The sequence below is a fragment of the Azolla caroliniana genome, unplaced genomic scaffold, assembly GCF_043228905.1.
Source record: "Azolla caroliniana isolate FFs.n. ecotype wild unplaced genomic scaffold, voAzoCaro1.0.p SCAF_22, whole genome shotgun sequence".
NCBI classification, from domain to species: Eukaryota; Viridiplantae; Streptophyta; class Polypodiopsida; order Salviniales; family Salviniaceae; genus Azolla; species Azolla caroliniana.
The window spans coordinates 1270663-1342751 of record NW_028230457.1 but is presented as its reverse complement, the minus strand read 5'-3'; the positions used below and the strand labels follow the sequence as shown (position 1 = coordinate 1342751).

The 72089-nt window shown below is 44.7% G+C and overlaps 1 protein-coding gene and 3 long non-coding RNA genes across 4 annotated transcripts; 2 read left to right on the top strand and 2 right to left on the bottom strand.

The window, feature by feature from the left end:
* The first annotated feature begins 29628 nt into the window (after positions 1 to 29628).
* LOC147849725 (stem-specific protein TSJT1-like) lies at positions 29629 to 31989 on the top strand. Its single transcript, XM_087336898.1, has 4 exons — positions 29629 to 29838; positions 30568 to 30808; positions 31259 to 31379; positions 31778 to 31989. Exons 1-4 carry the CDS (start codon positions 29642 to 29644, stop codon positions 31972 to 31974), a joined length of 756 nt encoding a protein of 251 aa, XP_087193024.1. The 5' UTR covers positions 29629 to 29641; the 3' UTR covers positions 31975 to 31989.
* A 1408-nt stretch (positions 31990 to 33397) lies between these two features.
* On the top strand, positions 33398 to 34727 carry LOC147849724 (uncharacterized). The gene is made up of 2 exons (XR_015531730.1): positions 33398 to 34278; positions 34465 to 34727. It is a non-coding gene; the product is annotated as an uncharacterized LOC147849724 (long non-coding RNA).
* Positions 34728 to 35261: 534 nt separating this feature from the next.
* On the bottom strand, positions 35262 to 38707 carry LOC147849723 (uncharacterized). The gene is made up of 2 exons (XR_015531726.1): positions 38545 to 38707; positions 35262 to 35808 (listed from the first exon to the last, which is right to left on the bottom strand). It is a non-coding gene; the product is annotated as an uncharacterized LOC147849723 (long non-coding RNA).
* Positions 38708 to 51509: 12802 nt separating this feature from the next.
* LOC147849722 (uncharacterized) lies at positions 51510 to 52166 on the bottom strand. Its single transcript, XR_015531735.1, has 4 exons — positions 52093 to 52166; positions 51934 to 52000; positions 51754 to 51830; positions 51510 to 51627 (listed from the first exon to the last, which is right to left on the bottom strand). It is a non-coding gene; the product is annotated as an uncharacterized LOC147849722 (long non-coding RNA).
* Positions 52167 to 72089: the final 19923 nt, after the last annotated feature.

Sequence of the window (72089 nt, the reverse complement as noted above, 5' to 3'; positions counted from 1 at the left end):
GCTGGAATGAGATCGAACTCTCTTCTATAGTGCCGAAGTCTTCATCTTCTTCCTGGACCTCCTCGGGCTCAATAGCCTCATCTTCCGGAATCGGGTCTTCGTCGGGAGTTCGAGTCGGTAGGGTGTACCATGATGCCGACTCATCAAACTCGACATCTCAACTTACTCGTACCTATTTAGTCTGGGGGTTATAGCACTTATACCCCTTTTGCTCATGCGAGTAACCGACTAGGATGCACTTCTCTGACTTCAGATCTAGCTTCTTCCGCTTCTCACCCGGTACATGCACATATGTTATGCTACCAAATATCCGAAGATGCCTCAAATTTGGTTTATACCTGAAATACAACTCATGTGTTGACAACTTGTCTCCGATCCGGTTTTGGATGTAGACACCCATCTGGACCGGCTTAGCCCAATAGAAGTGGGGCATGCTCTTCTCCTGCAGCATAGCCCTTCCCGCGTCGACAATCGACCGGTTCTTCCTTTCGGCCACACCATTTTGCTCTGGTGTGTATCTGAAGTTGAATTCTCTCCAAATTTTGTTCTGCTGCAGATAACAATTGAATTGGCCACCATCCGACCATAGGCACTTTATCTTCCTATCCATTTCCCTTTCGACTAAGCTTCGAAGGTTCCGGAAACAGTCGAAGACTTTGCTTTCCTTCTCGATGGGGTAGATCCATGTGTGCCGACTGTAGTCGTCGATGAAGGAGACGGAATACCGATTCCCGCCAAGACTAACGTTTTGTGTTGGTCCCCATACATCCAAATGGATTAAGTCGAGCTTGTTACGGCTCCGGTTTCATTCGGTGGGGAATGGAAGCCGGTGTTGCTTCCCGAGTTGGCAGGCTTCACATATTTGGGCCTTCCGGCCACTAAACTTCAGCAATCTAAACACAACTTGTTTCGATTACAGATCTTGAAACTTCTGGTAGTTGACGTGGCCGATCCGCTTATGCCAGAGATCGATGTTCGGTTCAAACTTCTGTCCCTTGGCAAACATGGTGGTGCCGATTTCATTTGTGTTGAGGATGAACATCCTCCCTGCCCTGCGACCTTGCACAATTATTAGGCCTTCTCCCTCAATGAAGCACCCGACGTGTGTAAACCGCACGTGCATTCCCTGGTCGATGATTTGTCCGACCGATACCAAGTTCTTTGTGATAGTCGAAACGTGTAATACGTTCATCAGCTTTCCCTTTTGTCTAACATGGCTTAAAGGAACTTCTCCGACATGCACAATCGGGTGAGGAGTGTCGTCTCCGGTTTCAACAATCCCCGGTTGTTCCGGTTTCTCCAAGAAAGACAACCACTCTTCATGGCTCATCATGTGGTTGGACACTCCTGAATCCCCGTACCATACTTCCTTTGATTTGGAAGTAGTCTTCTTCATCGAGTTAGCCTTGTGCTTCATCACAAAGACTGGCCTTTTTCCGGTCTTCCCAGTTCCGGATCCTTCCGATCCTTTTGCGTAGTGTCAGCTTTGTCGGTTTCCCTGTCCGGTCTTTCCGGATCCGGATTTATCCGAATCAGGTCGCTTCTTCCAGCACTCGCTCTCCCTGTGGCCTTTCTTGCCACGCTTTTTCCGTGTCAGCCTTTCCTTGCTGATTTCCGGCATCGTTATGACTCCCCCTGCTTGTGGAGGGTCCGGAACTATTGTTGGCATTGTCTCTGTGCCTTCGGGTCTGTTCTTGCCGGTCGCCTCCATTGTGTGCCGACCCACCTCGTCCTCCACACCCACGGGACCGATCCGCCTCCGTGTACAGTATCTGGTTGTCCAATTAAGTGGTCCTCGACCCACTGGCGTGGTTTTCTTTGACCATCAACATTGATTGCAAGTCAAAGAAGGACGGTGACTTCTCCCTGGTGTAAATTGCCATCCGGATTGGATCGTACCATTGTGCTAGACCACCGAGGCAGATTTGAACCATCTCGTCTTCGTCCACCATCACGTTGATGGACCTGAGCACGTCGCAAATCTCCTTCATCTTAGTGGTGTAGTCCATAACCGACATATCTCTTTGTTGGATGTTGTTTAGCTCTTGCCAGAGCTGCAACTTACGGGTTGTGGTACTCGCGGCGAAAATCTTCCGAAGATTTTCCTAGGCCTCCTGTGGCGTTTTTACATCCTTGATGTAGCCAAGCATCTGATCGTGCACACCGGATGCGAGACAGTACAATACTCGGCTCGCTCCTTGCTCCCATGCTGGGAAGTCTTTGTGTGTCGGCTCCGGTGCTACCTCGTTGGTTCCTTCCACATAGCTCCAATATCTATTCCCCAACAGGTACTGGTGCATTTTATATGACCAGGATGCATAGTTGCTGTGGTCGAGCTTTTCCGTCGGAAGTGAACTTTCCATTCCTCTGTCCATCTTAGGTTCTCTTCTGTTCTTCATGGGGTGTTAGGGTTTGTCTTCACTAGTTGGTCATCGGCTACAAAGGTTCTCAACCCTTGCGCTTTGATACCATGTAAAAGTTAGCATGCGGAAACTTATGCCAACTGGCTCTACCGGATAGTAACAGTAAAGAGAAGAAGGTTTAATGGAAGCTTAACACAGAGAATAAGCATACACAGGAGGGACAAAGAGAGACAGAGACAGAGAGAGCAGAACGTAAAACTCTATTCAAAATAATAATCTCAATATTCTGTACATAGAATGTGCTCAAATAGCACTTTTCTACATGTCCATAAAGGACTGGCAGGTACTTCAATGGATCCGTAGGCCTCTAACGGATCCGTAGGCCTCTAATGGCGTACCAGTTTCAATCCGATCCGGCTCTTGGTTCCGGATATCATCCGGTTCTCCGATCCGGATACCGATCCGGCTCTGGCTTATTCAGCCGATCCGGATCTGGTTGAGCTTGCTCACTCAACAGTTCGTGTGGTAGAAAAGTATATTTGATTTTTGTGATCAGTAATCACTTGGATACGGTGTTGCGCCCCGGCTAAATAGGATCTCCATTCTTCAAATGCAACAATAATAGCGACAAGCTCCTTGTCATATATGGGGTACTTGATTTCTAGGGCCATGAATTTGTGGGAGTAGTAAGCCCTGGGTGAAGCACACCAACCTCATCTGGATGGGAGAGGATCGCCATAATGGAGAAATCGGAAGCATCCGTTTCGACTTGGAAAGGCTTAGTGGGGTTAGGACATAAAAGGATTGGTACCATAGTAAAGTCTTGTTTCAGCAAGTCGAACACCTTTTGTGCAGTTGTTGTCCATTCGAAAGTAGAATCCTTTCAGGTAAGAGCAATGAGAGGTTGTGCAATCACTTAGAATCCTTTGATGAAGCGATGATAAAATTTGGCAAAACCGAGGAATAATTGCATATCTCATACCCGAGTTGGGACAACCCACTCTTGGATAGTCTTGACTTTCCATGTGTCCATTGTGATTCCCTGTGTGGAGATGACATGCCCAAGAAACTCTACAGAAGTACAATCAAATTCACATTTTTCACTTTTCGCATAGAGTCCATGCTCGCAAAGTTTGGCGAGGACTAACCTGATGTTGGGGACAAAGGCCGTGTCGATGCGGAAGATCAAATAGCATTCGATTGGAGTTGAGTACCTGCGTATGACAGTTTGCAAGATCGTGCACAGAGACAGAGAGAGAGAGAGAGAGAGAGACACACACACACAAAAGACTCTTTATTCAATAGAAAAGAATAATACAACCAACCTTACAAAAAGGTTACAAGGTCACTTTATATAGTGACCGACTTAGGGCAACTACCATTTATGCTAATTACACAAATGGCCCAAACTTGATCTATACAAAGAGATAGTGTGAATACGTCCATTATACACTTGTATTCGACACTCCCCCGTAATGGGCGTATACATGGGTTATCTAAGATTACAGGTATAAACCTAGGTTCTCGGACATATCAGTTTTGTTCGAGTCGGCAGGGTCCGAAGGCAGAAGACCGGACTGGTCGGGTCGGAAGAGTTGAAGCCGATCATTAAGGAACTGATGTCGGTTGTCGGAAACCATCCTGCGCTGTGTCCGGCTCTAACCGGACTGATTTGTCGTTACGCCCATCTGATGCCGAAGGGACCGAAAGCGGTCTGCCGAAAGACACTTGGTCATTCCATCTGCGACATTGTCGGTTGTCGATATTTTCTCTAGACCGATTTTCCCTGAAATGACGCAGTCCCGAACGAAGTGATATCGAACGTCGATATGTTTGGAGGCGTTGTGGTGAACCGGATTTTTCGACAAGGCAACAGCACCTTGACTGTCGCTGTAGACAACTGGGGCCGAGTCATGGTCGACTTGTCGAAACGTGTGCGCCAGCCGGCCGAGCCACAAAGCTTCTTTTGCAGCGTCGGACGCAGCTACATATTCTGCTTCGGTCGTTGAGGTCGCTGTGCACTCCTGAAGTTTCGACTTCCACGAAATTGCTCCATTGCCGAATTTGAAGCAGTATCCAGTTGTTGATTTCCGACTGTCTATACAGCCGGCGAAGTCCGAGTCGGTGTAACCGACTACGCCTGAGGTTGAGTTCGGGCCGAAAAGAATGTCGTGGTCTTTTGTGCCAGCCAGATATTTGAACACATGCTTGACTGCGTTCCAATGCGATCGGCCAGGATTGTGCATAAATCTGCTAACGACTCCTACGGCATGAGAGATATCAGGCCGTGTCGCGACCATCAGGTACATAAGGGAGCCGACTGCCGGTGCATACGGTACCGACTTCATATCTTCCCCCTCCGGACCGGATGTCGGGCAGTCTCGCTGAGAGAGCCGAAGATTCATGGGGAGCGGGGTTGAAGCAGATTTGGCTGATTGCATGTTGAAGCGTTCCAAGACACGTCCGATATAGTCGGTCTGAGACAAAAAGAGATGTCGTTTATCGCGATGCCGACTAATCTTCATTCCAAGTATGTGTCGTGCCGGACCGAGGTCCTTCATGTTGGGATTACGGTCCCTTTCGGATGGGATGGTCGGATGTCGGAGATGAATGACGACAAGCCCGGTTTCGGTTTCGGAACCGGATGATGAAGATCCCGGTTACGGAGCCGGATGACGAATGTACCCGGAGAGAGATCCGGATGCGGGGATATATTCGTGAATATGTTTGCCAAGAGCCCTTGAGGCTATAGTTGTAAATAGCTCGAAAGTCATATGTGTATAAATATGACTTAGGGCAAACAGTTTTAATGTTGCTACTCATTTTTCTGTTTTTCCACTCAAGAGGAGTGAAGAGAGAGCAGCCGTGTGAGAGATAGAGCGTGAGAGAGGAAGAGGTCGACGCCTCTGTGTAATTCCGCCGCCTGTGGCGAGGACAGCGAGCTCAAGGTCGTCGCCTTGCAGCTCGCCATTGTATATTTCTCTGTGCATAGTTTTGGTTCGGAGTCTTGTACTCCCGTTGTTTTTCCCGTACAGGGTTTTCCACGTTAAATCGTGTGTCCACTCTATTTTTCGCATTTCCCATTTTCTGCAACAACGATTCGTGTGTTTCTTTGGTTGTGGCCGAGAGGTGAAGTTTGGAAAGTGACGATTATTTCCATCAATTTGGTATCAGAGCGAGTTGCTGCAGAAAATGGAAGGCGGCGGCAGCGGGCAGCCGGGGATGATGATGGTGCTGAATGCGCAGAATTACGCCGACTGGAAGATCAAGATGGAGGATCTTCTGATTGTTCGGGACCTGTACGAACCAATTGACAGGTCGGAAATACCGAAGGGGGTACTTGAGTCGGAATGGAGGCTTCTGAACCGGAAAGCCGTTGCAACCATTCGGCAATACGTAGACGTGAGCGTTCTACAACATGTGGCGAACGACACCAACGCATATGAGATGTGGCGGAAGCTGTCGGGCCTCTATGAGAGGAAGAATGCGTTGAACCGGACCTCCCTGATGAGGAAGATAGTGAACCTCAAGTACCGGGACGGCGAGAGTATGGTGGAACACATAAGCACGTTCATGGGATTCGTGAACCAGCTTGCGGCGATCAAGTTCCCGCTGGAGGATGCAATGCAAGCCATCATTCTGATGTGTACATTGCCGGAAAGCTGGGAGAACTTGGTGGTGACTCTCAGCACCTCCTGCACCGAAGATAACTTGTCCCTACAAACAGTAAAGACAAGTATTTTGAACGAAGAAGCGCGTCGGAGAGATAAAGAACCAGCCTCCGACTCGAAGGCGCTGCTTACCGAATCGGATCGGGGAAGACAATGGAACCGGAGTCCGCAAAGACGGGAGAAGTCGGGGACCCGGTCGCAGTCAAGAGGAAGGCCCACATGCTTCCACTGTGGGAAGCCGGGGCACTTCCGAAAGAATTGTCGGCATTACCGAAAAGACAACGAAGCCGACGACACCGATTCAAAGAAGTCTTCGGAACGGAACGGTGCTTACCAGGGAGCCACGGACCGGAATGGTTCGGATCGGCGAGGGCAGGACCGGAAAGGAACGACGGCACTCGCGGCAAGTGAAGAGGAGATCATGCTCATCACCGAAGAAGGTGAACTAAACATTGCCGGCGATGAGACTACCTGGGTGGTCGATTCCGGAGCGTCGTTCCACCTGACCCCGGAAAGAAGATACTTCTCATCCTACACAGCCGGTGAGCATGGCTGTGTTCGGATGGGAAATGAAGGTACGTGCCGTATTGCCGGCATAGGAGACGTGTGGTTGACAACCCCGACCGGATGCAAAATGCTGCTGAAGGATGTCCGACACGTTCCGGAGGTTCGATTGAACCTGATTTCGGCCGGGAGGCTAGACGATGAAGGCTACACAGGTAGCATCCGGAACGGCGTAATGAAGTTCAGCAAGGGAAGCCTGATAGTGGCTCGGGCCCGGAAAGTCAACACATTGTACCTTATGAATGCCTGGTTGTGTCCGGAAGAGTTGAACGTGGCAGCCGACACTGCCGGTGAGCTGTGGCACAAGAGACTGTGCCACATGAGTGAGAAGGGGATGAAGAGGCTTGCAGAAGACAACCTTATTCCAATGAAGCATGTGCACCTGGAGAAGTGCACCGATTGCCTGGCCGGTAAGCAGAACCGAACCTCCTTCCACTCAAGGCCACCGACGAGACGTAGTGTACCATTGGAGTTGGTACACACTGATGTGTGTCAGGTAGAAACGAAGTCACATGGCGGAGCCCAGTACTTCGTGACATTCATTGATGATCACAGCCGGAAGCTGTGGACGGCACCGTTGAAGACAAAGGACCAAGTGTTGTCCGTCTTCAAAGAACTCCACGCGAGAGTGGAAAGAGAATCCGGCAAGAAGCTGAAAGCGATACGAGCGGATAACGGAGGGGAATACCGGGGGCAGTTCGCGGAGTACTGTCGCTCGAAAGGAATCCGGCTCGAGTTTACTGTGCCGAAGACGCCGGAACTGAACGGGCTGGCCGAGAGGATGAACCGGACCATAATGGAGAGGGTCCGGAGTATGCTGGCGCATGCGAAATTACCCAAGGGATTTTGGGCTGAGGCAATGTCGACGGCGACATATGTGATAAATAGATCACCCTCAGTACCCCTGGATGGAGACACACCACAGAGAGTGTGGACCGGTAAGGAAGTGTCCTACCGGCATCTGAAGGTGTTCGGGTGTCTCGCATACGTGCATGTGGCAAAGGACCGGAGAGGAAAGCTAGATCCAAAGACCCGGCCATGCATATTCCTCGGTTACGGCGACGACGAGTTCGGCTACCGAGTATGGGACCCGGTCGACAAGAAGATATTCAGAAGTCGAGACATCATCTTCATGGAGGACAAGACACTCGCCGACTGGGAGTCGGAGAAGAAGATGAAGAGCTCCAAGTCGACCGGTGAGAATCAACTCTACGAGGAGCAGTCCCGACCGGCAAGGGACCGGTTAGCACTCGAGGATCCGGCCGAAGACAATGAAGAAACAGAACCGGCCGAGGAAGATGAAACTGATACCGGAACCGGCCCCGATCCCGAAATGGATTCGGATGAAGAGGAAACGGAGGAGCCGGTTACCGAAGCTCCGGAACGGAGATATCCTCTAAGAGAGAGAAGGGCTCCCCGGAGATTTCCGGAACCAGAGCACGTGCTGCTAACCGACGAGGGGGAGCCGGAGAGCTTTGAAGAAGCAAAGCATGACACCCATAGCCGCAGGTGGTTAAGTGCCATGCAGGAGGAGATGGATTCCCTGCATGAGAACCACACATATGAACTTGTGGAGTTGCCGAAAGGAAAACGGGCACTTCGTAACAAGTGGGTGTTCAAGCTGAAACCGGGAGATGCTGGAAACCCCCCGAGATACAAAGCCAGGATCGTGGTGAAGGGGTTCCAGCAGAAGAAGGGCGTCGACTTCGACGAGATATTTGCCCCAGTAGTGAAGATGACCTCTATCCGGACGGTGCTGAGCATAGCGGCAAGCATGGACCTCGAGGTAGAACAGATGGACGTGAAGACGGCATTCCTTCACGGTGACCTCGAAGAAGAGATATACATGCAGCAACCGGAAGGATTCGAGAAGAAAGAGAAGGAGCACTTGGTATGCCGGTTGAAGAAGAGCCTTTATGGTTTGAAGCAGGCTCCCCGGCAGTGGTACCGAAAGTTTGACTCCTTCATGACCGATGAAGGGTACTACAAAACGCAGTCCGACCACTACGTGTTTGTGAAGAAGTTCGACGGAGGAGACCTTCTAATACTCCTCCTATACGTGGACGACATGTTGATCGTCGGACGGAACCAGGTCAAGATACGGATGCTGAAGAAGGCTCTTCACCGAACCTTCTCAATGAAGGACCTGGGTCCGGCGAGGCAAATACTAGGGATGCACATCATCCGGGACCGGAAGAAGAAGCAGTTGTGGCTGTCACAGGAGAAGTACGTGACAAAGGTGCTTAAACGGTTCAACATGTCGGAAGCAAGACCGGTCGGGTCAACCCTCCCGGCAAACTGCAAGCTATCCAGCAAGCAAAGCCCCAAGACAAAGGCTGAGAAGGAGGACATGATGAAAGTGCCATATGCCTCTGCCGTCGGAAGCTTGATGTACGCAATGGTGTGTACCCGACCGGACATTGGATATGCAGTCGGAGTGGTGAGCCGGTACATGAGCAATCCCGGCAAAGAGCATTGGAACGCGGCCAAGTGGATACTCCGATACCTGAAGGGCACGCCAAACGTGTGCCTCCGATTTGGCTCCGGTAAGCCCGAACTAAACGGTTTTACCGATTCGGATATGTCGGCTGATGCAGATACCAGTCGGTCCACATCCGGGTATGTGATGACCTATGCAGGGGGAGCCATTTCGTGGCAGTCGAGGCTGCAGAAGACGGTTGCGTTGTCAACCACGGAGGCGGAGTACATGGCAGCTGTTGAAGCCGGCAAGGAAATAATATGGATGAAGGACTTCATTAGAGAGCTCGGGATCCGGCAGGAGGAGTACCGACTCTACTGCGATAGTCAGAGTGCCATCCACCTTGCAAAGAACGCGGCCTACCATTCCCGGACGAAACACATCCAGCGTAGATACCACTGGATCCGGGAAAGGATAGAAGACAAGGAGTTCGTGCTGACGAAGATCCACACGGACGAGAACGGGTCGGATATGCTGACCAAGGTGCTCACACCCGACAAGCTGGAAGCATGCCGGAAGAGGATCGGATTGGAGAGACATCCCATGCCGAAGTGAAGGGGGAGTTTGTTGGGATTACGGTCCCTTTCGGATGGGATGGTCGGATGTCGGAGATGAATGACGACAAGCCCGGTTTCGGTTTCGGAACCGGATGATGAAGATCCCGGTTACGGAGCCGGATGACGAATGTACCCGGAGAGAGATCCGGATGCGGGGATATATTCGTGAATATGTTTGCCAAGAGCCCTTGAGGCTATAGTTGTAAATAGCCCGAAAGTCATATGTGTATAAATATGACTTAGGGCAAACAGTTTTAATGTTGCTACTCATTTTTCTGTTTTTCCACTCAAGAGGAGTGAAGAGAGAGCAGCCGTGTGAGAGATAGAGCGTGAGAGAGGAAGAGGTCGACGCCTCTGTGTAATTCCGCCGCCTGTGGCGAGGACAGCGAGCTCAAGGTCGTCGCCTTGCAGCTCGCCATTGTATATTTCTCTGTGCATAGTTTTGGTTCGGAGTCTTGTACTCCCGTGGTTTTTCCCGTACAGGGTTTTCCACGTTAAATCGTGTGTCCACTCTATTTTTCGCATTTCCCATTTTCTGCAACAACGATTCGTGTGTTTCTTTGGTTGTGGCCGAGAGGTGAAGTTTGGAAAGTGACGATTATTTCCATCACTTCATGGCAAACTTCAACCGCAATTGCCGAATGAGATCGGCAAGTTCGCCCGCGTGGCGTCCAGAAATTAGCATGTCGTCCACGTAAATGATGAGGAAGATGGGTGATCCATCTTGAGCTGTGTTGGTAAAAAGACAATGGTCCTCATCGCTTTTTGAGAAGCCGATCGATTGGATGAAGTCATCGAACTTCTTGTACCATTGTCGCGGTGCCTGTTTGAGGCCGTATAGACTCTTCCTGAGTCGGCAGACTAGATGTTCTTGGCCAGTTGCCACGAAGCCTTTTGGCTGCTCCATATAAATTTCCTCTTCAAGATCACCATGGAGGAAGGCTGTTTTGACATCTAGCTGAATCAGCTCCAAGTTGTCGGCTGCCACTACACCGAGTAGAAAACGAAGGGTTGTCATTTTCACCACTGGTGAAAAAATCTCGTCGAAGTCGATGCCATATTCTTGTCGGAAGCCCTTCGCAACTAATCTGGCCTTGTACTTTGGGGTGGTCGAATCATGTTATTCTCTAGCCGGACACCTATTCGGGATCCGTCCGGATCTGGAACGGCATACCGTTTCCAGTGCGTCCGTCCACACTATGCTCATTTACAACCATATCTAATTAATTCCTTCACTCCGTATTTTGGACTCCTTGCCGGCCGGTAACACATGGCACGCCCGTGGGACAGTACCTTGTACGTCGAACCCTTCTCGGCCCCTTCATTGTTCACCCAAATTGTCCAAATTACTTTGTTCAAGAATTTCCGCTTGTTCTTCCGGTTGTGGTTGTTGCGGCTGTGCTTGCTGCTGCTGCTGTGGTTGCGGTTGGGACTGAGGTTGCTCCGGCTGCTCTGCTTGTTGCTGCTGCTCCGTTTGTTTCGCTGACTCCGGCTGCTCCGTTTGTCTCTCTGGCTCCGGCATCTCCGTTTGACTGCTTCCGGTCCGGTCTCCTTCCAGTAACGGTTCCTCATCACTGAGGTTGACCGTAACTGGTTCTCGTTCTTTCTCTCCCCGGATCCGGGACCTCTCGTAGCTTTCAAACTGGATCTGCGCCTCCAGCCTGTCGTCGTCCAGCTGAGCTACAAGTTGCCGGACTTGCTCTAGTTGGTCCTCTGCCAAGGCTTGAAAGTCTTCGGCAAGCTCATCTCTTATGCCGGTGAAGTCTTCGGAAGTCAGCATATAGCAATCATCTCCCTCCTTCCGCCGGTTCTCTACGTCGGCCCGGAGCAATTGGAGTTCCGCCGCGTTCGTGGCCCACCTGGTCCACCATTTGACGGAACCGTTGTCAATCAAGCTCTTGGTCTGGTTCAACCAGGCCCGCATTATATCTTGGATGCGACTTGCTCCCATTTGAGCTCTGCTTTCCACCACTTGTCGCTCCTCCTTCAACTGCTTGATGAGGTTTGCCGTATCCTCCGCCTGCTCTCTGTAGCGCGTCAGCTGCCCTTGATATGTCGTTTGCTTCCGGACCGATACGTACCGATCCCGGTGTAGTGCCGGTGAGCTACATAAACGGGTTCTTTGGCATCGGTCCTTTATAGGGTTTTAGACGAAATCCGTTTACCCACTTGCCTAGTACTTCACCGGCAAGTGTCCCTATCCCATCGTGGTCGCCAAAACAGTGTTATTCTCTAGCCGGACAAGGCCTAACACAAGGTGTCACGGAGACACTTCACCAAAGGGTGATTACGGCATAGGATTAAGATTCAACGATTACACCGACTTACATAGGTTACACGATTAGAATGCTTCGGTTAATTACACGCGTAAGATATCACAGTAATTACAGAACGGAAATCAAGACAGAAGTATAAACAACATAAGCTCTATTAATTATCCGTTGTCATTACAATGGGGTCCGGGCCTTTAAATAGGTTTCCGGCCCGTAGTACAAAACGGTGCCTCTCGCACCTATTCGGGATCCGTCCGGATCTGGAACGGCATACCGTTTCCAGTCCGTCCGTCCACACTATGCTCATTTACAACCATATCTAATTAATTCCTTCACTCCGTATTTTGGACTCCTTGCCGGCCGGTAACAAATCAGACGTCTCTTTTAGTCGATAAACCCACTTGCAAGGAAGAGCACGTCGATTCTTAGGTAATTCGACCAGATCCCAAGTCTTGTTTGCCCGAATGGAGTGCATTTCCAACTCCATCGCCAGATGCCAGGTGGCTGAATCGACAGATGTCGATGCTTCTTCGTAAGACGTCGGTTCGCCGGCGTCGGTGAAGAAAATTCCAGGAGAATACCTCTCCGGAGGTTGCGACAGTCTCTCGGATCGTCGAGGTATGATTGGACTAGTCGTATCGGGTATCGAGGTCGGATGGTCCGAAAGCGAATTATTCTGCTGTGCCGAGTCGGAGTTGTCCGAGTCGGTAGTGTAAGGTTCAGCTACCCGTGAAGCTGACCGTGTGTTGAGAGCGGGGCCTTCTTGAAGGGTCGGCACATCAGAAAATGTTACCCTTCGGACTTCGATCGGTGTTTCGACTGATGGAATCATAGCCGACTCGTTGAACACAACGTCCGAGCTTCGAACGATTTGTCTGCGTTCGGGGTCCCAGAGTCGGTATCCCATTTCGCCGTTTGATCCATATCCAAGGAAAATGCATTTCCTGGACCGAGGTGCAAGTTTTCGGCAATCATCTTTCGGAATAAGGGCGTACGCCTCGCATCCGAAGATCCTCAGCTTGTCGTAATTCGGCTTACTGCCGATCCATAGTTCCTGAGGAATTTGAAGTCCTAGAGGTCTGCTTGGCGACATATTGATTATGTGTACTGCCGTGAGTAGAGCCTCTGCCCAGAAGCCATCCGACAGTCCGGAGTGTTGGAGCATGGAAACTATCCGTTCTTGGATTGTCCGATTCATGCGTTCTGCAATCCCGTTTTGCTCCGGACTGTGTGGTGCCATAAATTCACGTCGGATGCCGCGTTGTCGGTAGAATTTGACGAATTCTTCTGATTTGAACTCTCCCCCATTGTCAGTCCGAAAGCATTTCAGTTTTCGGTCAGTTTGATTTTCTACCATAGCGAGCCAATCGGAGAAGATCGAGAAGACACGATCTTTGGTGCGAATTGGATAAGCCCACACCTTTCGAGTCGAATCGTCAATAAAGCTGACGAAGTAAGAGGCACCGCCGAGAGACTGATGCGGCATTGGGCCGCAGACGTCCGAGTGGACTAAATCGAGAGGTCTCATTTCTCTTGGTGCTGATGTCGGGTGTGATGCGGCTGCTTGTTTGCCATACTGGCAATGTTCGCAGAATTGATGGTCCGAGAAGGAGAGTTTAGGGATGTATCCGGCTCTAGATAGGTGCGTAATGCCGGCCTTGCTGAGGTGTCCTAATCTTCTGTGCCATAGTGATGACACAGGAATATCCACCAAAAACAGGTTACCCTCTCTGAGCGTAACATGTAACGGATACAGTGAGTGTATCTTGGGTCCTCTAGCAAGCAGGAGGTTCCCCCTGTGGAGTGTCCACCCTCCCGAAGAAAAACCGGCACGAATGCCATCTTCATCTAGTTGTCCGACTGAGATCAATGGCCTTGAGAGCTCGGGTACATGTCGGACATTGCGAAGTACAAGTGTAGAGCCACCTGCAAGGTTGAGCTCTACTGTGCCGATTCCAATGATGTCACAGTGTTGCGAGTTGCCGACTCGAACTGAGTCGGAATGACGGATCGTATATTGCCGAAATTGGGATCGATGAGGAGTCACGTGAAATGACGCGCCCGAATCTAAGAGCCATGTGCTCGATTCTTCAGTCGTGAGCAGAACTTCTGATCCGACTGGATTTTCGATTGATAGTATATTCGGGTCGTTTGGTAGCACATCAGCTGAGAAGCTGACGTAATTGATCTCCTCATGCCGGCCACTCTTCTTGTCTGATTTCTGAGACTTGTCGTTCTTGTTCTTGAGTGCGCGGCAGTCGGCTTTGATGTGTCCGGGTTTCTTGCAATAGTTGCAGATTCGATTATCCCGTGACTGGCTCCGTCTTCGCTGATTGTTCGGCTGCCGTGAGGAATCTCTTCCTCGTATGTTCGATCGGTCTATCGAACCTTGTACTACATAAGCGTCGTCTGTTGAGTCTTTGGCGAAAGACTTTCTCCGAGCTGCTTCGGTCAGGATTGCGCTCGTGACTTCGGAGTATTTAACAGCCGTGGTTGACGCGTTGCACACGGTTGTGACGAAAGTTTCCCATGATGAGGGAAGGCTGCTCATGAGTATCATTGCTCTGAGTTCATCCTCGATTGCCGTCCCCTGAGATGAGATTTGGGAGCTTATGCTTTCGTACTCATTGAGATGTGCTTGAACCGAATCGGATTCTTTCATCCGCAAGTTGTAGAGGCGCCGGATCAGAAACATCTTCGTTGCGGCGACCTTCTTTTCGTAAGTGTCCGACAGTGTTTTCCACAGTTCGAATGCTGTCGTACACGATTGCACCGTAAAATATACCGATTCCGATAGGTGCATCCGAATCGTGGCGCGGACGATTCTGTCCAGCTTCTGCCACTCAATTGGTTTGTATCCTTCTGGAGGTTCTTCATTTTCGATGGGATCGATTTGCCCCTTGACTATGAGATAGTCCTGCATTTGCTCTTTCCAGAAGTTGAAGTTCGATCCATCGAACTTTCGTAGACTCATTTCTGACGAGCCGGATGTTGATGCCATCAAATTTGGTTTCGGTTGACGAAGCTCGGTTCGGAGTGGACTACGAACCTTGTTGGAGTGCAGCCGGTTGGCTCACCCGATATCGTTCTAGTCGGATTTGAACCCGAGTCGGTTCGGCTTCGGATATATGTATTGTTGAACTTGCTCGAATTGACTCCGGTAACTTGAGGGACAGAACCGACTGGTCTTCCCGAATGTTGCCGAGTCGGAGTGAGCCCGGTTCGCTTCCGAATATATATATGCCAAATACCGATTATTGAAACCGATTGTCTGGACCGATTCTGCTTCGGGTGACTGCAGCGACGAGAGAGACGGATCCAACTGATCCTCCCGAATGTCGATCAGCCGGATGAAGCACGAATTGGGGTTGTTGTCTTGAGACCGATCTGCACCGAGTGGTTACAATGAGCGGCGAGCAGCATTTGATGACCTCTTTGGATGCCGTTTAACCGAGTGGAGCACGATCGTGTCAATGTTGCACAAGGGGATTTCACCTCGAGCGGTTACGATCACAAGGAACAGAGTACAACCGGCTGGCTTACTCCAAGCGAAGATGATCTAACGCGATGAGATGCAAGCCTCGTTTTTCTTCTTCTTCTCTCTTCTTCGAATGACGCAGGAAACCGAATGCTGTGCAGGCTGAGACGACGGCCGACAGCGAGTTGAAGGACCGAATACTGTGCAGGCTCTGATACCAGATGTTGGGGACAAAGGCCGTGTCGATGCGGAAGATCAAATAGCATTCGATTGGAGTTGAGTACCTGCGTATGACAGTTTGCAAGATCGTGCACAGAGACAGAGAGAGAGAGAGAGAGAGAGAGAGAGAGAGAGAGACACAAAAGACTCTTTATTCAATAGAAAAGAATAATACAACCAACCTTACAAAAAGGTTACAAGGTCACTTTATATAGTGACCGACTTAGGGCAACTACCATTTATGCTAATTACACAAATGGCCCAAACTTGATCTATACAAAGAGATAGTGTGAATATGTCCATTATACACTTGTATTCGACACCTGACATGTCGAGTATGCTCCTTGATATTCAAAGAGAAGACCAAGATATCATCTAGATAGATCAAAACAAAGTGATCTAGATATTCTCGAAAGATGTCATTCATCATATGCTAAAATACTACATGAGCATTAGTCAGGCCAAAAGGCATTACCTTATACTCGAAATAACTGTAGCGCGTTCTAATGGCAGTTTTCCATTCATCTCCAGGTTTGATCCATACCAAATTGTATGCTCCCCGTAGGTCAATCTTAGAGAAGATCCACCCAGTTCGGAGTCGATCCAACAGCTCTAGGATGAGAGGCAGTGGGTAGCAATTGCGAACAATAATCTTGTTGAGATCCTGATAGTCGACGCAAAGGCATAAGGAGCCATCTTTCTTTTTCACAAACAAAATAGGAGCTCCTGCTAGTGATTTTGAGGGTCGAATAAAACCCTTTTCAAGGTTCTCATCGAGATAAGTTCAGAGTGCCTAGAGTTATGGTTCCGACAACCCATAAATTGGGCCAAAGGGAGGACTAGCACCTTCTTGCAAATTGATCGGACAGTCGTAGGGTCGATGCTTAGGCAAGCGATTAGCATTCTTTTTTTCAAACACGTCCCTGAAGTCTTCATACTTGGACGGTAGTGAGTCAGTAGTTTTCCTCAATGGATTGTTTGACTCAGAGGCATTATGCATTATTTTCCTTGTTGTGACCGGGACGGGAGCATCTGCCTTGGACCCAATTCCTGCTTTAATGGGAGGGTGAGCCTTTGAAACCGATTTGTGCCATATTGTTGCTGCAACATGAGATACTCCTTGCACCTCTGAGTTGGTTTGGGAGAAAGTAATCGAGTGATTGCGCCAATCAACAAGTGGATTCTGTGCCTTCAGCCAAGATAAACCAAGGATGACCGGATGTCGAAGTTATAACATAAAATGTTAAGAGCTCTTGGTGGTCCCTGAATTGTAAGATAAGTGGGACAGTGGCTTCGGTGACTACTCCAAAAGAAAGCGTGCGTCCATCGATAGTTTCCACTAAGATTGGCTTGGACAATCAGACAACCGGAAATTTGTGTTTACGAATGAACCTTTCGTCCATAAAATATGTTGTTGCCCCGGAATCGAGAAGTGCTAAGGACCTCATTGAAATCTACTTGAAATGGATGCTTACCAGAAAGGAGAAATCTTCTATCGATGTAGCCGAACTATGGGAGCAACACGAATGCGGATTGTCCAACCACATGGCTCCTACTGTAGTTGGACACCGTTGTTTTTTGGTTGTTGGGGCCATCTTGTCGTATTGTTTGTAGATATTTGTCGTTGATTATTCTTGATTGGGCAAAAACAGATTAGATGGGTGGATGCACCACAATATAAACATAGTTTGTTGGTTCGGCGATACCTCCGTCCAACCTCGATGAGTGGCGGGGTGTGAGCTTGATCAATTTCTATCGGCACGGGGTCATTGTACGATGACAATGGAGAAGATCTCGAAGAGGGTTTCCACCTTGAAGTTGCTCATTCCTCTTGACAAAGCTCAAACAGTCAATTGTCACAACTAACTGCTTGCATGATGGCTTGTGACAATGACATAGGCTCCGGAAAGTTGAGGAGTAAATTTTTAATATTGCTTCAAAGACCCCGACGAAAATGGTCACAGAGCGCTTGGCCATCCCACTGAACATCACATGCTAACTGTCTAAATTCAGAGGCGTAAACAGATACCGGACGCATACCTTGATGTAATGAATAGAGTTTGGTAATGGCAGTTCGGCGCCGGTCTGTATCCCCAAATGTCGCCTCGAACTCTGCCAGAAAGGCAAGAAAATTTTGGAGAAATGGTGATGAAGTTTCGACCAATGATGCAAACCAGGCTTGTGCAACTCCTGACAGAAGGGTTCCGATGACACCAACTTGACAAAAATCATCCACATACCGTTGAGGCTGTAGTTGGATAATAAGCTTGATATGATTTATGAATCCTCGGAAGTGCTTCCTTGTGCCATCGAACTTGTCAAGTAAACTAATATTGGGTTCCATACTTGTAGTGGGATGGGGAGGAGTTGGAGAAAGACTAGACAAAGGACCAACCTCTATACGTAGAACATTTGTTGATGCAAGAGGAGAGTTGTTTTTTTCTTCGAGTTCCATCGGAGTTCAAACTTGAAGCTTCCGTAATGATTCCCAAAGGTTGTCATTCTCAAGTTGAAGTTGATGCATGGCTTCCATGAGCTGATTTATTCTCTCAGTAAGATCCGACGTGCCGAGGCTTAGAAAATGGGAAGGTGATCAAATTGTCACGAATGGGTGGTTGAGGCTAAATACTAAGAGAGAGCAAAGCATAAGCAAGATGTTGAGCAGCAAGCTCAACCGGATCCGGATCGGCTGAATAAGCTTGAGCCGGATCGGCATCCAGAAGGATGAGCCAGTGAGCAAGTGAGCTGGGGAGCCGGTTAGCTGGATCAAACAGTAACCGGAAGCCAAGTAGCAACTAGTCTACTAGGGAGTTAATATCTCGTAGTTAGTGTCAGACGCTCATGTGAGCATTGAAGTACACTGTACTTCTGGTAGTCCGTATGGACTTGTATAAAAGTGTTCACTGAGCATATACGATGTACAGACTGAGTAGTATTTTTGAATTGAGTTTCTGTGTGCTCTCTCTCGCTCTCCCGCGTACTGTTAAGTTCTCCATTAAACCTGTTTTCTGTTTTCTATTGCTTCCGCACGCTATTTGTTTTTACATGGTATCAGAGCATGAGTGTTGAGAACCTTTGTAGCCGACATTCACTTTCTCAAGACAAACCCTACAGGTTGTGAGAGCAGAACAATAGACAAAAAAATGGATAGAGGAATGGCTAGCTCGCTCCCAGTGGAGAAGCTCGACAAAACCAACTATGCATCTTGGTCCTACAAGATGCACCAGTACCTACTTGGGCATAGGTACTGGAGCTATGTCGACGGAGCTAACGACACAGCACCTGATGCGGCACACAAGGACTTCCTAGTGTGGGAACAAGCGGCAAGCAGAGTGATGTACTGCTTTGCGTCCAGTGTTGGAGACCGGCTTCTAAGCCATATCCGAGATGCCAAGACGCCAAAAGAAGCTTGGGAAAACCTGAAGAAGGTTTTCACCGCAAGCACAACGGCCAGGAAGCTGCAGCTCAAGCAAGAGCTCAGCAATGTCCGGCAGAAAAACCTGTTTGTGGCCGATTACACGGCCCGAATCAAGGAAATTTGTGATTCACTCGCCTCCGTCAATGTAAACGTCGAGGAGGACGAGATGGTGCAAGTGTGCCTTGGTGGGCTAGCGTCCAGGTTCGGAGCTTTCCGAACGGCGGTCTGTACGAGGGAGAATACGTCGTCATTTTTCGACTTACAGTCGATGCTCCTTGTAGAGGAGAACCACGCCGGTGTGTCAACAAGTGCACCCACCGACAGCCGGATGTTGTACACAGAGGCAGATCGGCCCCGTGGGCGTGGTGGACGAAGTGGGTCAGCTAGTAGTGGTAGCGGCCGGCAAGAGCAGGACCGAAGGCACAGAGAGCATGCCGACAGGATCGAAAGGATCCAAAATCGGGATCGAAAGGATCCGGAACCGGGAAGACCGGTAAGGGGCCAGGCCAGCCTTGGTGATGAAGCACGAGGCAAACTCGATGAAGAAGACCACTTCCAAATCAGAGGAACTGTGGTACGTTGATTCCGGTGCATCAAATCACATGACGAACCACAAAGAGTGGTTCTCCTTCCTGGAGAAACCGGAACAACCGGGAGTTGTCGAAATCGGAGACGACACTCCTCACCCAATCGTGCATGTCGGAGAAGTCCCTTTGAGCCACGTCGGACAGAGGGGGAAGCTGATGAACATATTACACATTCCGACTATCACGAAGAACGTGGTGTCAGTCGGATAGATCGTCGACCAGGGAATGCAGGTGCAGTTTACGCACCTTGGGTGCTTCATCGAGGAAGAGGGCCAAATCAGTGTGCAAGGGCGCAGAGACGGGAGGATGTTCATCCTCGACACCAATTATGTCGGCACCGCCTTGTTCACCAAAGGACAGAAGATTGAATCGGACATCGATCTCTAGCACAAGCGGATCGGCCACGTCAAGTACCGAAGGCTTCAAGACCTGCAAACGAAACAAGTTGTTTTCGGTTTGCCAAAGTTCATTGGTCGGAAGGCCCAAGTATGTGAAGCCTGCCAACTCAGGAAGCAACACCGGCTTCCATTCCCCACCGAACAAAATCATAGCAATAACAAGCTCGACCTTATTCATTCGGATGTATGGGGACCGGCACAAAACGTGAGTCTTGGCGGGAGTCGATATTTCGTCTCCTTCATCGATGACTACAGTCGGCACACATGGATCTACCTCATTGAGCGGAAGAGCGAAGTCTTCGACTGTTTCCGAAACCTCCAAAGCATGATGGAACGGGAATCAAAGAGGAAGATCAAGTGCCTGTGGTCAAATGGCGGAAAAGAATATTTTTCCGGCCAATTCAACAATTATCTACAGCAAATAGGATTTTGGAGAGAGTTGAGCTGCAGATACACACCGGAGCAAAATGGTGTGGCCGAGAGGAAGAACCGGTCGCTTGTCGACGCGGCAAGGGCAATGCTGGAAGAGAAGAGCATGCCCCATTTCTACTGGGCGGAGGCGGTCCGGACGGCCGTCTACATCCAAAACCAGATCGGTGACAAGGTGTCAGCGCATGAGCTGTATTTCGGGCGCAAGCCGAATCTGAGACGCCTGCGGATATTCAGTAGCATTGCATATGTGCATGTACTGGATGAGAAGCGGAGGAAGCTGGATGCAAAATCGGAGAAGTGCATCCTCGTCGGCTACTCACATGAGCAAAAGGGGTATAAGTGTTATAACCCCCGAACGAAGCAGGTCCGAGTTAGCCGCGACGTTGAGTTTGATGAGACGGCATCATGGTATGCCTTACCGGCTCCAACTTTCGACCCCGACCCGATACCGAAGGATGAGGCTAATGAGCCTGAACTGGTCCAAATAGAAGATGATGAATCCAGGACTCAAGAAGAGAGTCCGGAATCGTTTCGGTTGAGTGGGCCGAACGAGAGCCTGGGTCAATCCGACCAGTCAGAAGAGGAACCGGCGAGTAGTGAAGACTCTGTCGTGCTCTCCCTGTGCAAGGAACCGAGGAGACGGTTCACGCGCAAAGAGAAGGGGAAGAAGAAGATGCTGGATTATGAAACTGGTAATGATGAGTCGGATCAGAGCAGTTCCGACTCCGGAAAGGAAAATGACGGTCCTTCGGCACCGAAGACCGAACCGGCCAAGAAGGGCCTCAAACCGGGTAATAGTGGGTTACGCCAATCAACCCGCCAGAAGGAACCTGTTAGGTGGTACGAGTACAATGAGTACATGGCACATCACTATGCATACATGACCAAGGTGGGGGAAGTGCGTGAGCCGGAGAGCTACGCAGAAGCGGCAAGGGATGCAAATTGGCGTGCCGCTATGGAGGAAGAGATGCGGGAACTTGATGCCAACGATACATGGACCTGGTTGACCCTCCCCGTCACTGTAAACCAATCGGATGCAAGTGGGTGTACAAGGTAAAGTACAACGCCGACGGTTCAGTTAACCGGTACAAGGCCCGGTTAGTGGCGAAGGGATACGCACAGACCCACGGAATCGACTATGACGAAACCTTCGCTCCAATTGCGAAGATGAAGACAGTTCGTGTGGTACTTGCGGTTGCAGCGGCAAGGGAGTGGCATCTTCATCATATGGACGTGAAGAATGCATTTCTTCAAGGCGATCTAGAAGAAGAGGTCTTTATGACCCAACCTCCCGGTTTTCAGTCGGAGATGAACAAGTCGGTTGTATGCTGGCTAAAGAAGTCACTTTATGGCCTGAAGCAAGCCCCCCGAGCTTGGAATGCGAAGATCACGCACCGGTTGCATAAGATGGGGTTTGCGGCCTCCAAATCTGACTCTTCGTTGTTCATCCGGCAAGGTTCGGATGGTCAGGTATGCATCTTGTTGTATGTTGATGATCTAGTCATCACCGGACCTGGACTCGATGAAATCAGCCGAGTCAAGTCTCAGCTGTCGGACGCATTTGAGATGAAGGACCTGGGGGACCTTCACTATTTCCTTGGGATCGAGGTGATCCGAACCCCCGACGGCATATTGCTCTCACAGAGACACTATGTGTTGAATATGTTGTACAAGTTCGGCATGACGGAGTGCCGCCCTATTTCTTCACCCTTGGACCGGAACCAGAAGCTCTGTCCCAACTCCGGACCGGCCTGCGATGAGAAACGGTTCCGGCAAATTGTCGGAAGCCTTATATATTTGACCATCACCCGACCCGACATCAACTATCCAGTCGGTGTGATTAGCCAATTCATGCAGAAGCCGACCGTCGAGCATCTTCAGTGCGCGCACCGAATACTGTGGTATGTGAGTGGCACGAAGGATCAAGGTATAACCGAAGAGCTAGTTAGTTACACTGATGCCGACTGGGCCGACGATGCATCAGATCACCGATCAACTTTCGATTACATGTTTTCCCTAGGTAGCGCGGCTGTTGCGTGGAGCAGCAAAAAGCAGCCAACAGTGGCTTTGTCGAGCACTGAGGCTGAGTATCGGGGCGCTACCATCGCCACCTGTGAAGCCATTTGGCTTTGGCGACTGTTGTAAGACCTGCGGATCGAGGTGCCGACCCCGATCCTGATCTACTACGACAACATAAGCAGCATGCAGCTCGCCAAGAACCCCGTATTCCATGCTCGCACAAAGCACATCGAAGTGCACTACCACTTCGTGCGTGAGCGTGTCTTGAGTGGTGAAGTCGAACTTCAGTATGTTCATACGGATCGGCAAGTTGCCGACATCTTCACCAAACTGCTCGGATCAGACAAGTTGCAGCACTTCACCGAAATGCTTGGTGTTCAGCATCTCGACGTGCCACACTTGAGGGGGAGAACAGGCAAAGACACCAGAATGGGCAAAGGCAAAGAGACTTTTGATTGCGATGGTGGGGGAAGAACCGACAAAGGGGGAGACAAGAAGAAGAAAGGAGTCGAGTCGACAAAGGTAGTTGACACATCCGAACAAGTCGGAACAAGCGGCAGCGGAGACAGAGTCAAGAAGGACAGAGCCAACCGAAAGAAGAAGGCCAAGACCCAAACATGGTCCGATGTGGTGAAGGGCCTGGAACCAGAAGACGAATCGGGAGTGACCGATTCGGATAAGAGCTAGAACGAATCGGAGACAACTGATTCGGTTCTACAGAAGGATTCGGAAGAACCAGATCAATTCAAGGCCAAGAGAACGAGAAGGCAACAAAAGTCGACGCCAATACAAAGGAATCAGCGGGATGACAAGCGCCGAAGTCACAGCAATGAGGGAGCTGATTTGGGCCTGTTGAGCAGACAAGCCGACCGAGGAGGTCGAGATGCGCAGAAACAGAAGGGTCACAGCAAACGGGACCGGACCGGACGAGGAGCGCGAGCGAGGCGGAGTGATGCCAGAAGGAGCCAGGTGGAAGGACCAGCTGCCATAGAGACTGATACTACGATCCGACCTCAAATTGAGCTTGAGGGGGAGTGTTGAGCGGCAAGCTCAACCGGATCCGGATCGGCTGAATAAGCCTGAGCCGGATCGGCATCCAGAAGGATGAGCCGGATCGGTGAGTTGGTGAGCAAGTGAGCCGGTGAGCTGGGGAGCCGGTTAGCTGGATCAAACAGTAACCGGAAGCCAAGTAGCAACTAGTCTACTAGGGAGTTAATATCTCCTAGTTAGTGTCAGACGCTCGTGTGAGCATTGAAGTACACCGTACTTCTATCAGTCCGTATGGACTTGTATAAAAGTGTTCACTGAACATATACGATGTACAGACTGAGTAGTATTTTTGAATTGAGTTTCTGTGTGCTCTCTCTCTGTCTCTCCCGCGTACTGTTAAGCTCTCCATTAAACCTGTTTTCTGTTTTCTATTGCATCCACACGCTATTTGTTTTTACACAAGAGAACAAGACTGTCACGGACAAGTAGACGAGGTTCAATACTAGTAGATAGCAGGAGAGAGAGCATAGACATTAGAACAAGCAAGAGAGAGAGAAAATGGATAAAAGAACAAGAACTGAATTATGCTTTTGTAACTGGTCTTGTTCACCTTGATTGCAATCAAGGTGCACCTGAGTATTTATACAAGAACTTGGAGGTATGCATGAAAGCTAGAAAACTTCTAGAGAGTGCATGAAAATGCATTCTCTAGAAGGTTCTTGAAAGTTCTAGTGATGAATCTACAATGGAATAAGTTGTATCTTATACAATATAATAATGTATAGATGGATGTAGCTCAACTGGTAAGGTTGCCCAATAAGACTAGAAGGTCATGGGTTCAACCCCGACAATTCCATGTGGCATCTTGTGTATGACACTTAGAATTAAGATTCAAAGGTATTTGTAACGGTTTACATGTTGACATTCCAAACTTCTTAAGCACGTCAAGCAAGTATTTTCTTTGTGATAAGCATACTTTATTTTCTTTTTTTTACTACCTCAATACCTAAGAAGTATTTCAACTCACCAAGATATGGAATTATGATTTCAACTTCCTTTTAACATCTTTGATGTTCTCATCATCATTGTCATGGGCACACCAACCATGAACTCAAACGGAGCACGGATGATGGGGCTAAGAGTGCAGAACTTAAGAAGCTGGGAACAACACAAGAGCATGAAGACAGAGATAAAGATCAAGGAGACAAGATGGGGCGAAATGAGAATACTAGATTGATGTGTCAATGACTGGTGTTGAATCCCCTGAAAGGGACCAAGGAGGTTACAAGTATTTATACATGTTTGTGGGCGCTACATGTAGTGACATGCATAGACCCATTTTCATGCAGATGCTTCTAGAATGTTCCAACTTCTGGAGCTTTCTAGAAGCTTCCAAACACTCCTAGAACTTGGAGATAATCTACTAATAATCTACTAAGATATGCATAAACATGACCATGTATTTGGATGTGTTGGTTAGATACTTCTTCTGTATTTGATCAAGTTACATTTTTTGTTCCATTCATACTTAAGAAGGTTTAAAGGTTTATAGGTATTACCTTTATACCCCATTATAACATTAGGCCCTCTCTCTATATATTGCCCTACTTCTATGAGGATACTTATACAAATCAACATATGCCCTTTACAAGTCAATGTTATCATTTTTGTTTTTTTATTGTAAAGAATGGATAAATTTCGATGTTGTAAACCATGCAAAGGGTCGTGGACTCGTGTGCATGATCTTAAACTAAAATTATGAATAGATGCATTGGATATACTATAGAAAAATATCATTTTGAATGTTGTGAAGCCATTTATCTAGGATCAAACTGCCAGGTCAATATCTTAAACTAAATTTATGAAGAATTTCATATTGAAACTTAATGTTATTGAATTTAAACTAAATTTGTGAAGAGCTTCATAATGAACATGAGTCACAAGATTGAACCCATTGCTAGAGATTTAAGCCATGAGTTTATTAATCTTCCAAAGCACAAGCTTTACCGTGAAACCAAGTAACTCATCAATTTATTGAAGTGTTGAATTTCTCTTTATACATACAAAGGTATTGCTTTCACACTATGGTGCAGCGTGTGATGTCTTGTTTTTAAAGGAGCATGAACATAAAATGGCATTCTTGTTATTGTTATTAATTATTATATAGATGTACTCAAAGCCAAATAATATATGAATCTATGCACTTTAGAAACATAAAAGGTACCTCTATCTACCATGTTTATCATGCTCCATCTCAACAAATAGCATGATGTTTATGAGGACGAGCAAATGGGAAAAAATGACATGTTCTAGGAGTACATCTTGTGATGCACATTAAATCTAAAGTGAATTGAATGCATATGTAACGAGAAAAGCATTTTGAACGTCCGATGAAAGTTATGCTTCACAATTATAATGTTCACCACATAGGAGCACACCATCCTTGAATCTCTTTCTAAACGAATATGAATGGAAACATTTAAAGCTTGTCAGCATCCCAATGCAATGGAGAATAATACAAATTATTGTATACATTAGCATACTTTTGAAATAATAATTATACATATGGTTGCGAACTACCTATTACATTGTTGTATTGATTTTAGAAATAAAAGGCAACTTGTTTTTTACATGAATTGATTGATCACTATCATCAAGTTCCCAATCAATGCAAGAATCCGCAACATGCCCAAAAGTCCAATGAACACCTAGAGTGAGCCTATTTGTGATATGGCAACCTTTTAAATCTTGGTGGGTTCCTTTTGTTATAGCCACCATGCAGTTACACCTACAAAGTATGCTTTACATGGTTATCCTCCCTAATGAGGCAATACATTATGTAGTTTCCAAGGAATCATAACATGAATCTGAAGGTGATGTCCAAGGAGATTAACTAGGGTATTACAAGATAAATAGGTTAAGGTGCAAATACAACATCAGGTTTTACCCAAGCGTTAGATGCATCATGGACTACTTTGGTGTCTTCAACTATTGTGTACAAAACATTTGTCAAATAGCATCACCCTAGTGGATAGTCCGGTGATGGTGAACAACTCCAGTATAGGCAAAATCAAAGGCATACATGGAGTTTTTAGACTACTAGCCAAGGTGGACAACCGGGATATGTTGACTAGGATTACCACCAAAATATGTAAAGATATGTATTCTCTTGGACCGCAGGAATTTGTTTATAGGTTGAGAATGGGTCTTGTTGGCAAAGGCTGAGAGAGTTTTCATGGACATAATTAGCCTTATCTTGCCAAAGTCCATCGTTTATATTTGGTCTTTTTTTTTATAGACACTTGTGGAGTGGAAACTATTATGTACAAATTGTAGATTGCCTTTGGCATTGTTAATTTTAATACCAATGGAGTATAGTTTTTGTGGAAAAAAGAAGAAGGTGCAAATACAACATAATGTAAGTAAAAGCCAATAGTATCAGCTCCCATGAAGGATCATAAGATATGAACGGTCATAACTTTTAATGATGTTTATTCAAATATCTCTTTTGAAAACTATATAAGTATTTCAAGCCCTTTTACTTGTAATATGACAATGAGCTTGATATAAGTAATTCTTATTCATATTTATAGTCTTAAGTTTCTTAGAAGAAGATGCCTTCCTTACCATGCATTGAAATCATTGCATTTAGTAACTCATGAAATGGAATTCAAATGTCCCTACCAATTTGAAACAGTTGTTTACATCAATGATGACACGTGACTCATGCTTTACTTTTTGACAAAATATTAGCTAAGCCAATTGCAAAGACCCCCGCCCCAATTAATAGAGCATCAAACCATATAATCCTTAGTCTTTGTTGTAGAGCAACCACAACAGGAAAAGCGTATCCGTTGATGAATGAAATCGTGGCGACGATTTCACAGGTGAATCTAACTCAAGTGGCGGGCAATTATGAATGATAACCAAGTGAAACGAATGAAAATAGGCAAAATGAGATACGTGAGAGCCATTGATAGACTAGCAATGGTTGCACTAGTATATGTCGATAACCATAAGATGCAAATATTGAAGTTCTAACTATTGCTTATATGTTTCAAGTATGTAAACTTGCTTAGTTTGATCACTGTACTAATTATGCTTTGGTTAAAGCCGAAGTTGATAACCATGCAAATAAGCGATTGATCGATCTCTAGTGTGAGATGTGACAGTTCTGAGAACTTTTGAATTAGAATGTGATGTTTGTGCTAATGATGAAAATTGGGCGTGGCGAAGCTTCCCCATCCTTCTCAAACGAGGCATAGTTTTTTCGGTGAAGAACGAACTCTAGTTCAAGTTTGGCAACAAAATGCAAAGTGCACTATTATGGTTTTCTACACGTAGCGGAAGGGATGCAAAGGCAAGTATCCAAGTAAAAAGGTAAGAGATGGGCGAGCTTCGACAAGGTGGGGAAGTCCTCTATCGGGACTCGGATGCAAGAATAATGTTACCTAAACAACAACAACATATGCTCTTGCCGAGTCCCCCCCCGACCTGACCTCAACATATGCTCTTGCTGGGGGCTCCCCTGACCCGACCTGAGCACATGGAAACGAGACGGAGTGTGCAAGATAGATAGATAGATGTCTTTTTTAACGTTGAGACGAGACGAAGTGTGGGATGGGAATCGAACCCCCTCACATTCAGATGGTTCTCTCCCGGTTTTTTTATGATGCATGGACGGGCGGGGAGCCGCCGACTGGCTGCCCGTTTCGAGTCGGCCCACTTGGGTGGTGCTCTCCATTTCTTTTGTGGCTCGTAAATGGGCGGGGCGCCCGTCCATTTTACGGATTCGGCCCATTCGGGGGGCGGTTTCTCTCTGTTTTCTATGACTCGTAAATGGGCGGGGCACCGACCGGCCGCCCATTGCGGCGGCACTCCTCCTCCTCCTCCTCCTCTTCTTCTTCCTCCTTCTCTTCTTCTTCTTCTTCTTCTTCTTCTTCTTTCTCTTTACTTGCTCTCTGTGTCTCTCTTCTTCTTCTTCTTCTTCTTCTTTCTCTTTCTCTTTACTTGCTCTCTGTGTCTCTCTTCTTCTTCTTCTTCTTCCACCTTTTCTTCTTCTTCTTCTTCTTCTTCTTCGTTCTCTTTACTTTCTCTGTCTCTGTCTCTGTCTCTGTCTCTCTCTCAAAGCTGTGCGGGATCGATCTGTGTCGTATTCTTCTGCGTGTCTCTGCCTCAGGTAAGCTCCGACCCATTCGTTTGCCGTGCTCATTCATTCCATTCGCGCCCTTTCCTTTCCTCTGTTTCTCCATCATTCAATCCTCTATCCTCTATCAGTAATATCCTTAATCCTTTCTCATCATCATCATCATCATGATTCATCATCTTCTTCTTCTTCCCCTTCTGCTGCTGCTTATCATCATCTTCATCAATATCGTTTGTTAATTCAATCACTTTATATTTCCTCGCCATTCTTCTGATGGTCTCCATCATTTCTTAATCCAAGCGCTTGACACATTTTCTCCTCTCTCTCCATCCCATTATATATCTCATGTTTTGATATATATTGCCAGTTTCTTTCTCCCGTCTTTGATTGTCTCCTTTGCCTACCTTCATCATACCTCTGTATTCCTAGAGTACATGCATATGCATTTTCTCTGTCATTAGTCTGCATGGTATCTTCCCCATATTGTGGTCCGGTTAAGAAAGACAGGAAAAAAGGATTAATGAAAGCAAAACAATGAATGAATTTTGTTGGAACTGTTGAATAGATCATACAATAAGCAGTAGCGAGGAAGAAACCGTCTTGCAAAAATGAGCGAAGAGGAACAGAAAAGAAGAAGAGAAAGGGAAGAAGGGACTGTTCCAAAATGAGTGCAGGGAGAGGCCGTTTTTTTAACTTCTTTTCTGTGGAAAAAACTTAGAGAGGTAGACAGGCCTGCAAAACCTGCGGCAATGGAAGAAAAGAGAGGATTTTGATGAGCATGAGATAAAAAAAGAGGCATTTTAACTGTTCGGGGGTAAACTAGATAGCTATGCAGACACAGAAAAAAAACCTTCAGAAATGAAAGAAAGAAAGAAAGAAAGAAAGAAAATCTGCGTGGAGAGTAGCATTTCAATTCCTCTTTGTGGATGTGGATTTTTGAGGCATGTAAACCTTGGAAAACTTAGAGAGAGCTCGGATTAAACTAATTCCTTTTTCATATCCTGCAGGATCCGCATTTTGGCATTTGTTCCTTTCTCTTCCACAGCAATGTTGGCCATGTTTCATGCATCTGTGGTTCATGCACCTAGAGAGCTGAGTAGTAATAACGGCCAAACAGATGAGATAAAAACAGGTTCAGAGATCATCAAATCCTTTGCGTCGAATTTCCCAGATGTTGTACAGGCGTTCTTGCCGAAAGGTGGGATGGCTTATACTCACCACAAAGAGCCCTTGCTAATGCCAAGGTTACAAGCCTTATTCTTACTCTCATTGTTTATAATCTCTGTCTCTCTGTCTCTCTCTCTCCCTATATATATTTCTCTGATGCTCAAAATCATATACATCTATGTTTATGCCATTTAGACTCATGCATCCATCATTCGGAATCTAGGTATATGTTTTTCTCTTATACTGAAAATCACATGGATCCATATTATATTCTTTTTTGGATTCATGCGGTCATTGTCAAGTGTTATGTCTTTTTCCGCTGTCACATTTTGAACATATCGTGCATTTGATTGGGACTTTCGAGTAGTTTTTAGTTATGTTATTCCATGAGCCTGATCATAGTTCACATTTATTTGAACTCATGCTTTTAATCACATCGTTTATATTTAATCTTGTGGTTCTATATCCTTGATCATGTAATGTGAGCATATGTATTTCATCATGTGGTTCTGTATCCTTTATCTTGTCATCATAATGGAATTTCATCAGGTGAGTTCGTATCCTTGATCTTATTTAGCATTTGCTTTTGTATGTGTGCTTCATTCTGTATGCTTCGTATCAGGCAAAACAAAAGATCACATCTATCTAATTGCATTTTAGTGCTTTTTTTTATCTAAAGAAAACTTGCATCTCATCGCACGTTCAGTGCCATTTTATCGATAGGAAGCTGGCATCTAATCCCATTGCTGTGCCATTTTATCTAAAGACAAGAGCTCTCCGAAAATACTAATTTCATTGTTTGACAGGTCTTTTGCATCTGTGGATGGTATATTTTGCCTCTTTGAAGGCACACTTGAAAACTTGCCTACGTTGAGGCAAGAATATGGTCTTGCGAAAAATATAACAGATGTCGTGTTGGTCATCGAAGCCTATCGAACATTGCGCGACCGAGGTCCTTTCCCACCTCACAAAGTTGTGAAGGATTTTGAAGGGCGTTTTGTATTCGTTCTTTTCGACAGTAACAACAATGATGTCTTTGTTGCTATGGTAAGCTCGGCAAACATTATTATACTCTGATTTTTTTAACAAGATGGATTAACTAAAACATCTAGAATGCTAGATTTTTACTTTCCCCCAAACGCTATAACATCTGAGCTATCAAGGTGATACGTAGATTAGTAGGATGTAGTCTGAATAAAATAATAGAATAGAAAAGAGAGATGTCTGCACACAGGTGGTTATACATTTGTTCAATGTAATGTATGCTCTTTGATTTGCATCTTGAATGGTGGATGAGCAAGATTAAGATGCTAATCAATAAGCAGAAGCTGATTTCTCATATGATTTCTTCTCATATATTTCCCACATGGCATACCGTAATCAGTTTGAGTAATGATGAATAAATTATATAACTCACGTCCGTAATGTTCATTAATTAGGCATTTATTGGTTTTCCATTTTTTCTCAAGTTTAAATTCTGTGTTGTGAGATGTGAAGGACAAGGATGGTAAGGTTCCTTTCTACTGGGGAACTGCAGCAGATGGATGCCTTACATTTAGTGATACTGCAGAAATTTTAAAAGCAGGATGTGGCAAATCATTTGCACCTTTCCCACCAGGTAAATCACTCGATAAATATCTGTAGTCAAAGCTTAATCCACACTGATTAAGCCATTGCTTAATAATAAACAAACTTCATATGCTGGATCAAAAAGATCGGTGGATATCCTTTTTCTTAGGTTTAACTTTGTCCTCAGCCATTGCATAGGAAACAGAGAAACAAATTCACATTGGTCATTGTATTGTATTGAATTGAATGGAGTAGAAAAGTGAATCAAACATAGGAAACAGAGAAACAAATTCACATTGATCATTGTATTGTATTGAATTGAATGGAGTAGAAAAATGAATCAAGCATAGGAAACAGAAACAAATTCACATTGGTCATTGTATTGTATTGTATTGAATGGGGTAGAAAAATGAATAAAAAAACATGGTGGGTGTATATTTTTCTCAGGTTGTTTCTTCACTAGCCATGTGGGACTTCAGAGCTTTGAATACCCACTTCAGAAGATTGAACCTGTGCCAAGAGTGGATAGCCAAGGTCAACTGGTAGGGACAGAATTCAAGGTAGACATGGAGAACATGGATCTTGAAAGAAGAGAGAGTATGCATAGAATAGGAAGCCAAGCCAATTGGACCCACTCTATATGAGAATGGGCAGAACTTGCATTACCGGTAATGCTTGATTATCCTAATGGCTAGCCTTGGAAAGCTAATCCTTGGGGTGTGTGTGAGGATGGACATACCATGTCTGTATAATGAACTATATTGAACTTCTTCTACCATGCCTGAATAATCCCATGGCTATAGCCTTGGAAAGTTAGTTAATCCTTGGTGAGATGGAGACAAAATAAAATAAAATGTGGACTTTTATCATTGGAGTGTGGGATGGATTTTGTAAGTTCACCAAGGGCTAGTTTGCCCCCTATTCCGTAACATTTGTTGCAAAAGTTTGTTGGTGAAAATTCAGAAATTTTGGTTCAACTTGGATATGATTTTGTAAGTCTACCAAAGGGCAAGTTCGCCAAACTCCAGAACATAGTGCGAGAGTTTGTGGGTGAAATTGAAAACAATCAGCAACGGTTCAGTTTGAACCGAATTGAACCTTGAAACCACGGCTTAACTGTTCGGTTCGGTTTGATTGAGGTTCAAGTTTGTTTAATGGTTCGGTTCGGTTTTGGGGGGGGGGGCGGTGAAAGGTTTGGTTTGGTTTGGTTTGGTTTGGTTTTAATGGTTTCAAAGTGCAGTTTAAATGGTTTGATGGTTTTTAAATATCTTAAATATATTTTTTAAATAACCTTTTCATTTTAAAGCCTAATTCTCACATTTTAGGAAAAATCTTTAAAATTTGAAAATAATTATAATTTTTAAAATTTTAAACTTCAAATTTTGATTTAAGTTGAAAATCGAAATTGAACCATGAAAGTTCGGTTGTAATAGTTTAACGGTTTAATTGCTTAACAGTTCGGTTTAAATGGCTTTGTGGTTCAGTTCAAGTATCAAAAATTTTAAATGGTTCGGTTTTCACTCTCAAACTCAACCGAGCCATTGTCAATTGTTACTTTACCTTGCCCTTTGTAACTAGGAAAAGTATCAATTGACTTGCTTTATGCTATCCGATTACACAAACCTAAAAGTATGCTTGTACCAACATGCCCAGTTGAAGTTGATGCCCTTACATAAAATTCAAGCCTAAACAAAATTAAAAAATGATATATATGTATGCAAAGTATCTTAATCATGAAAATTAGAGTATATATTAGTTTGCCTATTTTATTAGCATAATTTGCGTTGCAAAATAAATTAACGTAGCATCTTGAACTGATTGAAGCCACTTGAATGAAGAAAGGCTATAATGAAAGTTGATTTTAGTTTTCACAAAATAATGTGAACCAACATACTCAAGATAGGGAGAGAAAGAGAGTATAATTATAAGCCATTTGATCAATGTATCGTATATGTATGGGGATACAAACTCGTATTACGTATTGTGTATTGCCATTTGATGCATTTGAGGTGTATTGGAACCAACATAATGGTTTGATGCATATTATTTTTGTTTGCTTAAAATGTCAAGGCTCTTTTAATCTTGCACATGTACTCAACAACCTTTTCCATGGCTATGATCTTAATGGGCAGTGGTATGGTCTTAAGAATGAGCATCCACCGCTATCGTAGGTTGACTTAAGAGAAATTTCATAGGAAAACTCTTTCCAAGTGGACTTATGGATGCTACCACCCTATACTTCAACCCGATAGCAAAACACTTGCGTTATCGAAGTGTCAAAGAGGTATTTATTGAGATTCCGACATTTAATTTTTCTACCATTGCATATGTTCTCAAATGCACAATCAACACTCTTTCATGGTCTAAGAAACATGAAGAACATTCATTTCATCCATGAATGGAGGGAACCTCAAGCCCAAGGTATTTTCTTTGAAAAACATCTAATCTTTTTAGAGGCATGTTGGGCACAATCTACTTCACCACACCTATGTTGATATCACCTACATTTGTTTGTGTCGTGTAGTTGGTAACAATAGGATGACATCTTATACTTGGTGGATTTTAATACTAGAAGTAGAATCCATTTTGTCTCTAATGAAAGAGTCCAATTATATATAGATTGATATTTGGCGAAATACTTAAGTTTTAAAGTTATTAGCACTTGTTGCAAATATGTTCAGATGGTCAAAATTTATGTTTATTGTGTAAAGTATTGAACAAAGAATATTTCTAATCAGGATATGATCTTGGCTTATTGGTTGGTGTGCATAAAGTAGAAAGCCATTGTTAACAAATCCACCAATTTGCCTTGATACATATTGGTTCCTCCAACACAACATTTCTGTTGATTTTGTGACATAAGGATTTGTGTGTGTGGGTAGTGTGCAAGTCTATTCATACGATAAAAAATTTAACATCACTAGCATTATGAAAGTCAAACTTTTTAGGTAAAAATTCAAACGTATACATCCAATATCATAGACATTATTGTCGATGACAAATATATGTTGATCTACAATCCACATGATGCGATTTGTAGAGAATATGATGATGAATTCAATCACTACTATTGGTATGCAATTTTTTATAATCTTTTGGTTTTTCTTTGTTGAATAAATGTGTGTGGAGTGTAGATGGAGATCGAATTTAAACATTGAAGGGAATACTTATCTAGAGGCCTTTTCTCAACCGAACTTTATATGTTTAGTCAAAGACAACGACATCAATTCAATATAAAAGAGTTAGTTTCCTTTGTGACCACAAGTCAATATTGCTGGATGTTACAATAGGGCCAATTGTGTCTTTTACTTTTTAGTCCAATCCATTGTTTAGTATCAAAACTCGTACAACAGTTTAAGTTATATTGTATTGTATGCATATCAGCCCCATCCCCATTCATACCTTATGTCAAACAAAGAGAAAGGATAAAGTGAGACTTTAACTTGTTTGAACAAGAGAGGATTAATGAGAATTTGACTTCCTTGCACAAGAAATCATATCTTAATGAAGTGGGGAGATCCAATTGTTGCTATTGGAGTGATCATGATTGATTAAGACATGCTCAAGAAAAGTGACCAAACAAGGCATGATGCATGGTATTCACATCTATTACAGCACGGTAGGGATAATCTCCCCATGGCTAATCATATTTTACAAAATGAGACTGAAGGTAAGAATCATAAGTTTGATATTAGGGTTTTCAAATGCTTCAAGCATTGACATGATAAAAAAACGGAAATAAACTAGAGAGGCTAAATAAACCAAATGCTGGACATATTGAAGAATAACCATGGCTGCATTCCAGAAAAAGCCATCCCCACATCAAAGGTCCAGTAATAAACAAATTAACAATGAGTAAGGTTTATGGCAAACGTAAGGTATCACAATACATTTGGTGAACCACAATACAATATTAGCTATGAAAGAACAATAAACAAATGTTGGGCTAATTCACATGTCAAGAATGACAAATCTTCATGAGTAATAATGTCAGTTAGAGCCCCAATCAAAAGCATACCGTGTGAACAGGGCATTGCTATACAAAATGCATCTAATAGGGCCTTCTAACTCATCCACCCATGCTTGGCTTTATCTCACCAATGAGTATGATGACTTAATTGTTTCTGCTTTAGCAGAAAAACAAAACATTATATGCGACAACGGAAACAAAATATAAAGAAATGAGTACATTATATGCGGCAATTTAAGCAATTACAAGACATAGGTTGGAATGAGCAAAATCCAAAGGGCTTATCCGGCGACCCACAAGTGATTGTATAGCAGCATGCAGTTGGTATGCAAAATCTTCTTCCTTCACCACAACATGTGCATAGTGCACAAACTTGGAAACTCCCGAGGTTCCTTCTACTGCTGCTGTTAAAAATTTTCTGTTCCAAACCTAGCTGAGGGAAAACTTCCCATTTAGTAATGTTGCTCGGAAGATCATGCTGCAAAGGCCCATTTGGGACCACCTCACCCTAGATCAAAATGGAACACATAGTTAAAAACTGGAAATGCAAGAAACAACTTTCGATCGACAAGAAGTAAGCTGTTCATAAGATATTAAATCAACAGCATTTGATCAAGTCTGACCTATGAGATCAAAAACATAGTGTTTTTACCTAATATATGTCAAAATGACTAGCAATTCTCAATGTTCAAGAAATTTATTGTTGAATGTCGCAATTGGAGTGCACACTATGACTCTGAGAGAATTTTATGCAAGGATTGGGTTGGGTCAAAGATATGTGTAAAGCATAGTCTAATGTGATTAACGGCAAAGTATTGTATCAAAGTATATTAAGTTCCCAAAACTTGGTTAGGGCGTGATCCCATCTCAAATAGGACAGTATATGGCATTTGTTTCTTGACTTCGACAAACTTTGTAAAAACGCTATTGGAGATTTTCAAACTCATTTCCATGAAGATTTATGAATGCTACTGCTCTGGTGTCATCAAAGTGTCACCGAAGTGTCGAGACAATATTTCTTGAGGGCCCAACATTTAGTTTTCCCACAATTGCCTATATTCTCAAACGCATGATATGCTCTCTTTCCCACCTCTAAGTCACAGGTAGCACATTCATTTCATCGATGATTTGAGGAAATAGAGAGAGTGAGAAAGATTATACCAAAGCATTATCATGCAGTATTTACAAACAGGTCCAAATATAAAACTAGATGTAGCTAGAATTTTGCCCATCTTAACAATCCAAAAGCACAAAATTTGTCAACAAACATCATGAAGATCATTAACTAGACAATGTGGCCTCCTTATTCAGATGTGTAAAGTGTGGGGGAAGATATAAATACACAGTTCATCCTATCAAAATGCTAACTGTAAATTGAAAATTTATAAAGCATCTCCAAGGAGAGTTATCATCAGACTTAGCCTAGAACAAGTCATACCACTACATAGGAAAAGGATTTTCATTCATATGTACAACATTGTATAAGCCCAATCTGTAATATGGTTGCAGCTTTATAAAGGAACATACCACAGAGATAAGATAGGCTGATGTTAACAAGAGGACCTTTTCATTGGACGATTTCTGATGATGTAAAAAAAAGGAATACTGATCACATAGCATCACCTACAAAATGCTGGTTCTAACGATGGCCTCATATATAACCACAATCAAATACATTCCGAGGGATTTGCAAAGATCTATCATGCTGTAAGAGAAAAGAATACGAATCAGATAGCATCACCTATGAATACTGGTTTGAAAAATGGCCTCCTGTACGACCACAGCCCAATACATTCATATGGATTTGCAAAGAACGGCCAGTTCCTTCTTGACAAGAGACATTGTTGAAAGGCCCTTCTTCAACAGAACCCTTCATTTGATGATCAAGAAAAATGAATACTAACCAAAGAGCATCATCTATGAATGCTGGTTTGAACCATGGCCTCCTATATGACCATGGTCCAATACATTCTAAAGGATTTGGAAATATCGTGTCTTTTGGAAGCCCCTTCTTCCATGTCCAAATAGTGTTTACTAGTCAATGAAGGCTCATCAAATGTATAACCATATCAACCATCAATGTATCAATAGAGATCTAATCTACACTCTTACGAATTCATGATATCACGAGACAGAAACCTACAAGTTACATGTTCATCTCTTCCCTAAATAGCAAAATATGCAATAAAATCAACTATCTTTCTATCAATAGTCTTCCAAACTATACTACACATTATCAGTCCCATAAACACGATACATCAACCATCTATGAGCAAATATTGTTCTGACCTACTCAACGTTTTCTTCACCATATACATGATATATCAAATCTATGTACCAAATCTATTCTGATCCACAACAATCTTGACATTCTAGGTTATTCTGACAGAAAAAACTTAACATTTTCCCTACAAAGCAGTATATGTCCACATACATGATATTATTAACCTCTGTGGACATACTAACACTAATGCTCTGGTCTACTACAATCTTGGATAGTCCGAGATATCTTGATATCAAAATATTCACATTATTATGCAGCGTCATGACAAATAGTGTAAAGATCTACTGTAATCATGTATATTCTAATATATTATAACACCAAAAAGATTTCTTTTCTTTCAGTTCATTCTTCTTTCTCTCTAATGCATACCAATAACCTCTAATGCATATCAATGTTGTCGATTTAATGATATTCTGACTCGGAGAAACATTCCATTTTTCCCTTAACAAGATTATTTAACGCATATGCATGATAGAATTTCGGAACAGAAACCTACAAAATTACATGTTGGTCTATTTTCTACACAACATTGTATGCCGCATACACATGGAACACATTCACTATTCATATAAAGATAATGATCTGAACTATTACAAACTTGGACATTCTGACACTAAAACCTTGTTTTTTTCTTTCCTAAACAGCATTACTGGCCCATATACGGGAATACACCGAGCATCAAATAAAGTAAATAAAACAAAATGTATGCGTCGTCTATACTCTGTACTGGACAGAACCTCCAGTTATGTTCTCCTAAGCATAATGTATATGCAATGGTTCGTACTCTCGACACATCACCAGAGCTTGGCAGGAGAACTCTGCACTAAATATAAAGGAGCTAAACAAAGAAAACGCAGACCTGAACCCTAGAAACGATGCGCCAAAGAAACAAGGGACGGAAGCGAGGGCAAGGAGACAGAAGACAGAGAAAAGAAAAATTGGAAGGAGAGGAGTGCACACCTGAGTGGAGGTGATCGGTGAGGCTAGATGGAGGAGCAGGAGGAGGAGGAGGAGGAGCACGAAGCGGAGCATAGCGATGGCGATGGAGAAGACGGAAGCTGAGAGGCTTCAGAAAAGACAGAGATACTTCTGTGATGGCGATGGCGATGGCGATGGAGATGGAGATGGACAAAGGGAGGCAACAGTCTCTGTCTTTGGGTTTTGGTTTCACACTTGTGGCTCCGTTTTGGGCGGACAAAGAGAAGACGAAAGCCGTCACTTTTTCGGTTCCCTGCGGTGGAGACCTGGCAACCCCGATCACTTGATCGAGAGAGAGATAGATAGATAGATTATTGTCTTCGGAGGTCAAATAGGACCTATGAGACCAAAAATGTTATATTTTCACGTGATACATGTGAAAGTGAGTAGCAATGTTCAAGAACTTTACCAATGAATGTTGCAATCGAGAGTGCACATTGTGGTTATGAGAGAAATTAGAGACAGACAGAGAGACAGAGCTGCCCAGAAGGATGTAGCTCAATTGGTAAGGTTGAGAGAAAGAGCTGCCCAGAAGGATGTAGCTCAGTTGGTAAGGTTGCCCAATGGAGACCATGTGGTGATGGGTTCAACCCCTACATCCCACAGTGGCAAGTATAACATAGAGAGGTGAGAAAATTGGGTTTCCAACTCAAGATGCAATGCTTGCAGTGCTATCAACTTACCACTAGGGTAAGCTAATTATGATTAAAGAGAAAGAGAGAGAGAGAGAGATTGTTCTTGTAATCATAAGCTAAAGAGAGATTAGCGATAGTGTATAATTAATATACGCTAATCTCTCCTCTTTGTTGATGCTAACTACACGTTTTAGTAAGAGGGTGCAATATAAATATTCTTCTTCTATCTTCTACTAGTCTAAGAGGGTAAGCAAGAGAGTGTGTGAGAGATATTAAGTAGTGATCACATATATCGTTCAGTGAGTTAGGAGCACAAGGGTACTTCACGACTACCCTTTCTTGGTTTGTCGTCAAGAGGGTATATGATGGTCCAGATCAAAGCAAATGAAATTGATGGAAGGCATGACTTCATCGATTCATAGAGGTGTATTCCGTGAGGCGCACGACCTTATATACCTATTTGGCATGGTTGTTGAGGACAAGACCGACACTTGAAGCAAACAACGAGCTTTGTGTAAGCTTGTAGGGCAAACCACTTAACAAAGAGGAGATTAAGACAAAAAAAAGCCTTTTGTTTAATTAAATTAAAAACCATTTTGTTCACCTTAACTTTTAGTTTTTTATTTTTCTAATCTTATCATCTTTTAATTGCATGGATGATTAGCCTGCTAATCATTCGGTTATCATGAATTAACTATGAGATTTAGTCATTGCAAAAATCGTTCGTTGGCGTGAAATTTGTCCATTTCAAAAAAAAGTAATCCAAAGGTTGATGACTGCATATATTGGACGAGTGAAATTTAAAAATAAATAAAAATAAATCCAAAGGTCGAAGAGTGAGAATACTTGACGGGTGACAGAAATAAAAACAAAATTTAAAAAAATCCAATGGTCGATGAGTGTGAATATTCTACAAGTGAATTTAAATAATAATAATAATATCTGGAAAAAAATTTAAAAAATCCATAGGTCGATGACTGTGAATACTGAGCGAGTCGAAATTTAAAAAAAAAGAAAAAGTTGACGAGTGTGAATACTAGACCAAAAATAAATACTAGACCGCAAGCTGGGGACCTGGAATTCAATGGGCATTACGGCTTCCAACCCGAACACTAGTCGGAAGGGAGTGGATTGTATGCTAGTTTTATAACTTGTTCAGTACGCCTAGAAAGCGCTATGCAGCTTTGTGTCCCAGTCCGTTCTATTCTCATTAACGATCTTTTTCATGATAGTCTGTAGCGTCTTGTTCGTCGATTCCGCTAATCCATTCGTCTGGGGGTAATATGGCATACTCTTCTTATGTACTACGGCATAATGGTTTGTGAGTTCGTGGATAACCATATTAAAAAAATGGCTCCCTTGATCGCTTATGAGTTCAATTGGGCAACCGAAATGACACCAAATGTGTTCATAAAGGAACTTTGCCGTAGATGCCGCAGTATTGTCTTGTAACGCTTTCGCTGCCACCCACTTTGTGCAATAATCCGTGGCCACTATAATATATTTATTGCCTGTACATGCCGCTGTCGAAGTAAAGGGGCCAACAAAATCGAGACCCCATTTTTGGAAAGGGTCAAGCGGAAGCACCAGTTGGTGAGGCATCCTTGCAAGTTCCGTAGGTTGTCCCAAGCGTTGGCAGAGGTCGCAGTACTGATACACATCCTTTCAAGCATAGTTGGCCACCACAGGCCCGCTTGCCATACTTTTCTGGCCATGACATCCCCTGCGTAGTGCCCTCTTGTGGTACCACAATGGGCCTAGTGTAGTATTGCATCCTTCTCATCCTGCCGTATCCTTTGCATCTAGATACCATCGCTTCCTTTATGATATAGCACGGCTTCCACCAGTTGTAGAAGCTCATCCATGGTCAGTGTTGTAATGGCTTGGTAGTGAAGAAAAGAGGGTTTCGGAACCAATTCCGAAACCAAGATCCGAATTGGAAGACCATCAACCGTGGGCTCGGGAGACTACGACCGAGAAGGGAATCGATGCAACCACGGTGGAGCAGTTGCTGAAGGAGATGGAGAATCTGAAAATCGCGATGGTGAAGAAGTCGGATGACCATCCCACAAGTTCCAAGTATATGGATCGTCAATGCATATGGTGCGATGGCACTGAACATGATCGAAGGGATTGCGATGAGCTCAAGGAGGCGCTACGACGAGATCTTATCTACTACGAGGGAAATTAGATTCATTCGGAAGCCACTCCGACCAAACTTCCGAAAAGGCGGCATGAAGAAGGTCCTAGAAGAGGAAATAGCGGCGAAAAGCAATTATGCGACAACCGCGGGGATATGTGTGGGTGAGTCCTCGGGAGCAAAGACGTCTTTTTGGCCGGAAGTGCTAGAAAACCCTAAGAAACCTGACTCTAATGAGATCTGAAGCACCACGGAAGGCATCCGAGAAGCTACGGGATGGGAGTGCCCCGTCGATAAGAATATCATGTACACCCTATGCCAATTACATGAGGTGTATGTAGATGAGAAACGACGGCGCACAGATGATGCGGTCGGACCATCAAAGACGCCGGAGAGCTGGAACTCCAAAGGGAAGGGGAAAGGAAAAACAATTCCGGCATTCAAACTCGCTTCGGACATTGAGCAACGAACGGACTTAAAAAATGTGTTCGAGGAGAGAATCCTTGATAGCCATGTAGATTTTTCGCTTCGGGAATTACTCAGAATAGCGAAGAAGGAGTTCCATGATCTTCTTGTGGATCTCGTGAAGAGAAAAAGACAAAATACGGAGGAAAATGCTCCAAGGATGAATGCAAATACCGTTCTAATGAATGACACCGAATTGGAGGATGAAATTCTGAACTCCCACTACACAAGGCCGCATTGGGCACACGTAACTACAGAGACTCTAGTCCAAATCGGAAACATCAAAGAGCACGTACTAGCATTGATTGATCATGGATCGGAGATCAATTTGATGTCCACGGAGTTCTATCGGAAGGGGAAGTGGCCTATTAACACTAATCATGGATGGAAGATTTGGGCAACTACTAAAGCAACGGAAGATTTATTTGCGGCTTGTCCGGATGTGACGGTGAAGATCGGAGATGTGGAGATTGACCAAAATTTCTTCGTGCAAGATGAGGTCTCACACTCTATGATCCTCGGGCAACCCTTTATCACGACTTCATGGATGGAGACAAAGGTGCTCGATAGCGGAGCGGCTTTTGTACAAATTTGGAGCCAAAGCGGAGGGAAAACCGTCCAAACAAAAATGAAAATTTAAAGCGGACTATTGTGGAGTGGGGAAGTAATAGTCCGAGAAGCCATGATACCCCACACAGGATGAAAACTCTCGGAGCAAAACAAGTACGAATCGGTAAGGATGGGTCATCAATCAAGCAGATTCGGATGGTTCACTATATCCGATCCGATTCGGAGCAAAGGTTCTCAACGAAAGGCAACACGGATATGCACAGGTTAAAAGAGAATTATGGGGAGTCGTGTTGGTGATAAAATTAGATCGAGATTACTTGATCGGAGCCGAAGTAGTGATCGAAACGGATTGTCTTCCGATACTCGGGATGATGCGGTGTTGCACGATATCGGATGTAACTATGCTAAGATGGATTACATATATGATTCGACGCTCCAGAATCAACATACAAGACCTCCCCTCGATTCCGAGGTGTTCATGGCCATCGAATTGGCATTGTGCTTCATTACGAAGGCTGGGCTTGATCCATTTCCGGCTCATTCGGAGCCTTCGGCATAGTGCGATTTTTGACGCCTTCCTGCGTCTCCTCTGCTCGATCTGGCTTTGTCCGAATCAGCTCTCTTCTTCCAGCACTCGCTCTCCCTATGGCCTTTCTTGCCACCATACCAGCATTTCGTCACGGTCTTCTCTTGTCAGCTTCCGGTGACACTATGACTCCCCCTGCTTCAGGAGGGTTCAGAATTGCTTCCGACATTTCTATTATGCCGCACGTTCTGCTCTTTTTGGCCGCCCCCATTGCGAGCTGATTCGCCTCGTCTGCCATGACCACGGGGCCTATCTTCCTCCGTGTACAACATCTTGCTGTCGGTGTGCGTACTCGTCGACGCACCCACATGATTTTCCTCTACAATCAACATCGACTGAAGCTCGAAGAACGAAGGCATAATCTCCCTTGTGCAGACCGCCGTCTGGAACGCTCCGAACTTTGACGCTAACCCACCTGAAGACACACCTGCACCATTTCTTCCTCCTCGATGTTCACGTTGAAGGAGGCGAGAGAGTCGCAGATTTCCTTGATTCGGGCAGTGAATCGGCCACAGACAGGTCTTTCTATCAGACATTGCTGAGCTCCTGCCTGAGCTACAACTTCCTGGCTGTTGTGCTAGTGGTGAAAATCCTCTTGAGATTCACCCATGCATCCTTTGGTGTCGGAGCATCCCAAATGTAGCTCAAGAGATCGTCGCTCACACAGGACGCGAAGTAGTAAAGAACTCTGCTTGCCGCTTATTCCCAAGCTGAAAAATATCCGTGTGTTGATTCAGGCGCTATATCATTAGCTCCTTGGACATAACTCCAGTAACCATGACCAAGTAGGTACTGATGCATCTTGTACGACCAAGATGCGTAGTTGCTCCTATCAAGCTTCTCAGTCGGTAGTGAGCTTCCCATTCCTCTATCCATATTGTTGTCTTATCCTTTCCGAAAACAATAACTTAACTCTGTCTTTATCGCATGCTTTTATGTCGGCTGCAGAGGAGTCTCAACCCTCGCGCTCTGATACCATGTAAAAGAATACATGTGGGGAAGCGTATGTGTAAGAACACAAAGTACACGGTTCAGTAGTACGACAATTTGGTAAAACACATAAATCACAAAGAAAGAGAGGGAGAGACAGAGAGAGCAGAAACACCAAAACTATATTAAAAAATTCTATGTATGTTCTCTATACATATTTTGTGCTCAATGAGCACCTTTTATACAAGCCCCAACTATTGGGTTGACACAAGAACTGACATTACTTAACCGCTCATAAATGAGCCTTACGAGGAATAACGTTCTAACAGCCTCTTGGTTCAAACACCGCCACGGCCATATTTTGCGTACTATTTTACGCACCCAGTCTACGTACTGGGTTACGCACCCGTTTACGCACCCAATGTTGAGCTTGTCTCTCAACACTCATGTCCATCATTACGTAAATTGGGGTGTCCTTCCCATAGACCGCTTTATGGAGAGTTGGTGCCACAGTTAGTGCCTCCTTTAGTCTCCGAACCGATTCCGCATGTTCTTCTTCCCACTCGAACTTCTGACCCTTCTTCAACAGTCCGTAGAGCGGCTCATCGACGTTTGCGTAGTGCGGAATCCATATGTGCTAGAAGGCGCATGCTCCCAGGAATCTTCGGACCTCTGTGACCGACCTGCATCCTCCTTCATCGCGGAGATGGCCTCTACCTTTACCGGAGACGGTTTCAAGCTGTACGGCCCGCATAAGTGCCACACCACTAAGATCTCAGATTGTCTAAAAGCCGACTTCTCCCCGTAGAAGGTAAGCCGAGTGCCCTCAAGCCTCTGTAGTATCTTCTCGATTTCCGAGATGTGGTCCACGACAAACTTTTGGCACTTGTTTGGCCCAAACTCTTCGTCCTTCGCTTCCTCTAGACATCCCTTGATCGGGATGTCCTCCAAAAATGGCATGGTGATGTCTGAGATACACTCCCTCAAAACCTTGTACATCGCATTCACCATGTACGCCACCGAGTTAATCCCTCTTTCTAGCAAGGTACCTATCTTAACTAAGCTGAGAGGGGTTCACATCATCGTGATATAACTGCTTTCTATGGCTAGTTGGAACTGGTCATACTTGGAGTACAAATCGCCGACTGAGTAGATCGGCCTTCCCGCGAAGGCCTCTATGAACTCGTCGATGGTCGGCCCGATTCCTGCGTTCCGAATGGTCAATTGTTTGACCGGTTGTAGGTCCTGTATGAAGCGCAATGTGATGTTCTTCTTTGGCACCGTAAACAACCGATTCGAATAGGGGGCACTCAATGGGTTGAGGATTCCCATCTCCACTTTCTGCTTTTGTACTCCATCAACTTCGGGATGTGAGCTCTCAGTACTGGAATCGGTTTGAGATTCCATGGCACATGCGGCACCGTGAAGATCACTATTAGTTCTATGATCGTCGGGTCAATGCACCCGATCTCTCCTGGTGAGAATGCGAAGGCTTTCTCATGCCTTCCGAGCATTCTCCGAAACCGGTCTTCCTCCGCCGGCAGTAGGAACCCACCCCCACCGATCTTGAGCTCCCGGAGTGTCCCTTCGGTGAAGGTGTGCCCTATGCAGGCCGGATCTCGTAAACTGGGGTCCGACGCAACCCCTCTGATTCGGGACTCGCTGCCCTCCGGTAAGGGTGCCGCGACTGGCCTTACCTTCCGGTCCACAGTCTTGTACTTCGTGCTAACTCGGGCCGTCCGATCCGACCCGAGCCCCCGACTGAAGTTCGCGATGACCTCGTACATCTCTTCAGAACATACCGGTATCGTCCGGTCTTCGTTAAGGTCTTCTCTGGCTACCTTCCTCAGCATTCCCAAGGTGTCTTCGAAGGAGACCGCCTCCACGGCTCTGCTGATTTCCTCGTCCGGGCCGAGAACTCCGCACGCTCGAAGTCGCTCTTCTGCCCTTGTCTTGTCTTGGCCGACGATGCCAACCATCATACACCCTCCGTTGTTGAAGAAGCAAAACTTCCTACCTATCGTACAGTCGTGGGGTCCTTTCCGAGTGTCCGGGCTGTCTCGGCCCCACGCCTTGGCAGCCCTCTCTAAAAATCCTCCCGGTTCTCGCCACTGAGGGATTCGCGGTTTCGCTCGTGGTTCGGCCGCACCGTCAGAAATTGGACCGAATGGCGCCCGTCCTGGCTTTTGACCCTCGCGTAGGCCGAACCGTTGTCCAGCACCTTGGTCTCCATTCGCGCCGCCGTGATGTATGGTTCCCCTAATATGACCGGGTGCGAAGACGTCTCCTGTACAAAGAAGTGCTGGTCAATCTCGACGTCGCCGATCTTGACTCGCACGTTCGGGCAGTTCCTCGGTGGCGCGCGTCGCCGCCCGTATCTTCCACCCGTGCTTGGTGTTGATCGGCCACTCCCCCTTTTTATAGAAGTCCATGGACATCAGGTTTATTTCCGAACCGTGGTCCACCAACGCCACCACCGGTTCCTGAACATCTCCGATCTTTACCGGGGTCTCCGTGGTCGCTCGGGCGCAGTGTGGCCTCGAATAGTGGCTCTCCGCCCACTCATCTGCCAGCGCCGAGTCGTCGATGTGCGTCGTCCGCACCTCTACCGGTCTTTCCGGATCCGTCTCCGTTGACAGCCTCTTCCGTTTCACCAAGTCTACAATGGAGTCGTGGAACTCCTTCTTGGCGATCCCTAGCACCTCCCGCAATGACAACTCCACCTTGCTGTCGAGGATCCGTTCCTCTAGGACCTTCCGTAGGTCCGTAGTCCTTTCTATTTCCGTCCCCAGTCGGTATCCACCCTTCCTGGGGTTATCTTGCGAGCTGGGCCGCCGGCATCGTTTCGTTGTGGCCCGAATCGGGTCTCGTACCGTTGTGAAGGCCCTGTCGCTCCGGTTTTCCCCACTCGTTTGTCTTCTACCAGAGCCTCGTAGTTCCGGCAGGCGGCTTCTACGAAGCCCGTCTTCTCCTCGACCGGATCGCTCCACCTGGTTATTTCCCGGACCCGTCTCTCCTCAGCGCGGTCTGTTTCATCTTTCCTCAGCCGTGCACCGACGAGGCCTTCCAGCATTGCCGACCAGAATCCGTCTTTGCTCTCCTTTCGGGCCTCGCTGCCCCCGACCCGAATGCCGGCCGACGCCGAGTACTGGATGGCCTCCACGTGTCGGGCCGCTGCCTCTTCTATCAGTCTCTTCATTCCTCCTCGCCCGTCGTTTCGGTTCAGGGCCCTTCTGGTGTTGCCGGCGTGCACCCGGCCTTCCCACAGGTATACCGCCCGGTTCCTCAACGCTTTTGCGAAATCGCCGTAGTCCTTCCGGATGTGGCCGACCTCGTCGCACCACATGCACCTGTTCCCTGCTACCGGCCGTCGGTCACAAGCCGGTTCGCCGCCTTCCCTTCGAGTCTGGGCGATCTGGAGATCCTTTATCGCCCGCGTCAACTCCTCCAGCGTTGCTCCTCCGGACGAGCCACTGACCATGCCAGTCGAAGCCGGGCCGGTTTCGAGCCATTCCCGGGTTTCTTCCCTTCGCACTTGCGGTGCCGGTTCAAGCCTCTTTGCTGTGACAGAGCTCGCACCGGCCGCCCCGTTGTCAGCCCATTCTCGCCGTTTGTCGAAACGGCCACAGACTCTCTTAACCGCAGCCCAGTCGGTTGTCAGCCCGTCTTCGGTTTCCAGCAAGGAGCCGACTTGATCCCGGTCCCGCTCGTCCACCGATTTGACGAACAGTAGTACCTGGCTCGTATCCAGAATGGTTCGGTCAAGCGCCGAAAGGCGCGCAAAGCGTTCTTCGAACTCCCGGAGGAGTGCCGACGCGTTTCTTCCCTTGCCGGGGAACTCCACCCACTCCATGAAGTCCTGTTTTGAAAGCCGGAGCGCATCGTCCAGCCCATATTTTTCTAGGAGTCGACCTTCGAACTCCTCCCAGGTACGGCTCTCCGCCCGCACCTCGAGCACCTCCGCATGGATGCTCGGCATCGCCACTCGAGGGAACCCGACAAGACGCCTCTCTTCCGGAATGTCCCGCATCAGCATTTCTGCCCCGTAGGACGCCAAATACTTCGTGGCATCCTTTCCGCTGAACCGGCCGATTGTACCGACGACCGCCTCAATGGCTCTGTCGAGGGCGCCGGAGCCCTCGCGTACGCTCAGTATCCGATCCACGACCGAAGCCATGGCCTCCGCAAGATCTGACCCTTTCATCTTCTGCTCTTCTGCCGCCTCTTTCACGTCGGGTTCACCAAAGATGTCGAGGTATTCCTCGCAGATGCGTGGAGTGAGGCGGGACCTCGGGGGTCCTGTACCGAAGAGCAAGAGAGAAAGAGAAGAGACCCACTACGTGCGAGCGTAGATTCACAGGGACACGGCCCTTCGACGCAAAGATGCGAGTGGGACAACGACACAGAGAGACACGAAGGTATGTATGTATTAACAAAGACAACAACAAGAACACGAAAGCAACAAAAACACGGAGTCGGTTACAACCGAATAGGCCGGCGAACAGATGCCGATGCCTGTTCGTAAACGCACAGAAAGACAGCAGTAGGTTGGAGGTGCTACCGGAAGCACTCGGGCATTCCTCAGAGCAGCGCGAGCCTCCCGAAACCTGCACAGAAGGAAGCTATGGAGTTTGCGAACCAGAGAGAGAGAGAGAGAAGCCTTCGCACGCAAATCGACAGCACTTCGTCCTCGACTCTCCGTGATCCCCTTTCCCTTCTCGTCTCCCTCCTTTTTATAGGCAAGGAAGGAGCCGTTTCCCCTTTACTTCCTACCCACTAAATCTACCCGCCTAGGATCTTCTATGGACAACATTCGAGAAGAGCCGGTTCCTACGCTCCTGTGCACCGATTCCGCTTGTGGACGGTTTTCTTCACGACAACGGGTTGCTGCACGTATCTTTCACCCGTGCTTGGTGTTAATCAACCATTTCTCGTTCTTGTAGAAGTCCAACGACGTAGGTTTATTTCTAACCCATGGTCGATTAATGCCACGACCAACTCCTTGACATCCCCGATCCAGATTGGGATCTTTGTCATTGCTCTAGCCCAATGTGGTTTCGTATAGTGGTTGTCTAAACAATCATCTTCTGCTGCATCATCGATACATGTGGCCCTTACCTCCACGGGCTTTGTCAAGAGCCACTTCCCGTTTAACCAGGTCCACGATGGAATCGTGGAATACTTTCTTTGCAATCCCCAGTACCTCCCTTAGGGTGAGCTCCACGCGGCTGGCAAGGATTCATTCCTCCAAGACCTTTCGTAGGTCTGTCGCTCTCTCTATCTTCGAGCCCAATCAAAAACCTGCCGGTTTCAACCTCTCCTGTGGGCCGCCCCGAATCACGTTGTTTTTCTTCGGCACGTTTTGGGTCTCATATAGGTCCAGCTACTCTGCCCTTCCCGGCTCGCTTGTCTTCTACTAGAACTTCATAGTTCTAGCACAAGCCTCAACAAAGCCGGTTTTCTCGTCTACTGGATCGTCCCATCCGGTGCCCTCTTGGACCTGCCTTTCCACATGGTCTGCCTCCTCCTTCCTTAGCTTTACCCTAGAAAGACCTTCTAGAACCAATAGCCAAAACCTGGAGTCTTTCGTCACTTGGTCATCTTCTCCTCTGATCCGGATGCCGGTTGACGCTGAATAGTGGACGGTCTCAACGTGTTGCATCATAGCCTCTTCCATTAATCACTTCATTCCACCTTGGCCGAAGTTCAAACTGACGGCCGCCTGTGTCTCATTGGCGTGCACCCGGCTGTTCTAGAGGTACACAACATTATTTCTGAGCGCTTCATTAAAATCCATGCAGTTCTTCCGGTCATGGCCGACGACATCGCACCACATGCACCTTTGTTCAAACCTCCGAAGTCCCTTCGTGCTTGTGCGATTTGGAGGTCCTGCATCAACTTGGTCAACTCTTCTAGTGCTGGGTCCCCGGCCGGTCTGCCAACCACATTAGTTGGAACCGTCCCTGATTCCAGCCACAACCTTGTCTCATCTGGTCGCACCAAAGCTACCCTCCCTGTTTCTTGCATACCGTCGGCGTGGCCACGAATGCCCATTCGTTTGTCTAGTCCAGCCGCATGTCGAAGTGGCCACAAACCCTCTTTGCCACAACCCCATCAGCCGTGAGTCCCTCATCAGTCTTGAGCAGAATGTCTACCTTCTCATGGTCCTCCGCATCAACAGACTTGATAAACAATAGGACCTTGCTCGTATCAAGCACTGTCCGATCCAGTGTTGAGAGATGGGCAAACCTCATTTCGAATTCTTGGAGGAGGGCCGTTATGTTTCTTCTCTTCCCCAAGCTTTCAACCCACTCCATGAATTTGTGCTTCGAAAATTGGAGGGAGTCATCAAATCCGACAAACATCCACAAGTTTCCAAGCATGATGCTCAGTTTCCACAATGAACTAATATAAGAAGAAAACCTAGGAAAAACAAAAAGAAAAAACAGATTTCAATGTGCATACAACCCCCCCCCCCCCAAAAAAAAAGAATTGATGCAGAGAAAACATTTTGCACTTTCCATGGATTATGTCACAAAAAAGACCTTAAAAAATGCAAGTTTAGCCCCGTAGAACCCAGTGGGCAATTATCCTGGGGAAAGTTCTGCGATGGCCAAGTCTATGTGTCTTCTCCTGATTGTGTGCTTGGTCTCTTCAATTTACAATAATTCTAACATGGTCCGGTACCAGTTCAGAGTTCAGAGGACAAATAGAAACAGAGTATATATATATATATATGACATTACTAAGAGTCTCCTAGAGTTGGGGGAAACTGTTTTTCTTCTTGTTGATAGGTTCCCAAATATTAGTAGAAAATATAATCTTTTAACTTATCAGAATCAAGTAGATTCTTCTTTAGTTCCTGCCCTCGGCTTCTATTAATTCCAATTGTAAATGTGTTCCTGTTGCATGAATTCAACGATTAGAACGAAGTTTTCACTGTATGAGATCCACCTCTTTCCAAACACTCGCAAAGACTATGTTGGCGGCCCATTGAATTGAGCTCAATTTGGCAATGTTGGCCCATTGAATAAGCTGAATTTGGCTTTCAGATGTAGTCCCCCTTGTTTGGTCTAGGGTGTATGACATTGTCCAATATCAAATTGGGATTGGGATCATTGTAAATATTGAACAATTTCTATGAATATTCATAACCTCAAAAAGTAAATGGTAAGCTATTCTTAGTTACCTAATGCTAAAGAAGATATCATGATCCTGAAAGAAAACACAATTGTATTATATGACCCTAGATAGATGCTTGTATAGCAACAAAAAGATGTTATTAAATCTACAAGGCCCATTGAATCCACATACAATGGGGATGCTCAAGTGAAGCTTTTCATTTTTCCAAAATATCAATTTTTAGATGATATGATGTCCTCTGACAATTTTCACCATAATCCTTGTAAGGTATCACAAAGAAGTGAAAACTCTTAAAATAGACATCATACCCATTTTGACAAGATAGCTGACTACATACCCAGAACTAAAAGAGTTTTAATAAATTAGTTTGCCATTGTAAACACATGCGATGGAATTTTGCAAGAGAACAACATAGATTTGCTTGATGAGGTTTATTTTTTAGTAGTGCACTGGTAGCTTCAATTACAAATAAAACTTGGTTCAAATAAATACAACTATTTCTATTAAATACATCCTTTTAAATACATCGTTATTCCCTCATCTTCACATCCTAAGATTGTAGCTTAGTTCGTAGAAGACCTTTGAAAAAGTCCAAACTGCCAAACAACAATTAATATTAGGAACCTTAAAAATGAGCATAAATCCCCACGATGAAGCCATGAATCGTTATGAAAGATTGTAAAATGTAATGGAAGAATATAAATCTGAATCTCACTCACTACCTATTGCCATCAGGATGTAGCTCATACATGTTTTTTTGATCATCAACTCCAAGGAGATAACCTGTAGGGCTTAAGCCCTAATCACACAGTGTCCATTTGTAAACATTAGAGTTAATGCATTGAATCATATGAAATAAGAAAATAGCCTACAACATCAAAAATAGAAACTCAAACACTTACTTGGATAACCAATGGAACTTTTTTCATTGTGCCAGCTTGTGTCTCTTCTAATGTTACAACCTGTCCACTGCTTTGCACCATAAATGATTACACATGCTGAACTCCCAAATAATGCAAACAAAAAGGCATGTTAGAAACCAAGCTGCTACGAGCATTCACCTATGTAGCCATTTTCTGTAGTAACTGTCTTCCAAGGGTGCAAAACCTAGAGTCAAGAAGGCACAATAAAAACCAAAAACTCAACATTAATGAAAGTTACACATGATTGTGCAAAAGTGAATGAAATGAGATGCAGCTATATGAAGACATTATACCTACATCATATATTTATATATGTACTTAACACGCTTTTTTATTGCATTATATTACTGGTGGGAATCCCCAATGAGCAGTGTATCTGTCTACAGATCGAAATATTAAGAGAAGTATATATACACCTTTTTGCGGTTAGAAATCTCAATGTGATGTGAAAACCTGCCAAAAATGTTATGACTTCGTGACCAGTAGCAGGCCACTAGATCTATCTTCAGACCAGAAATCTTAAAAGCAGAGGCCATATATATGCTCTTCTATTTACTTTACGAGACATCCCGAATATAAAGATTGCGAGTGTGAAAACTTATGACTGATGTGTGTCAGAAATAGGTTGGTCATAATGACTTGATTGCAAGATACCCAAAATGTGATTCATATACAAGTACTCAAGAAAATGGAAGGCAGGAGAGAGAGTAGCCATGTGGTCAAAACAGAAAGAAAACCAGACACGTTTATGGGCAGAAAACAATGATTGGAGACAATAAGTAATTGTTCTCATTAGAGTTTGTTTCTGGACAATTCTGTGTAGAAGAGAAGTAACACATACATACACATAGACATGTATATACAACATACATATATGCATGCATATACATATACTGACACATTACCTACATTATAGATAAAGATTACATTCATATAGACATGTATATACTACATATGTATATGCATACATATACATATACTGACACAATACCTACTACATCCTGCTTCTATGCACATAGTACAGAGGTCCATCAGAATCACCGCAGCAGATTTTTAAACGAAAGACCAGATAAAACACATATACATGAGATGAACTACCCATAACATACCACGATGGTAGTAAGTAGTCACATGAGATGCAGCAACAAATGGGATGTAAATGTTGCCATTTGAGTATTCATTATGTCGATTCTTCTTCTTCTTCTTCTCTCTTCGAATGCGAGCTATGTAGCGAAGCTACAATAGCGATGAGCCGGTTCTTGGTCGTCGGCATGGAGCACAACACACGATCACGATGAGGCGAATGGGCTAGATCGAGCTACCAAATCGCTCTGATACCATGTAAAGAATCAAAAGATGGATTCTTGTGAAGCGGAAGAGATGTGAGTTGTGTGTGTGTGTAAGAGAGAGAGAGAGAGAGAGAGAGAGAGAGAGAGAGAGAGAGAGAGAGAGAGAGAGAGAACACAGAGAATACGCAAGGTAAAAGTATATTAACAAAGGAGAAAGACTCAACATTATACAAGGTTGGAGGAGAGTGCTTTATGTAGTCACCCTCTCTCTTCATTAACTACAAGCCTCATGGAGCATGGGGAATGTGAAAGCTCATAAGTTATGTGTCATAGAATATGATTCTATGACTCATACTAAATGCTAGAATACAAAGTGGTGACATAATGGTGACTCTTGACCGTTGGAGTGTCTCTTCACTCTTAAGGTGAGTTCACACACTAGACCAGGTTGAGCTTGATTCTCAACAGTGTCAATGTAGGCCTGTAACGTCTCTAATTAAACCAAAGATCAACTTAACTAGACTTGTAGGAGAGAAAGTTGATCATGAAAGGTATCAGAGATTGGTAGGTCAGTTGATTTATATGTGTGAAGTCAATTTCTGCTATAAGAAAAGACCATGGCAAATGCATCAAATGTTAAGGTTTATAAGAATAAAGCACAATGTGAAAGGTTCAAGAGTTAAAAGAAGAATGAAATTGAAGGGATATGAAGTTAGAGGCATTTTCCAAAAGTAGAAAAAGCAAGAAAAAAGATAAAAAGGAAAAAAACGCATAATAAGGCAGAGAAAGCAAGGTAGAGAACAAAGCTCATAACTTCTTCACCTCATATCCAAATTTCAAAAGAAAAGATTCATAAGAAAGTTAACAAAGAGAGCTTTCTTGTATGATAAATTTGGATGAAAAAATAGAAATAATGATATGAAAAACGCTTCACACAAATTCGAGGATATGTAAAAGAAAAGAATAACGCAACTAAAAACCTATAAATATGAGGGTATTCTTAGCAATATAAAAAAGGGATAGAAGATCTACAAGAAGTGAGGAAGAATAAGAAGATTAGAAGAAGTGAGAAGAAGATTAGTAGAAAAAAGAGAGAAAAAGGAAAGACTATTTTACTAATAGTATATTGAAGTAGTTAATTGGGATTGTTACTTTTGATGTCTAAGTGGATTGTATTCTTTTCTAAATAGTATATTGAAGTATTCTTTTCTCTTCCTCTTCTCTTCTCTATCGTTTTTCTCTCTCTCCTCATCATTTTGGCGCTCCAGGGAGGGCAATTCTTTCCGTATCGGAGGAAAGGCCAATTTTGTCCGTATTGTTAAAAGGTCTTATTTTTAGCCAATATGGCTTTTCAATTTGCTTTTGCAGGAGATGGGGTCCAAGATGGGGGAGCATTCTTGGCTGCCTTCGAACATCACACAATATCAATAGGGAAGATGACAGATTTGGAGAAGCTTCCTCTATTGGTGGCCACTTTTTATGGACGAGCAAGGGATTGGTATGAGTCCTTGCCAACGAACCAACAAGTTAATTACCAACTATTGGTGCAGCAATTTAAAGCGAAGTATATTAGACGTCGTAATGCAACGGAAGTGCGAAAGGAACTATATCGTTTGCGGATGTCCTCAACGTCACAAGAACTAATCGGAATATTGCTCGGCCACAACCAAGTCTTAAATCACTCTATGAAGGATCAAACACAGAAATGGGAAATAGGGATGATGAATGCACGTACACAGAACAACGATAGAGGACACATGATGTTTACGTGGAAAACCCTAATCGGGAAAAACCACGGGAACCCACGGACTCCGAACTATCACTATACAAGAGGAAATACAAAGTGGAAACACAGAGGCAATGACCTCGTGCTCACAATCTTCGCCAAGCGGCGGTTACAACAGAGACTGCTCGTAACTTCTCTCTCTCTCTCTCTCTCTCTCTCTCTCTATACAACAGTTACTCACATACAACAAAATAATAACAACCTCTGCACACACAACAAAATGATTGCCCTAAGTCATATTTATACTCATATGATCTTAGGACTATTTACAAGTATAACCTCTAACATATTTACAAATATGTCCCATCTTTCGGTTTTCACCGAATCCATCAGATCTGGTTTTCGGATCTCATCCGGGTCCTCTTCATTCATATCCGGATCCCATCCGGAGGGACCGAAATCCCAACAATCTCCCCCTTCACTCCGGCATGGGATGTCTCGTCAGCCCGATCCGCCTTCGGCACGCGTCCAACTTGTCGGTTGTCAGCACCTTGGTTAGCATGTCCGACCCGTTCTCCTCCATGTGAACCTTCATCAACACGAAATCCTTGTCTTCTAGTCTCCCTTGATCCAGTGGTACCTTACGTTGGATGTGGTTTGTCCTGGAGTGGTACGCCGCATTCTTCGCAAGGTGGATGGCACTTTGACTGTCACAGTAGAGCCAGTATTCCTCTTGTCGAATCCCTAGCTCTCCGATGAAGTCCTTCATTCAGATTATCTCCTTGCTAACTTCCACAACTGCCATATACTCAACCTCTGTAGTTGACAACGCAACTGTCTTCTACAACCTCGATTGCCACGAAACTGTCTTCTATAGCCTCAACTGCCACGAAACAGCTCCCCCTACATAAGTCATGACATATCCAGATGTAAACCGGTTGGTATCCGCATCAGCCGACATATCCAAATCCGTGAATCCGTCAAGTTGGGGTTTACCTAAGTTGAACCAGAGGCACATGTCTGAGGTTCCCTTCAAGTATCGGAGTATCCATTTGACCGCGTTCCAATGTTCTCTTCCCAGATTGCTCATGAACCGGCTAGCTACTCCGATTGCATATCCGATGCAAACTTGTCAAGCTCATGAACAATAGACAAATCATGGTTCTACAAACAAGAGCTGATTTGATAGTAGCAACAATTGGAGGTAATCTAATTGCATCCCCTATTCTTAATCAATCATCAATTTTGCATGGTGGGCAAGCGTTTCCTAATGTTTTTATGACATCTCCAACAACATATCAAACTAATACCTCTGTATTGCAAGAAACTATTCCACCTAAATTAGAGGGGGATTTCTCGAAGCAATTAAATCGGTGTTTGGATGAAGTTACTCGACAAATCCAACAAATGCAAGCAAATTTTAATGTAAGTCAAACTCGAGATGTTCCAAGGGAAAGAAGAGTGGTTGTGTGCTACATGTGTGGTATCGAGGGGCATATATCAACATGATGCCCTTCACGACAACAAGGTGGTTGGGGTCGAGCCATGCATAAACTACAAGGCAATCAAAACAATAATATTAACTAGCTCAACACGCGAGTGGAGGGAGGGGAAAACATCTCAACTCAAATTCCAACAATTCCCCCTAATGTAAATCTTCTTGACTTTATGTATGATACAGATGAAGAATGTGATGTTGCACCCATAAAGAGAATTAGGGAATCACAAAAATATATAATATTGGAAGGAGAGGCTAGTAACTCTCAACAAAAGAAGAAGACTAAGGAGACTAACTTGGAGGATGAGCCTAGAAAGAAACATTTGCGAAGAAATATTAAAATTGATGATATGCCGATGGGGAAAGGTGTGGAACCATTCGATGTCAAGAAAGAGCTAATCTCTAGTGGACCACGCATCACTTGGCCACAACTTCTCCAACTTTCTCCATCACTACGAAAGGAGTGGGGACACCTATCGAGCATACGAAAGAGCGTAAGGACATTACATTATGCGGGAGTTGTGCAAATAAAAGATCGAATGGATATTCGACCAACTATCCTAGTAACCATAAAAGGTTTTTTAATTCAGGATGCCTTGGTAGATAGTGGTGTTAGAGTAAGCCTTATATCTGAGGTTTTAGTAACTAAGATTGGAATTCCCATTTGTAAGAAGTCCTCGGCAAAAGTAGTTGTAGTTGATGGGAGTTTGGTTCCTTGTTTGGGAATTATAGAGGATGTGGTGATTGAATGTTTTGGTATTATCTATTTCCATGTATTTTCTTGTCATACCTCTTAAAAGGCCATCTTATTCCTTAGTATTAGGAAGACCTTAGATGAAAGAGTTAAATGTAATCCAGGATTGGAGTAATGGCATCATGACCTTATCACCATCGGAGGGGTTCAACATCTTTTACGACATACATCTACAACGAGTAATTAAAGGTGAAAGGGAGAAAGAATTGTCTTCCTACAATAGCAAACGAGAAAGGGAAAGCTTATCAAGTGATGAATCCTCGTCGGATTGGGAGGAAAATACATCCTATGTGGTGTCTAAAGACGAAGGAGAAGGCATTGAAGAAGAAAGCATTATCACCTTGGAGGAGAAAGAGAAGATGATTTCCAAAGATATCCAAGGAGAAGAGCGTCAAAGGTTTATTTCTCTTCTTTCTGAGTTTCCAAAATTATTCATGAATGACTATTCGCATATAAGAGGAGTAGATGTCATCAAGCATCACATCAATTTAAAGGAAAGGAGTGTACCGGTTGCTCAAAAGCTTCGCCGATTAGGTGTGGTACAAAAGGAAGTCAAAGCATTGTTGAGAGCAGGTTTCATTTACCCCGTGGAGGATTCTGAGTGGGTGTCACCAGTTGTGGTAGTTCCGAAAAAGAATGGCAAGTGGCGGGTATGTATCGACTTCAAACCCTTAACTGCTTCAACCAAACGAGATCATTTTCCACTTCCTTTCCAAGATGAGATTTTGGATGAGATTGTTGGGCACGAGCTATACACCATTTGCGATGGTTATTCTAGTTATTTTCAAATAAGAATCGTCAAAGAAGACCAAAGAAAAAGCACATTTATTACTCCTTGGGGTTGTTTTGCATATAGGTGTATGCCCTTTGGATTAACTAATGCCGTTTTTACTTTTAATCGTTTGGCTATTCATGTATTTCAACCCTTTTTTGGAAAGTTTGTAAGGGTGTTTATCGATGATATTACTATATATAGCAAAAAGATTGATCATCTAGAGAAGGTGTAGGCAGCTTTCAAAAGACTCGATGAGTGCAAAGGACAACTCAACCCTGACAAGTGTCGCATTGGTGAAAAAGAGGTGGTGATGCTTGGTCATGTGGTATCTCTTCAAGGAATCAAGGTGGATCCATCAAAGATTAAGGCACTAGAAGCTCTACCTTACCAAAAAGATATTAAGTCATTGCCCTTACTACCATATATTCTCCAACATGTTAGTGTGTTAGCTAGGATTATAAAATGGGCTCTCTAAAGAAAAATGAGAAGGCACATCTGTTTAGTAATATACATCGGTATGTCACAACTAGAGGGAGAAAATACAGAGATCGCTTATTTTTACATTAGGAGAAAGTTCCTCTTTATAAAGGCCAAGATATGGCCGTTGGGCTAACTAGCTGTTGGAAACAACTAGCCGTTGGGCTAGCCGTTATAACTTCTAAACATTCTCAACACTCCCCCTCAAGATGGGCGAAAAATATCCACTAAGCCCATCTTGTCACACAATCTAGTAAGACTTACTGGCCCAAGTCCCTTTGTAAGACAATCTGCTACCTGATGTTCAGTAGAAACATGACTCAATTTTAATATTCCATTATCAAGCTTTTCCTTGATAAAGAATCTGTTGATTTCGATGTGCTTGGTCCTATCGTGCTGTACCGGATTGTAGGCAATGTTGATTGCTAACTTATTGTCACACCACAACATCATCTGATTTTCTTGATTCACCTTTAGTTCTACTAGGAGAGTTCTCAGCCATAACATCTCTGCAACTCCTATAGCAATAGCTCTATACTTTGCTTCGGTTGTTGACCTTGCTACTACTAACTGTTTCTTACTCTTCCAAGAGACCAGATTGCCTCCAACAAACATGCAGTATCCTGATGTGGATTTCCTATCATTAGCACAACTAGCCCAATCAGAATCGCAATAGCCCTCAATGTTAAAATGACCATGTTTTCTAAAGATTAATCCCTTCCCTAGGGCACCTTTGAGATATCTCAGAATATGGTACATTGCATCCATATGATCTTTCCTCGGATCATGCATGTAGCGACTTACCACACTTACTGCAAATGAAATATCTGGATGGGTGTGAGTCAAATAAATCAGCCGACCTACCAATCTTTGATACCTGTCACGATCAACTTTCTCTCCTGCAAGTTCAGTTAGCTTGATCTTTTGGTCGATTGGAGAAGCTACGGGCCTACAACCCAACATTCCAGTTTCTGTGAGAAGATCTAATACATATTTTCGCTAACATAGAACAACTCCTTCTGCTCCACGAGCTACCTCAATTCCAAGATAGTATCGTAGCAATCCTAGATCCTTCACCCCAAACTCTTTACCCAATTGCACCTTCAGTTGGGCAATTTCCCCTTCATCATTACCCATGATAATTATATCATCCACATACACAACAAGTAATGTAGTATGATCCTTGTGTTGTCGAAAAAACACTGTATGGTTTGCATTTGTCTATTGGTATCCCATACCCACCATAGCCCTTCTTAACCTGTCGAACCAGGCTCGAGGAGATTGGTTCAGTCCATAAAGCCACTTCCTTAGTCTACAAACCTTACCTATTGTTTGAATTGTACCAAAACCTAGGGGGACATCCATGTACACTTCCTCCATCAACTCTCCATGAAGGAATGCATTTTTTACATCTAATTGATGTAATTTCCAATCCTTATTCATTGCTAAGGAAATAAGCGTTCTAACAGTGCTCATCTTTGCCACAAGTGCAAAAGTCTCATTGTAGTCAATGTCATATGTCTGACTATATCCTTTAGCCACCAATCGTGCCTTGTATCGATCTATTTTTCCCTCTAGGGTCTGTTTTATTGTAAACACCCATTTGCACCCAACCACCTTCTTTCCTAGTGGTAGTGACACAATCTCCCAAGTTTTGTTCTTCTCAAGAGCTCTGAGTTCTTCTTGCATGGCTGCTTTCCATTTTGGATCTTCTTTAGCAACCTGCCAACACTTGGGTAAAGTGACAGAGTCTAATGATGCAGTGAATGCTCTATGTGTAGCTGATATGTTAGAATAAGAGATAAACTGAGCAATATCATGAGGAAAACCATAACGATCAGGAGGGACTCCTGCATTACTGCGAGAGGTCCTCCTAATCTCTATAGGAGAAGGAGAGGAAATCATATCACCTGTGATTTCTGGGTTTGGGAGTTCTGTAGGTATTTCAGAAGTCGAGGCAGGTCGGGACATGGAACTTGATGGCACATGTGGCACTGAAGATGTGTTCATATTTCCTTCTTTTTGCCTCCTCTTCCTTGTATACACCTTTAGCTCCTCCTTAGCTTGAGTCCCAACACATATAGGCTCCTCGTCTTCGTTTCCTTCTTCTTCCGTACCGCCTACGCTCACTTGTTTCTCAGCTGATGTAGGGATCAGTAAAGGAATTGACCCTATTTTTAGCAACCTCTCACCATTATCTCCTTCCCTCATATTTTCAGTCTCAATTAAGTCATCAAAGGGTGAAGTTACCACTTGTTTATAATATGGCTCTGACTCTCTGAAATGCACATCCATGCTCACAAATAATCTCTTCTCTACTGGACTCCAGCAAACATAGCCTTTTTGTGTGGCAGAGTATTCCATAAATACACATTTTACAGCTTTAGGATCAAGTTTTCCTACAAATGGTCTACTGTCCTTTACAAAACACATACATCCAAACACCTTCAAAGGAAGGGTTCCAGATTTATTGCCTTGCAACAACTCACATGGAGACTTCCATTCCAAAACTCTAGAGGGCATTCTATTGATCAATGTGGCAGCCGTCAAAACTGCATGTCCCCACAACTGCTTTGGGACATTCATAGAAATCATCATGCTTCTCGTTACCTCTAGAAGATGTATATTATTCCTCTCTGCTACTCCATTTTGTTCTGGTGTATATGGGCATGTAGTTTGATGTTGTATTCCTTGATATGAGAGGTATGCCCTAAATGTCATGTTAGCATACTCTGTTCCATTATCAGACCTCAACACTTTTACTACTGCACCATATTGAGTTTGAACTGTTCTATGAAAATCTTTAAAACAAGAAAATACTTCATTCTTTTTCCTCATCAAATATAACCAAGTCACACGAGAGAAGCAATCAATGAAAGAGACAAAATATCGATATCCATTAATAGAACTTGTGGAACATGGTCCCCAAACATCGGAGTGTATTACATCAAATGCATGGGAACTCCTATGACCTGAACTAGCATATGAGCTTTTAGTAAGCTTACCAAATTCACATGCATCACAAACAAGTTTTGTTTTATCAGCCTTTTCACAAAGGTTTGGATACACCCGACTCAAAACGCCATAAGAGGTATGTCCCATACGTTGGTGGTAAAGTATCAACAACTCCTCATAACTCATTTTAGATCCCCTTACATCTGTTCCCTCTACCATAGATGCTAATGTTGAATCCAACCCTTCATGATCCAAATACCATAGTCCATTATGCCATGTGCCAGTCCCAAGTCTCCGACTTGTCCCTTTCTCTTGGAATATCACCTTGGGAATATCAAAAGAAACAACACAGTTTAGTTGGTGTCTAATAGAACTTATGGATAATAAGTTTACTAGGAAAGAAGGAGCATGCAACACATTAGACAATGTCACAGAGTCGGTACATTTTATTGTACCTATACCCACTACAGGTTGTGTTGTACTATCAGCAATTTGAATGCTTTCTAGCATTGATAAGTCAATATACGAGGAGAATTCACTAGTATTACCTATTACATGCCTAGATGCACTAGAATCAATTATCCATTCTAGTGTAGCGGCAAGAGTATTTGTGTTGCTAGTACTTGTGGCTGAATAAGCATAGGTGGCAATGTTACCTCTTGACATGAATGAAGTATCATCTGCGGCTCTTTGCTTCCTCCTAAGTATTTCTAAGAGAGCTTGATCCTCTTTGGTGAACACCACCTTAGTTCCTTCCTCTTCTTTTGTTACCATCAAGTTTGCTTGGTGACCTCCTCTTGCACCTCTTCGGCCCCCTCGACTACGACCTCGAGTTTGTCCACATCCTCCATATTCTCTCTCCTTCGATGGTTTAGGGCAAGCATTCTTTAAATGACCAGCTTCACCACAATTGTAGCATTTTCAATTTTCACTTCCGCTTGAATTTGACACCATTAGTGCTGATCGTACCCCTGGAAGTCTGGTAGTGTCAAAGAGTAGCTTCATTCTACTCTCCTCTTGTATCATAGTCGCAATTGCCTCATCAAGTGTGGGAATTTCAGCCTTGGCTAGAAGAATTGCCCTTCTTTGATAAAACGACGGGTTGAGATGTTTCAAAAATTGCATGGTTCTTCTTTGAGCAGAAATTTCCTTGCTCTTACATTAAGGATCATTGCACACTGTCACAGGCGAGAAATGATCATATTCTACCCATAGACGCTCCAGCTCTATGGCATATTCCTGAATCATCCTATCTCCCTGCCAAACAGCATCTATCTCTTGTTCGATTTGAAATACTCTCATGTTGTTTCCCCTCCCAGCATATGTCTTTTGCAATTTCTCCTATATCCCCTTCACACTTAAAATTCCATCAACTGTTGTGGCGATTGATGGAATCATGGAGTTGAGAAGCCACGTGTACAAAGACATGTGGGTAGCTCTCCATGCTTTCCATTCATTGCTCGTTGTGACAATAGGTTCTTTCTCTTCTCCCGTTAGGTAGCCGTCAAGGCTTCTCCCTACCAAGGCACCTATAATCCGACGCAACCAACTCAAGTATGTGGTTGGTCCATCAAGTTTGAACTCAACTGGGAGGAGTTCAAGTCGGGGTGGTGGTTGTGTTCCTGTCACACCTCTAGATGCTACAATCTCAGCCTGCTTCATGTATTTCACCAATGTTTTCACCTCATCCTCATTCAATTTTGAGAACACCTCATTCATCTTCTCAACTTCGCCTATCTCTGCTCTCCTCTTCTGACTTCTTTTCTCAAGTCATCTCTCAATCACATAGCAATGTCATCCCAAATGAAAAACAAATCCCCCTTTCCTCTCTTGGATGCTAGGACAATGTTGTTCCAATTGTTGTCATACCAGCAGAAGGGTGGATCTAGGGTTTCGTACAGGGGCGGATCTATGCTCTGATACCATAAAGAAAAATGAGAAGGCACATATGTTCAGTAACATACGTTGGTATGTCACAACTAGAGGGAGAAAATACAGAGATCGCTTATTTTTACATGAGGAGAAAGTTCCTCTTTATAAAGGCCAAGATATGGCCGTTGGGCCAACTAGCTGTTGGAAACAACTAGCCGTTGGGCTAGCCGTTATAACTTTTAAACATTCTCAACACTCTCCAATTAGTTGAATATGATTTTGAGGTTAAGCTTGAGTCTACCATATGTGCGGAGTTGGCGGATCTTCTTACTTTTAGAGAAAACGTTCGTGAGGAGAAATTGACAAAGATAAGAGATGTGCTTCCTGAACTAGATATGGAGGATGCTTTCACGTTATTCTTTGATGGAGCGTTTCATAAGGTGAAACATTCGGTGGGTAGAGGTCTCGTTATTAGAGACCCTAATGGAGAGACCGTGCAAACGGAGGGTATTATTTTATCCAATGCCAATTGTAGCAATTGAGTTTTATAAGTTGTCTTAACTTTGTTCAGCGCCATTTTTGCTTGTTTCGTCTCCTCATAATGTTGCTAGGTGAGCTCCATCCGGTTCCTTGCCGCTTCTTCCAATGCCTTTGCCATGTCGACCGCCTTGGTCCGCTCTTCCGCCAATGCCTCCGTCGCCCTATTGACCTCATTCCGGAGTGCCCTTAGCTTCTCCTATTGTCGGTCACCTTCTGCAATCAACTTATTGTGCTCTACATCCAAATGCTTGTGATCCCGGTGCAGTCGTTCAAAATCCTCCGTCTTTTGCTTCAGCTTTTGGTTTATTTGGTGTCGGGCGTGGTCTTCCCGGTCTTTTTGCTGCCGGAGTTCTTTTTTGAGCCGCTTGATTTCGACTTCCGCCGATCGCCAGAGCTTATACTTCTCTTGTAGTAGCTTCTCCTTTTCTTCCTTCAACCGATCATTTAATTGGTAGCTTTTCCGGAGGTTTTCTTCGATTCTTCGTTTCTCTTCCTCCACTGCCTTCTTCTGCTCTCGTTCTCTAGCCCTCAAGGCCTCCTGGGCTTCTACTCCTCCCTGAAAGTGGAGATTTCTTGCGCCCATGTAATACTTGTGTTTGGTGCTGTAGGAGCCACCGTTGCGCTATTCACTTGGTTATTAACCGGCGCCACCGGTTCTGGTCTTGTTGGTCCCTCACTGACCAGCTTGGCCGCATCTGCTTTGGCCTTCTCCACTTCTTCCTCCATGCTCCGGATCCTTGACCGGGCCTTCTCGATCTCTTCGGTTGTGGTGAACAACCGATCCCATTGTGCTCTCTCTTCTGCTTCAATTTGGCTTACAACCCCGGCCACCTACTCTCCGATCCATCGCAACCATTGACTGTCAGTGCCTTGTTGCCTTGCCGGTTGCGGTTGCGGTGTTGGCTCTGCTCTCGTGACAACCCCTTGTTGTATTGACATGTGTATCAAGTTAATCATTCCGGATAGTAACCGGGAAGGATCGGTTCTGTATTACAGTCGGCACATTCCTTACCGTACCACCCCTTTTCTTTTTCTTTTTCGCTCTCCTTTTGTGTTTTCTTCTAGTTCTTCTTCTTCCTTCTTCCCATTGTTTTGTATCTTTCTTTTGTTTCCTCCTCTTTCTGTCTCTGTATTTTTTGTTTCTTCTTCCCTTCTCTCTTTCTTTTCTTCATCTTCTTTTCTTCTGAGGCTTCTATCTTCCTCTTCCTATCTCTTGCTTCTTTCTCTTATTCTTCTTTTTCTCTACATTGCTCTTCTCTCTTCTTCTTATTCTCTGCTTCATTTGTCTTCTTCTTTCTTCTTTCTATTTTCTCTGTTTTGTTTCTCGTCCATCTCTGTTGCTCCGTCCATCGCTTCGCTATCCATCTACGTTGGCGTCTCTCTCTTTGTTTGGCCCTGTCTAGTCGGTCTCTTTCCGTTGTTCGACCCTCGGTTTGGCCGCCTCTCCAGCCTTTTCCATCTATGTCTTGGCCGTTGTCCGGACACCACACCGTTGCGGACTCCGTCACCATCTTTGTCGGTTTCCGTCCGTTTGAGTTCGCGTTTGTGCCTTTGGCTCCATTCCGGCGTTGTTCGTCCACTCTGGCCGCTCTCCGATTGGCGCTTTTCCGGTCTCTTGTCAGTCTCTGTCGGTGTTGTCGTTCTGGCCATCGATCCGTCTTAGTCCGGCCCGTTCCGATCATCGTCTGGTCCGTTCCGGCCAGTTTTCCGGCAGTCGGTTCGACTGCTCCCATCTCTGGCCATTTTGGTCGGCTTCCGCTCCGTCACTGTTGCTTTTCTCATGCTTTCCACTGTTCGGCCTCTGTTCGGCCGACTCCATCTTTGGCCAGTGTCTCTTCGGTCTTCTTTCGGCGTCATCATTGTTCTTGTCATCGGTTGTTAAGCCGTCATTGTCACTCCAGCCCCTATCCGACCCTTCTGAATGCTATCCGACCATTCTGGCCACTTCTTGGCCGTCGTTCCGGTCGCTTTACGGTTGTTGTCGGGCTATTTCGACCGCTCCATCTACGTTCATCATCATTGTCTTGTCACTTGTTCATTGCTGATGGTGTCTCCGTTCGTATTTGTCCATCCAGCCTATTTGTCTTTGTCTTTTTGGTTGTCTCTCGCACCACGCTTTCCTGCACACGCACATTGTTGCTAACCGCACGCTTGCACATACATCTATTGCGTATCCTTTTAGGACGTCCTCTCGCACAACATCACCGTGTTGCATTCCTCGACCTCAACGGCCAATCACCATCACCATGTCCCGCACATTGTCCATTTGATTTCTCGCACATTATCGCCAACATTCTCGTACAATTCATATTAGTCTTTGCCACGTATTAGTCTTCGACTTCGTCTCCAAAGGGGGGGTCGCCTTAGTGGTCGCCAAAAAGTGTGTTGTTAATCCTGGGCTGGACAAGCCACTAACACAAGGTGTCCCTCTTGAACACTTCACCAAAGGGGTGGTACGGTAAGGAATGTGCAGACTGTAATACAGAACCGGTCCTTCCCAGTTACTATCCGGAATGATTAACTTGATACACTCGTATGATAATCACATTAAGCACAGAATGGCATTAATAAGATAGACAATAGGTAAATCCATAGCACTTCTCTATTAATTATCCGTTGTTAAGTACATCGTCACTGGATCCTTTTATAGGTATTCAGTTGTGTTAGAAACCGGTGCCAACCAGCAACCGGCTACGAACCGGTCCGGATTCAAATCGGCATACTGATTCTGGGTCTGTCCATCCGATCTTATAATTATCATAATTTATCTAATTACAACTCCCAGAACCGGCCCCCCTTTCATACTCTAGCCTAACCGGCCAACAGTTTCCAACTGGCACCTTGTTGCCTTTGCCTTTTTCAACTCTTGTTGATTCGGCATTGTCTTTGATGGCTTTGTCTTGGAGCTCAACTAGTGGACCTCCTACCGATTTGGAGTCGACAGGTGTGTTGTCGGGTTGGATGAGTTCGATTATTTGTCGAATCTCCGATTTGGCCCGATAGGATGGTCCTTCTATGACATCTCTGTCAATTTCGAATGATACTTTTTTGCCAACTATTTTCATCTAGATCTGCTCAGAGAGGATGGAGTCTTCATTGAAGAATACATCGTTACTCTGGATTAGTTTCCGGTTCTCTAGGTCCCATAGCCTATAGCCGAATTCCCCATCAGTTCCATAACCTAGAAATATGCATTTCATTGCAGGGGGTGCCAAATTGGTCTGTTTCTCCCTGGGGCTGAATGCGTAGGTTTCACATCTGAATATACAAAGCCTATCATAGGTTGGTTGTTTGCATGACCATAGTGCTTGTTGCACTTCGAGCCAGATTGCTTTTGACAGTGACAGATTGACTAGATATATTGCCGTCTACAATGATTCAACGAAGAACTCTAGCTTCAGTCCGGCTTGCTGGAGCATTGTCATCATCCTCTCCTATATCGTTCGGTTGATCCGTTCATCCACTCCATTTTGCATGGGTGTGTATCGAACGGTGTTTTGATGCCAGATCCCTTTGTCAGATAGGTATTATTTGAAGGTTCGGGAGGTGTATTTTCCTCTGATGTCAAATCAGAGGGTCTTCGCTCTATATCATAATCAGTTCTCCACTTCAATTATCCACCCGGTGAAGACCTCGAGCATTTCTTCTTTGGACCTGATCGAGTAGGCCCAAACCTTCCATATACAATCATCGACAAAAGTGATGAAGTACCAGGAGCCTCCTAGAGATCACTCAAGCATAGGCCCACATATATCTGTATGCATGAGCTCTAGGGGCTGTGGTACCACCTTGTAGTAGAGAGAGTGCAGACTTCGGGTCTAATTCTTGTAATGACAATACGCCTGCCCATTCTATAGTCAAACTATGCCGTTGGCATCGGCCAAATAGCTCAAGAACCATTCAATGTTCGGGGTCATGCAACATGTGGCACCAGAATCTAGCAACCACGTATGTTCATCTTGCGCACTATAGAGAACTTTCCTGATCACTAAGTCCTCTAGAAAGAGGATTTTTCTTAATCGGGAGTCAGCAACATTGATTTCGTTGCCAACTGGAGAGTGGTTTGAGTCAGGTTTTCCTTGATTCCGCTCGTGTTGCTGACCACTCTCTTTCCTCTTGATCAACTAGCAGTTGGAAACATTGTGATCAGCTTTTCTATGAGTGCAGAATTCGCTTGATCAATTCATTCTAGACTTCAACCACTGTCAAATTCCCCTCATTTTTGATCGATTAGTGTTTCAACCAATTTTGTCAACCTGTTCTCTCGATTGACTCAGTCGGTCGATTGACTCCATAGAGTGGTGGGCTTCTACCAACTCGTCGATGGTGAGTCCCATCGATTTTTGCCGAATATCCTTATTGAGGACTTGGCCAACTGTTTCCTCTAGATTTAGATTTGGTTGGCTATTAGCAAATATCCTGCCAAATACCTCCCAACTCATCGGCAAGCTCAATAGGAGGGCAAGGGCTTTAACTTCTTCTTCGAAGTTAATCCATTGGGAGGAGAGTTCAGACAACACCCAGCCGAAGGTGTTGATGTGGGAGGTGGTTGTCACGAACGGGTGGAATGAGGCTAAGTACTAAAAGAGAGCAAGAGCATAAGCAAGTTCACAAGATTTTCAAGGACAAGTAGACGAGGATCAATATTAAGAGATAGCAGGAGAGAGAGCATAGACAAGAGAACAAGCAAGCGAGAGGATAGACAAATAATCAAGAACTATATATGCTTTCGTAACTAGTGTTGTTCACCTTGATTGTAATCAAGGTGCACCCCAATATTTATACAAGAATGTGGCAGTATGCATGAAAGCTAGAAGACTTCTAGAGAGTGCATGGAAACTTCTAGAGAGTGCATGAAGATGCATTGTCTAGAAGGTTCTAGAAAGTTCTAGTGATCAATCTATAATAAAATAAGTTGAATCTTCTACAATACAATAATGCATAAGTGGATGTAGCTCAACTGGTAACGTTGCCTAATAAGACCAAAAGGTCATGGGTACAACCCCCACCATTCCATGTGACATCTTGTCTATGACATTATCCTCCCTCTAAGGCCACCTCCTAGGACCCGCGGCCAATTTTTGTGGATAACGTTCATGAAATGCTCGAACTATGTCGGGGGCATGCTTGAGATGATGTGACGGCTCCCATGTTGCTTCGGAGATCGGGTACCCTTTCCAGAGGACAAGGTATTGAAGCTGGTGACGGAAGAGATGAGAGTCGAGAATTTGGTCGACCTCATATTCTTCTCCAGTTGAGAGCTGGATTGGTGGTGGAGGAGATGGGTATCAACTAGGGATTTCAGATATATGGTGAGGTTCCAGAAGGGAGACATGGAATACATTATAAATACATAAGTGGGATGGTAGCTCTAAGCGAACAACCATGGAACCAATTTTCTCGATGATTCAAAAAGGGCATAACTTCTTGTAATCAAGCTTCAGACAAGGACGAGTGGTGGCAATATTGCGACGGAGAAGCCAAAAAAAGTCACCTACCTCAAACCGGGGAGCATCTAAGCGAAGACAATCAACTTGCTCCTTGTAGCGTTCGCCAGCGAGGGTGAGCTCCAAGGAAACATCACGATGTACATCCTCCAAAAGACATGCCCGAGCCTCCGCAGAAGGATTGACAGAGTTAGAGGGAAGTGAAATGTTGAAGCGGGGTGGAGACCGTAGTTTGCGAAAAATGGAGTAACTCCTGTAGATGCATGCAGAAAGTTGTTGTAGGCGAACTCGGCAAGTGGGAGAAGCTCAACCTAGTTGTCTTGTTGGTAGCTAAGAGAGCACCACAAGTATTGTTCCAAGATTTGGTTAACCCGCTCCTTTCGTCCATCGGTTTGTGGATGATAGGTGGAAGACAGATTCACAGTACAATCAAAAGTTTGCAAAAGGTGCTGCCAAAAATTGGAAACAAATTGTGGTCTTCGATCAGAAGTGATATTGTCCAGGAGTCCATGTAGTCGAACCACATTTTTGAAAAACAAATCGGATGTATCCTCTTCAGTAATGGTTTTGGCACATGGAGAAAAATGAGCCATCTTGGTGAAGTGATCGACCATGACGAATACCCAGTCATAACCACCAACAAAGGGAAGGTGAGTGATGAAATCCATGGAAAGAGAGGCCCAAGGCTGTTTGGGGATTGGGAGATGGTGAAGGAGACCATATGGTCAATGATGAGATGCTTTAGAGCGAGTACAAACATCGCATGACTTAACGAACTGTTTGACCAATTTCCATGGTTGTGGCTACCAGTATCCCCGAGATATCAACTCCAAGCTTTTCGCAACGCCAAAATGACCAACAAGTGGATCATCATGACACTCGTGAAGCACCCTTGTCTGACAAGAACCTTCTAGGACATACAAAAGATTATCCTTAATTGAAAAATGAGCTAAATCAGGTCTTTTGGGTTCATGGGAAGGCTTTGTGATACTCTCTGTGGTGAACTTGTCAGTGGTAGTGGCACCTGCTATTTTCTTGAGCACAAAGTCATCCCGGAGCAAGAAAGTCGTGAAGTTGTAGAATTGGTCAGGCTTTAACAAACTCTGGGACTACTAAACATAGGCTTCATCCTCCAGAGTGAGCTCGAACTCAAACTAACGGGATAAGGCATCCGTCGTCGTGTGTTGAGCGTCTGGTCAAAAGATTATCTCAAAATCATAGTCTGCCAAGAAGGTTGACCATTGCGCATGTCTACGATTTAAGGTTTGTGTGGTAGAAAACTATATTAGATTTTTGTGATCAGTAATCACTTGGATACAATGTTGCACCCCGGCTAAATAGGATCTCCATTCTTCAAAAGTAGCAATAATAGAGAGAAACTCATTGTCGTATATGGGGTGGTTTATTTCTGGGGCCATGAATTTGCAGGAGTAGTAAGCCACCGAGTGAAGCACACCGACCTCATTTGGCTGGGAGAGGATCGACCCAACGGCGAAATCGGAAGCATCTGTTTCGACTCGGAAAGGCTTAGCAAGGTCATGATGTAAAAGGATTGGTGCCATAGTAAAGGCTTGTTTCAGCAAGTCAAACGCCTTTTGGGCGGTTGTTATCCATTCGAAAGTAGCATCCTTGCAGGTAAGAGCAATGAGAGGTTGTGCGATCACTGAGAATCCTTTGATGAAGCGACGATAAAAATTGGCAAAACCAAGGAATGATTGCACATCTTGTGCCCGAAATGGGACAACCAACCGTAACACGTTCTAAAGGCGGTTTTCTATTCATCTCCAGGTTTGACCCATACCAGATTGTATCCTCCCCATAGGTCAATCTTAGAGAAGATCTTCCTAGTCCGGAGTTGATCCAACAGCTCTGGAATGAGAGGCAGTGGGTAGCGGTTGCGAACAAGAATGTTGTTTAGACCCTTATAGTCAACGCAGAGGTGTAAGGAGCCATTTTTCTTTTTCACGAACAAAATAGGAGCTCCTACTGATGATTTTGAGGGTTGACTAAAACCCTTTTCAAGGTTCTCATCGAGATAAGTTTGGAGTGCCTAGAGTTCTGGTTCTGACAACCCATAAATTGGGCCAAAGGGAGGACTAGCACCTTCTTGTTGATCGATCGGACTGTCGTAGCGTCGATGCTCAGGCAAGTGATCAACATTCTTTTTCTCAAACACATCCTTGAATTCTTCATACTTGGACGGTAGTGAGTCAATAGTTGTCCTCATTGGATTGCTCGACGTAGAGACACTATGCACTATTTTCCTTGTTGTGACTGGGATGTGAACATCCGCCTTGGAGCTGATTCCTGCATTAAGCGGAGGGTGAGCGCCTGCACCAACATGAGATATTGCTTGCACCTCCGAGCTGGTTTGGGAGAAAGTAATCGAGTGATTGCGCCAATCAACCAGTGGATTCAGTGCCTTCAGCCAAGACCAACCAAGGATGACCGGATGTCGTGGTGAAGTGATAACATAAAATGTTAAGGCCTCCTGGTGGTCCCCGAGCTATAAGATAAGTGGGAGAGTGGCTTCGGTGACTGTTCCCGAAGAAAGCATGCATCCACCGATAGCTTCCATTGAGATTGGCTTGGACAATCGGACAACTGGAAATTTGTGTTTATGAACGAACCTTTCGTCCATAAAACACGTTGTTGCCCCGGAATCGAGAAGTGCTAAGGACCTAATTGAAATCGACGTGAAATGGATGCTTACCGGAAAGGAGAAATCTTATGTCGATGTAGTCGAACTATGGGAGCGACACAAATGCGGATTGTCCAACCACATAGCTCCTACTGTAGTTG

Coding starts and splice junctions, on each gene's coding strand:
- LOC147849725 (XM_087336898.1), top strand. CDS start 29,642: ATGTTGGCCATGTTTCATGCATCTGTGGTTCATGCACCTAGAGAGCTG. Junction 29,839..30,567: donor GAGCCCTTGCTAATGCCAAG/GTTACAAGCCTT, acceptor ATTGTTTGACAG/GTCTTTTGCATCTGTGGATG. Junction 30,809..31,258: donor ATGATGTCTTTGTTGCTATG/GTAAGCTCGGCA, acceptor TGAGATGTGAAG/GACAAGGATGGTAAGGTTCC.